This window comes from Gymnoscopelus microlampas, assembly GCF_963454915.1.
Source record: "Gymnoscopelus microlampas genome assembly, chromosome: 6".
Classification (NCBI taxonomy): Eukaryota; Metazoa; Chordata; class Actinopteri; order Myctophiformes; family Myctophidae; genus Gymnoscopelus; species Gymnoscopelus microlampas.
In genome coordinates, this window is record NC_139943.1 from 32,826,742 (window position 1) to 32,898,830 (window position 72,089).

The 72,089-nt window shown below is 40.4% G+C and overlaps 4 protein-coding genes and 2 long non-coding RNA genes across 8 annotated transcripts in view; 4 read left to right on the forward strand and 2 right to left on the reverse strand.

The window, feature by feature from the left end:
* The window catches only part of LOC311046960 (uncharacterized protein), a gene marked incomplete at its 5' end in the record, with an annotated part of 11,865 nt that extends 9,717 nt beyond the window's left edge, over positions 1-2,148 (forward strand). Inside the window, 2 exons of the mRNA XM_084059539.1 lie at positions 1-567; positions 646-2,148. The exon at positions 1-567 is cut by the window's left edge and continues 457 nt beyond it. Of these exons, the coding sequence (XP_083915665.1) occupies positions 1-567; positions 646-691 (613 nt within the window). The 3' untranslated portion in view covers positions 692-2,148. The remainder of the gene's footprint in view (positions 568-645) is intronic.
* Positions 2,149-10,466: 8,318 nt separating this feature from the next.
* On the forward strand, positions 10,467-34,188 carry amn1 (antagonist of mitotic exit network 1 homolog). The gene is made up of 7 exons (XM_084059400.1): positions 10,467-10,515; positions 12,683-12,815; positions 16,672-16,801; positions 20,859-21,073; positions 30,806-30,859; positions 31,273-31,384; positions 33,211-34,188. The coding sequence occupies exons 1-7, from the start codon at positions 10,490-10,492 to the stop codon at positions 33,285-33,287; spliced, it is 747 nt and encodes a 248-aa protein (XP_083915526.1). The 5' UTR covers positions 10,467-10,489; the 3' UTR covers positions 33,288-34,188.
* Positions 34,189-35,647: 1,459 nt separating this feature from the next.
* Positions 35,648-38,161, reverse strand: LOC311047159. The gene is made up of 3 exons (XR_014600939.1): positions 37,968-38,161; positions 37,804-37,872; positions 35,648-37,141 (listed from the first exon to the last, which is right to left on the reverse strand). It is a non-coding gene; the product is annotated as an uncharacterized lncRNA (long non-coding RNA).
* A 28-nt stretch (positions 38,162-38,189) lies between these two features.
* On the forward strand, positions 38,190-40,058 carry LOC311047157 (uncharacterized protein). 3 transcript variants are annotated; one of them, XM_084059783.1, is made up of 2 exons: positions 38,190-39,801; positions 40,009-40,058. In XM_084059783.1, the coding sequence occupies exon 1, from the start codon at positions 39,107-39,109 to the stop codon at positions 39,791-39,793; it is 687 nt and encodes a 228-aa protein (XP_083915909.1). In that variant the 5' UTR covers positions 38,190-39,106; the 3' UTR covers positions 39,794-39,801; positions 40,009-40,058. The 3 variants fall into 3 exon arrangements, with proteins under 3 accessions (XP_083915909.1, XP_083915911.1, XP_083915910.1); XM_084059785.1 differs by lacking the exon at positions 40,009-40,058 and having other exon boundaries at positions 38,190-39,538; positions 39,590-39,850; XM_084059784.1 differs by lacking the exon at positions 40,009-40,058 and having other exon boundaries at positions 38,190-39,256; positions 39,308-39,850.
* LOC311047160 lies at positions 39,714-40,553 on the reverse strand. Its single transcript, XR_014600940.1, has 3 exons — positions 40,521-40,553; positions 39,994-40,147; positions 39,714-39,851 (listed from the first exon to the last, which is right to left on the reverse strand). It is a non-coding gene; the product is annotated as an uncharacterized lncRNA (long non-coding RNA).
* An 839-nt stretch (positions 40,554-41,392) lies between these two features.
* On the forward strand, positions 41,393-44,003 carry etfbkmt (electron transfer flavoprotein subunit beta lysine methyltransferase). Its single transcript, XM_084060208.1, has 3 exons — positions 41,393-41,863; positions 42,448-42,578; positions 43,165-44,003. Exons 1-3 carry the CDS (start codon positions 41,574-41,576, stop codon positions 43,512-43,514), a joined length of 771 nt encoding a protein of 256 aa, XP_083916334.1. The 5' UTR covers positions 41,393-41,573; the 3' UTR covers positions 43,515-44,003.
* The last annotated feature ends 28,086 nt before the right edge of the window (positions 44,004-72,089 follow it).

Consider the following 72,089-nt stretch of genomic DNA (forward strand, 5'->3'; position numbering starts at 1 on the left):
CTTTCACAAGCAACGGCTATACCCAGATTACAAACTCATTAGGTGCCTCATCAAATTGGATGTCTTCATCTACATTTTTCCCAAGCAACACCTGTGTCCAGATGGCAAACTCAGCAGGTGCCTCATCAAGTCAGATGCCTTCACCTCAATCTTTCTCAAGCAACACCTGTGTCCAGATGACAAACTCATCAGGTGCCTCATCAAATCGGATGTCATCATCTCAATCTTTCCCAAGCACCACCTGTGTCCAGATGGCAAACTCAGCAGGTGCCTCATCAAGTCAGATGCCTTCACCTCAATCTTTCTCAAGCAACACCTGTGTCCAGATGACAAACTCATCAGGTGCCTCATCAAATCGGATGTCATCATCTCAATCTTTCCCAAGCACCACCTGTGTCCAGATGGCAAACTCAGCAGGTGCCTCATCAAGTCAAATGCCTTCACCTCAATCTTTCTCAAGCAACACCTGTGTTCAGATGGCAAACTCAGCAGGTACCTCATCAAGTCCGATGCCTTCACCTCAATCTTTCACAAGCAACGGCTATACCCAGATGGCAAACTCAGCAGGTGCCTCATCAAGTCAGATGCCTTCACCTCAATCTTTCACAAGCAACAGCAGCTATGCCCAGATGACAAACTCACTAGGTGCCCCAAGTCAGCCGTCTTCTCCTCAATCATTCACAAGCAATAGTTATGTCCAGATGGCAAACTCATCAACAAGTAGTGGGGCGTTTTTGCCAAAGACAAGCATGACTCCGCAAACTCAACACAGTGGAAGAGACAACAGTGTCTCCAGTCAAGCTTTCATATATCCAAATGGATCCCAATATCACAATCATCTTAGCTATTCAAAAAAAAACTCCACAAATGTTCTCATGTCCAACTCTGGAAAAGCAGACAGTATATGTCAGAATCCGACTGGAGCCACTCAACATCACTTTCCGGTGAAAAATACATTTCACCCTGGAAATACTGTTAAGTCCATTGTTAAAGACAATAATGCCAAGTGTGCTCCGACTGTGCAGTCTGAGGGGTACTCTATTTCGAAACGTTTAAGCTTCAACAAGAACGGTTCACAGTCATCAAAGCAGCCTACCTCAGAGGCTTCACATGCCTCTGCCCCTGTACAAAAGGGATTCTATGTCACAGTAACTGAAGACAAAACTGGTTTCAAGGCAGACAATGTAATTTTTCTTGGAAATAAGGTAGATACCAGTAGGTTCACAAAAGAAAGTGTGCAAGGATCCTCATCAAATTATGCACAATTAGAGCAATTGCCTGGGAAGATATCACAGCAGAGAAATGACAAGCAACCACCTCTACAAAGCAATGCCAAACTACCTGAAACAGTAGGCTCTACAGTAAAGCTGGTAGAACAGAGAGCTGTTGCGGTTGTACAACCACTATCACAGACAATTAACCAGGTTTTCAGCATGCAAGAACATTCTCAAATGAGCCATGGTCAATGTAAAAATGGCACCATAAAGCAAATGGGTGGTAACCTTGAGAAATCATGCATTTCGCCACAACATGATGATGATTCTAGAGTTTGCCTTGCTGTCTCCAGTGATGGCACTAAAGTGTCATTGATTGAGGATACAGGACCAAACATGGTTGGCACAGACATGACATCTACAAAGTTATCTGTTGCTGAGGACACACAACATGAAGATGTAGTCAATGATAGTCATTGGGAAGTCACACCCACGCCACAACTTTCAGTGACCACTGAAGTGTCTGTCAGCCAAACTGGGGAGAATAACAGTGAGATGCAAGAAGATTCAGATGCCATGGACTTGGAATTGTCCTTAGTTCCAACTATACCATGGACATTTGACAAACTAATGACGTTTATTGAGACTACAAAACTCAAATGCAAACAAATGCAATCGGAAGACTTACCAGTGATTGACCTTTCAAGAAAAATAATGTGCCTCTTTTGGGAAGGGCGCATTGACAAGTTGAAGAGTGAGTTAAAAACAGACAATTACCTATCGCTAATGGCTGATGTTACGACATTTATTAATCGTATAACGTCTGACTCTGTCATTGTCTCACAAGTTGATTGTTCTTGGGATAAAATTAAAGACGGCTACCAAGTTCTCAATGATGATTATGTTCCTCCCAAGGTGACGTACACTTCATCATGGCTGAATACCAATGAACAGTTGGATGACATTGACAAAGACTTTGGCTTCCCTCAGTCTTTGAAATACTGTCCGGACGAACTTGAGAGTGACAACCAGTCCAAACTGGGATCTGATGATGAAATGGATGAAACGGAAGACTCCGGTGTCAAAGACATTATTACAGAAAACGGCATCTCTGTTGATGTAGAAACGACGACAGACTCCAATGACCTATGTTCCTTGTTAGAGATCCATGTTATGCCTCCAGATGAGGCCAAGATTGTCTTCGAACAAGTGCGCAATTATCAGGCAAAAAGTGAAAAGCCTGCTGATCAGTCAGAAAAGTTCAGTGACTCTGTGGTGAATGATGGCAAGGCTGATACTAAGAAACCTGAGGAGAAGGTAGAGCCTGACATGCAAGAGTTTTGCTGTGTGATAAGGTGTATTGCAGCCATTTCTGGAAAGCCCATCACCAAGTGCCAGTGCAAGCAAAAGCAGGATTCTAAAAGTCTCATCATGAACACAGAAAATACAGAACGAAGGGAAAAATTGGCTGAGCAATGCACTGAGGTCGGAGAAATAATTTGCCTGTCAGATGATGATGATGAGATGCACCTCTCTCTTTTCAGTGCAGAACCAAAGAGCATTTCCCTGCCAAGTACATCATCAATGGCTGACTTGTGCAATTCAAGCATGATTGAAATAGAAACTGAAATTGAAACATCTGTCTTGACATCAGAGGCTGAAGGTCATTGTGGACAAGCTGAGAAGAATGCTAAAGACCAAAGACGCATGTCATTGGGAATGGAAGAGAGACCAACACCTACAGGCATCCATCTGAGGGAGTCTTCTGATGCAAAACTGTCACTAGGTGTTAAAAATGAGAAAGTTGGTTACCATGAATATCTTTTCTTGAGCCAAAGTCCTGATCCTAACAATATAAGCTTAGTGGCTAAACCCAACACATGCAAGAGAACTGTAGGCCTTGAAGAAGACGACACAGACCTATGGGAGATATTGGGAGAGCAATGCACTGATATAATGGAAACCATTGACCTTACAAATTATGATGATGAGATGTCTTTTTCAAATTCAGAACCAGGGAGCATTTCCCTACCAAGTACGTCATCAATAGGTCACTCATGCAGTTCAAGCATTATTGAAAAAGGAACCAAAATACTCTCCTCTACTAATGAAGTTGAAACAACTGTCTTGACTACTAATGAAGTTGAAACAACTGTCTTGACATCAGAGGTTGAAGACAATTGTGGACAAGCTGAGCAGAATCCTACAGACATGACATCAGAGGTTGAAGACAATTGTGGACAAGCTGAGCAGAATCCTACAGACATGACATCAGACGTTGAAGACAATTGTGGACAAGCTGAGCAGAATCCTACAGACATGACATCAGAGGTTGAAGACAATTGCGGACAAGCTGAGCAGAATCCTACAGACATCACATCAGAGGTTGAAGACAATTGTGGACAAGCTGAGCAGAATACTACAGACATGACATCAGAGGTTGAAAATAATTGTGGACAAGCTGAGCAGAATCCTACAGACAGGGGACACATATCAAGTATCTGTCAGAGTAATAAGTCTTCTGATGCAAAAGTTTGTTTCCTTAATTCTCTTTCCTTGGGACAAAGCCACGTTCGTGATCCTAAAAAGAATCTAAGCTTAGATGGTAGACCCAACAAACGCAAGAGAACCATGGGCCTGGATGCCATGTCAACTTTTCAGAAAAAGATGAAGAGATGTAAACAATCATCATTGTCTACCAAATTGCCGACTATTCCCCTGGGTAAACCAAAACATGTGGACAAGTTGTCTATCCAGGAAAACATCATGGACTTTGAGTATGTAACAAATGTTATACCTGTGAAACTGGCCTTATTTGGCTCCAATAATGGAAAACGGGTGATAAATGGTCGAGGTATAAATCGAGACAATTGCTTCTCAGATCACGGAATTCCGCCCCCACAAATCATCACTGTGTACATCAAGACTAGGAGTAGAATTACCCCTGTTGTCGAAGTTCCGGTGAAACCACAGATCTTTGAAGATCCCCATGAATCTCAGGCAATTATGCGTCTACAAAACCTCTCTGTGATCACCGACACCGGGAAGAAATGTACCCTTGTGGTCAAAAGTCCAGTCAAACAGATCTTTGAAGATCCCTCTGAAGCAATTTTGCCTCTACAAAACCTCTCTGTGATCACCGACACTGGGAAGAAATGTACCCTTGTGGTCAAAAGTCCAGTCAAACAGATCTTTGAAGATCCCTCTGAATCTCAGGCAATTATGCCTCTACAAAACCTCTCTGTGGACACCAACACTGGGAAGAAACATACCCTTGTGGTCAAAAGGCCAGTCAAACAGATTTTTGAAGATCCCTCTGAATCTCGGGCCTCTACACTTCCACAAATCCTCACTGCGGACAGCAACACTTGGAAGAAAAGTACCGCTGTGCTGAAGAGTCCGGTTAAACGACATATCTTTGAAGGTCCCTTAGAATCTAGCCCTACCTCTGTCAAACAGCGGATTCATAATGAGTGGAAGAAAACTGTTGTACCAACCAGCGGGAAATACAAAAAGAGACGACTCACACCAGGGAACTATATGGTTACCTGCTCTTTATCAGAAAGATCCCCCAAAAAGCCTGAATCTGTACAACCCACTAATGCAGTGAATCATCCAGTGTGTTCTGAAAGAAGACTTTCAAGACTATTATCTCGTGGAACTGAGAAGAAAAAACAGAGCTTGCGTCTAGACATTAGAAAATCTATTTTACATGGTTACAAACATAAAAAGAACAAGTCAAAAGAGAGTCCAGTTAAATGCAATAAGCCTTCAGATGGCATGGGAAGTAAATCTGAGGGACGGAACCATGCCTTCATGCCTAAGGAGAAGAAGATCATCTTAAAGTTCAGCGTTCTACCGAGTACCTTCAACTTCAAAGATGGATCCACTGGCACTGATTCTTTAGGTATGTGATATTAATGCTTGATTTGTTACTGTGCAAGATGTATTGAAATAATCCAATCTCTATATCGAGATTTCAATTATTTAATAAGATTAATCATTGACTTTGGAAACATCATGCATTTATTGAACTTTAAAAACAACTTTAACAGTATGTATGTTAAAGCGTGCTGCTATATATTGTCGCCTGTCATAATGAGATAATTCCTCAGAGGGAGGAATAACTACTGCAAAACACAGACACACAACTCAGTCTCCTAGATACTGCATCCATACTTAAAAATAACCAGTAAATGACTGTCTGTTTGATGTTGATATGTGGGGACACAGCTTGAAACGCTTGATGTGTTGTCTGCCCAATATACCATACCACAAAATCATACAAGAATGTTATTGCATAACGCAATGCGGAACAATGAGGCTTTTATCTCGATTATCTTGTTTTCATAACCGTTGGGAGCCCAAATCGTAATTGAATCAAGAATTTTATAAACTCTTTAACTGCCAGAGTTAAAACATTGTCTGCCCTTGCCAGCGATTTTGAGCGTTTTTACTTACCTTTGAAAAATCATAGATTATATTATCCTTCACAATGATCCACAGCGATCCACTTGGCAATCGGGGTGGGGGGGGGGCAAACCGTCTGAATAATCCGTTCAATAGTTATGGGCAGTTGAATGTGGCTTGTTTTTGCCAAAAAACGACAAAGCAGAGAATGTTTTACTTTCATAAATTCTATAATACTAAACGAAACCAGCTTCATTTTGTTGTGATCACGTGATTTCTGGGTGCGCTCTTCTTGGGTGATCCTGGGATCATTCAACTTAAATAACTGAATGGATGGTTATGATGCATAGCATATCCAATAAAGCATTCTTCATCCACAAATCCTCTTTCTCTATGGCGGTGATTTTCAAACCTTTTGTACCCAAGGCACACCAATGGGCAAGTTAAAATCTCAAGGAATGCCTCCTAGCTAAAAACCTACAAGCTAGCATGTAGATCAGCTATTTTCGCTATTTTATTAATGAATAAATAAATAAAATAATATTTTTGCCTACAATGTCATGCCCCAAATAGGGAAGCCAGGTTGAAAGTGTAGAATGAAGTGCTGATTTAGTCAATTTAAAAATAATTAATGACTTTTTTTAAATCACGTTGAGTGGTACAAGGATGTGCGTGTGTGCCATATGTATTGGCTGAATTTGCCCATGCAACCTCTAAGATAGACATTTGTCTTGGAGGTTGCAGGTGCATGAGCAAGACAATTATATCTTAACTGCTCCCCCACTGAGCTTAACAAGTCCTTGCTCATCGGAGTGTGCTTGAAGTTCCGCCCGTTGATGGGACCCTTTTCAGCTATTTTAAGATGTAGAGCCTTGAGCCTATAGCCATTGATGTCCCTTGTTCGGGCCTATAATGCAAAGGTTATATACTAAATAGCCAACAGCTGACCATGCAGTATGAAACCAATGACTAATGTTAACTAACTATACGTTTTGCAGTAGGAAGGTCCTTTCCCCTAAGACCAAATTTGTTGTGCATGACAACACATTTGATGTCATTTACAGCTATCCTTCCTAATTTATAATTTTTAGATCTATTCGGAGGAGATCATGGTAGAGATTGAGTTGTATGTCAGCCTAAATTCTAACTCATTGCGTTTTATTGTTCATTAATCACAAAACAAACATATTCATGGAACATTGCTGTTTTTTCTTTTCTTTTTCAGATACTCCTGACCTTGTTAAAGCACAGGACAGAATTTCAAAGACAGATGTGAAAGGACCAAGAGGTATTAAATATGAATGTAAAATGGTTTCTTGTTAGCATTATTGTGTGGTGTTTTTTTGTTTTTGTTTTAACTTCTATTGAGTGCTAATGAATTGATAGTTTATTGATTGATGACAGCATAGAAAATATTTTGGGGTGGCAATTTCAATGCATTTCCATCAGACATTGACACATTATGCTATAATGGGACCACAATGGTGTGTTGTTTTCCTTTTAGTCTTAATGTCTGACGTGCTCTGACATTTCTGACTAATAAAGTATTCAATCAATCAATCAATGCTGTAACCTGACTATGAAATCAGTGTTGTTGGGAAAATAACCGTCCTATCTATTCCCTTCACCTAATTAATCCTTGCAACTAGTACTGGGCAATACTAATATGATTTTAGATGTCGTCGGACAACCTGAGTCTTACGCAAGTTGAAAATATGAAATTAGTTTCATAAAGTTATTAAACTTGGAGATGATTTTTTACTTATGATTATTGAACATTATAGGTGACTGGGCCCTGGTTCCGTCGAAGAAGTATTGTCCCTTACCCTCGACAAGCTCTACAGTCCCCAAGGAAACCACCACCTTCCACCAGTTCCAAAAGAAATACCTTGAGGCGAAGCAGCCATCTGGAGATGAATAATGTGATGGACATTTTAATTTTATGGATAAACAGGGGAACACGTACACTTTGTTTCCCCTGGTTCCCTTGGTCATCTTGGTTACTGCCAGTGTTTAAATGTTTTCATACACATTTATCGTAATCTATGTTTTTGTAATACCATGTCAAAGAAGATGTTTGTTTATACATTTGAATTTGACTTTTTATCTTGTTTTTTTACAACATTGTATATTTGTTGTTTTTGCACAATCTTTTTTGGTATATATTTTTTTAAACTGATATGTGCCAAATGTTGGAAGCATTGCTTGTGAATGTAACCAGAAAGGGACTGTTCTAACTGTATGTTCCAAATCTATATTTTTTACATGCATACATATGTTGAGATAAAAGTTTTATATGAAAAAAAGTGTGGCTCATCTTTGTGTTCTACAAAGTATGCTAGCATACACCTGGCTGAATGTAGGCATACAAGCAGTAGTGGAATGTAACTGCAATTATTTAAGTGCTGTACTTAAAGGTAGGGTAAGTGATATTTTTTGGTTAAAACAAAAAGTATTTTGTTAAAAGGTTAAAATACTATATTCTGATAGTAATCATTGCTATAGAGTGTTTGTTCAGTAACAGGAGTCTCCATGTCTCTCCAGCTCTTTAATAAACAGAAAATACATTTTTCGGTAGGTGTCAAAATCTCAGCCAATCAGGAGAAAGTACCCATTTTTAAGCTTAATTTGTATAGTGTTCCAGTTCCAATCTTGCATGCTCATTTCTTTGTGTCATCACTTCCAATTTCACTTGTTTAATCTATATCATGATTGAGTTCTCTGTCCTGGTTGGATAAAATTGGAAATGAAACTGAAACTGAAACGAAAATGCATTTTCTGTTTAATAAAGAGCTGGAGAGACAAGGAGACTCCTAATACTGAACAAACACACTATAGCAATGAGTATATCACAATATAGAGCTATTTAACACTTATTTTAACCAACGCAAATCACTTACCCTACCTTTAAATACAGTTTTGATGTATTTTTACTTTATTGTATTTACCATTTTGTTTTCAATAATTATACTTCTACAAAACTGCATTCATGGGTCAGACTGGTGTAGCTGCTATAGTTGTAGCTGACGGTGTATCTAAATGTCAAATCAACAGGTAGAAAGATTAGGTCAAAATACATTGAAACAAATACTTAAAACACTTTCAACGTCTCTAATGTAGGGTTCTTCACCAGGGGGGACCCTTAGGGGGTCCTCAGAGTTTGTGCGATATAATTATTATTTTTTACACACTTGAACCCTAGCATCCCTATTCTGAAGAAAACTTTAGCCAAAAATAGCAGATCTACAAGCTCACAAGGTTTCGTTGTGAGCTTGTAGATCGGCTATATTCGGCAAAGAGATTTGGTGCAGAGGGGTAAAAAAAGAGAAGACCAAGTACAGAGTGAAAGTTCAGGTTCACTAAGTGTTGACGGTTTGGTTTGTATAGTGGGGGTCCCTGCTTCTCTCTCAGGGTTGGGTTGAAAAACGTTGAAGACCACTGCTCTAATATTGCAGATATGAGGCAATGGGGTAATGATATTGCATTGTGTTTCACTGTGTGGCTCTTCTCCCAAACAACCTTCACTAGCATGACACATATTACTATATAATATACTGATGCCAACACTTTTGTACTTTTGTACCTTTACTCAAGGCCTTTCACTTGTAAGAGAGTATTTTCCCATTGTGGTATTGCTACTTTTACTTACATTAAAGAAAGAAAGAAGGAAAGAAAAATGATCTGAGTACTTCTACCACGGCATACAAGTAATCCACATCCAGTGGCTGGCAGTAGAGTGACAATTTATAATGCAAGGGTCATACAATATGGCAGAGGAAGAAGAAGAAACCAAAACAAGGGTATTAAAGAACATTATTTAAAGAAGGATGAAGGAGAGATGGCAGAAGAGGTGGGAGGAGGAGAGGAAGAGAAGATGTTTTTGTAGAATTCAGACTCAGAGGAAAGTATATAGGAGAGGTGAGGGGAGCAGGAAGGAGCAGAAGACAATACAATACTATCGCGGCTAAGATTTGGCCACACAGGCTTTAATAACTACTTCAGTGACAGTGTACATTATTGGGAAACAACCAATGAGATGCAATCATTGTGGGGAGGAAGAAACAGTGGAACATATGAGGAACTGCAGAGAATATGAGAAGATTGAGAATTTAACAGAAATTAAAGAGCGGTATTAAGTAAATATACTAAGAAGAAATTCAGGGGAAAGGTGCTATAGATACATATTTGAGTATCTTAGAATGACACATTTGATAAAAAAAAAAAAAAGATGTTAAGTTATGTATTTAGTTATTATAGGTATTTATTGGTGACTCAGGCTTTCAATCATGTTGAATAAAGAGACTATTGGTTATTTTCAACAGCTTGTAGAAAAAAATGAACTTGGAATCAGAGGATTAAAGTTGATGAGTAGTTGCTTAGTTTTATTTAGCTTCCATCATTGTTACATTCAAGAAGGAGACAGTCCGTGGTCAAAACTTGGAAGATCTTCAGGTTGTGTCTGTCTCTCGAAGACAGCTCGTAGTCTGCTTATATACTGTTTAGATCTAATCTAATAACCTGCATAATGCAATTGTATGTATGTTATATACCTTGCACATGTTTAGGTAATCTAATAACCTGCATAATGCAATTGTATGTATGTTATACAAGGGATGATCTCATGGCTACTGCCTTGCACATGTTTAGGTCACATGTTGAAAGTGGGAGACATACATTGTATTCTATATATCCTGACTAGCTTTATTTCCACACAATTGGCTTTCTTCCAAGTGCCTTTCTCATAACATGCACTGTTGTAAAATATCCTATAAGACGAGTAGGTGGCGGTAATGCGCAATTATGTTTGCCAACCGCCAATAAAACTCAAATAGAAGAAGAAACCAAAACAAAACAAAGGGAGCAGAATGACGGTCGAATGTCTCTTGGATATGTGAGTGTTGTTGACGTCTAACATTAGGTTGATGTGATATTATAAATCAGTGGTTTTCAACCCTTTTCATGTCAAGGTCCATTATTTATTCGGCATTTGAGTCACGAACCCCCATTTGATGAGATTTACCCTCTCGGACCCAAAAACTTTGTTGTCGTTGGATACGATTTTGTGCACAATTCCATGCTGTATTGATGTTGGTACCATAGGAGAGATGACAGGCAACCGTTGATCAAAATAACAATTCTTCTATATGCTGTAATTGTAGCTGTAGTATACAACCCTCGTAGACGTATTTATGATTCTGACGTTTTCAATCTACGAGAGTTGTAGGGTTCACCCCCCATGGAGACATGGACTTTCTGCACTATGCCCCGCAAAGTACTCCAAACGTGTACAAATTGAAACAAAGGTGCTTACCCCAAAGCCCCAAATGTTAACTACTTCCACGGGGTAGTAGTTTAATGTAATAATCCATATCTTTCAATAAAGAAGTGTTTTAATGCGGTCTGTGGCCGATTCTGTCGGAAGTTCCCAATGGGCGGTATTGACGGTAGTGAGGGGGCGCATCCGGTGAAACCCGGAATTACACTAAATGTAAAGAGGAAGTAAACGAGGGTGAACAAATGGCGTTCGGCCACAGACGGCATTAAAACACTTCTTTATTGAAAGATATGGATTATTACATTAAACTACTACCCCGTAGAGACAGTTGACATTTGGTAGACTTCTTGTAAATTAAGTAATGCAGATGTTTAACAATAATTGAACTCTTGAGAGCCTGAAATGAAACCAAATGAACCCGCAAGGGTCCATTTGGTTTCATTCTACTTTAAGAGTTAAAGATCTATAATAAGGGTCCATTTGATTACCAACTCTGTATCATTTAGCTGGGGACCACCTGGAATCCCCTGAAGGATCACTGGTGGTCCCCGGACCACTGGTTGAGAACCTGTTATAAACAATATTCAGCATGAAGAATTACTGCATGGATGGTTACTGAAAGCTCGTTTTTTACTTGGAGACGTAATGATCATTTTATGAATACCTCATTTTTGTTGCCTGTTGATTATACTTTCACTGCATTAGAATTCTTTCAGGTATTTGTCTGACTTATAGATGAGTGGTTAGATTGATATCGTTGATGATGTTCTGCATAGTGTATATCTGTCATTTAATGTCACTATGAATTGAGTACAATGGACCCCAATTGAAATAAGCCATAGGCGTTTTTTTGTTTTTTGTTAATCTAGTTGACCTTGCATTTGAACTGTACTTTCATGTGCAAACTTCTAAATAAAGTATTCCATCAATCAATCAGTTGCCTGTCAGGCAGAAACCTTGTATCTCCATTACATTTTTTGTAAATTAACCACTTAAACCAGTGGTTTTCAACCTTTTTCGTGTCAAGGACCCCCAAATTGACACATATTGGCCAACGGACCCCCATTTGAAAAGATATGCCAGGGACTCAACCATTTTGATTTAATCTACACTTTATCATCATCATTAGTGTTCATTTAACTCTGAGAGTGTACAAATGGAACCAAATGGACCCGAAGCGTCCATTTGGTTCCATTTGTACACTCTCAGAGTTACAGACACATACGGGTCCAGTTGGTTCCTAACTATTAATTAGGCAGGGGACCCCCTGGAACCCCCTCAAGGACCACTGGTGGTCCCCGGACCACTGGTTGAGAACCACTGACTTAAACCCCAGCATCCGTATTGTGGGGAAAGCTTTCGCTGAAAATAGCAGATCGACAAGCTCACAACGCATCGCATTGTGAGCTTGTCGATCTGCTATTTTCAGCGAAAGCCTTCCCCACAATAACAGAAAAGACACTAGTATAGAGCCCTGAGGGACTCCGCTCAACAAGATCCGCTCGTTGTGAGCTTGTAGATCAGCCATTTTCAAAAGATTTTATACATTTGAAAATGGGAAATTCTTTTACTTTTAATACGTTAGGTATATTTTGATGGCAATACTTTTGTAGTTTTAGTCAAGTACATTTTGAATTCTGGACTTTTACTTGTAACAGAGTATTTCTACATTGCAGTATTGACACTTCTGTTTAAGTAAAGAATGTGAGTACTTTGTCCATCACTGGTCATTTCACTGGTTGAGAGATGTGAATAGGACAGCAGCTTCCATTGTGTGTTGCAGCTGTGCAGAGAGTTTGGCTACCTATGCAGACAACTACCTCAGTGACATCAGGACCTTACCTGCGGGCTTAAAGGACAAACTGCTGCAAATAATGACTTCAAGAGGGACAGTCACTGACATGAACATCGGTCAGGTACGCCTACGTTTAAGAAAAACAATACACTATGACAGGCAAGGGATCTTTAAATAAAACACGGTTAACTTTACTAAGTACTTGTCAACACATGAGGGAGAAAAGAAGGAGATGTCAGTCAGGGAGCCTGTCATATTTATGAGCTGTCTTTCAATACAGTTTTAGTTGGAAATTTAAATAAAGAAATCACCACATAAACTGTTTACCAGTAAGTGTTTTACTTGCTCACAGTTTCATCAATTTCACTTCACTCAACGTATTACTACCACCAGTCACAGCATTAAGTTTTGTTTTTGTGTCAATCCGAAGTGATGATTAGTTTCAGACACAATAGACCACCCACCGAAGTCCTGACGTCACTCGTTCATCCCCTGGTTCGTTAAGTAATTTCTCTATGGAGAATAACATTGGGTCATCATAGAATCGTCTCATATAAGAATTGTGGTCCAAAAATAAACAAACTGTCTCGGCGATATTGTCAGGGAGGAGGTTCTGTATCGTTTATGATAGTCAGTCACTTATATTTGATACAGTCTGTTTCTGGCGAAAATGTAACTAATTCGGCGGAAGTAACATTATCGTTTTCTCACCGTCAGTTGATGCTTCATAACCATAAGAGTCAAACCGTTTATTTTTGGAACACAGTTCTTATTTGACGCGATATTAAAGACGTCTATGGGATTCAGAATGGGGGTGGAAAACCGCGAACCAGGTAGACAAGCCAAGGATGTGTAAATTACGTCAGACTTCGGTGGTCTATTTGTATCGTTTCTAATTTCTTTCTCATTGGTGAAAAGAAATCAGGTTAGTCTCTTTTCTACGCAATATAATCCTTACTGTTAATATGGACCCTTACGGTGATGTGATCTACTTAAGGACAAGTAAGACGCGCGAACGCTGGAAGCGAACGCAGCTCGAAAATATTGTGTATTTACGGACTGTGTGTGTGTGTGTGTGTGTGTGTGTGTTTTGACTGTAGCTGCACTCTGGCGCACTCTGTCGGTTGCACACAGGCAGTGCAGGCAGTGCACACATACTGCACACACACAGACGCACAAGCCGAGCAGAGTTTCATAGTAGGCTCCACTTGGGCGGAGCCGCGCCTCCTTCCGCGTTCGCAATAAGCTTCAATATCTGCCACTCAGTCTGAATATATATATATATATATAGCCGCGGACTCCCCATCTGTAAATGTTTTTGTGCCAGGGACCTCCAGAGGACCCCCCTCAAAGCTTGCTTGGCCGATATTCACTCCTGGATGCCTCAACAAATCTGACATTATTCTTTTTGGTCCCCTCAGTTCAAAAAACACCATTCTAGACAGTCTTGGCCCCATGGCAACTAATGTGACTCCCGTTGCGAGGAACCTGGATGTCAAATTTGACTCCGAACTCTGTATTGAAAGCCAGGTAAAAAAGGTGTTCCAGACCTGCTTCATGCACATAAGAAACATCTATAAGATAAAATTGTTTCTTTCTACAGGAAATCTTAAGACTTTTGTGAATGCTCTGGTGTATTCTCGCTTAGATTACTGTAATGCCTTGTACTCTGGTCTGCATCGCCTGCAATTGGTTCAAAATGCGGCAGCTAGGCTCATCACCGGTACCAGGAGATTTGAGCACATGACACCTGTTTTAGCTGCACTTCACTGGCTGCAGGTCTCCTTCAGGATTGATTGAAAGATTTTTGCTGCTTTTTAAACTTTTAAAGCTCTTAATGGTCTAGCTCCTAGCTATTTATGCAATATGGTAGAACCCTATGTGCCAGTGCGTACCCTTAGATCATCTGGACTGGAGATTCATAAGGCTAGTTTGGTGACCAAAGGAGATCGGGCCTTTGCCATAAAGGCCCCCAGACTCTGGAACAGCCTATCAGAGAAACTCAGGTTAACCAGATCGATTAACGATTAACAAGCTTTAAATCCCTCTTAAAAACCCATTTCTACAGAATGGCCTTTTTAACTCCTTGAGATAAATCTTGTTCGTTATCGCTCTGTTCTATTGTAAACTTAATTTATTACTGTTATTGCATAGTTGTTTGATTGCTGTTTTGATTGTTCAAGCACTTTGTAACATTGTTTTAAAAAGTGCTATACAAATAAAGTTGTTTTATTATTATTGTTATTATTATTATTATTAAGAGAAGACCTGTGCAAAAAAAAACGACCCTAACATTTAAAAAAAAAATAGCAGCTGTTCAAGCTCGCAGCGCGGCACAAATTTTCTTTTTTTACAGGTAAATGTCATCGTATAAGATGGATATGTGTTCTGGGCAATGACGCGTGTAGTTTTGGTCCTCGCTTCTCACTCTGTCGCTTGGGGCATAACAGGAAGAGCGCAGGAAAGAACCAGAGGCCTGTGGTTGGGGGTAGATGAAGGTTTCACACCACGGCTCGTTGGTAGCTCATCCATCACGTACGTACGTACATTGAGTGACATTAAAGGCCAGACCGCAGTCACCGCACCAATGTAACTATTCGCAACTGCCATTGGGGATTATGGTTGCAAGTATTTGCAAGGTTTTGCAAGGAGTTGCATTGGTGTGGACTAGCCATTAGGGTAAAAAGGTACAGTACATACTCTATGTGCTAGTTGTGCAATTTAGGTGCAAAGAAGCACCTCAGCTACTGTGAAATCTCTCAACCAAGGAAACATGTAGAATAAACTTTAGGTTTCATTGGAAAGGAGACATCACAGCAGGCAAATGATTATTGCATTGTAATCTGATTACAACCAACACCAATTTGGTTACATCTGTACACTCAAAGAGCTACAAATGTATAAATGAACACAGATTTGACTGTGTGCTGTACCTACCCTAGCAAGTGTTTCACAAGATAGGGTCTGGGGACCCCCAGGGGTCCTTGAGGGGTTTCAAGGGTGTCCCCAGCAAAATTATTCATAGTTAGGAACCAAATGGATCGTTGCAGGTCTGTAACTCTGAGCGTGTACATAATATAAAACCTGATGGACACTTAGGATCCATTTGGTTCCATTTATATACTCTTATGGGGGTCTGTGGCCTAATGCATACCAAATGAGGGTCCTTAAAAAGTGTGAAAACCACTGCCCTAAGCAGCCACCAATAGGGACATGGCATCATATCACAGAACAGGCGTTAATTGTTTAATGAAAATGGAAAAGTGTGGTGGAAAATTCACTACGACAAAAATAATTCTGATGGACAATAACAATACTCAGGCGGTCTCAAAGTACAAAATAAGTTTATTAAAAAGGCAAAAAGGCGAGTGTGCGCTCATACAGGATACTCTTGTACCCCTCGTTGCTTGGGATAGAGAGGAAGTAAGTACCAACTGTCAACATCCTCTGCCTGCCATCCATCAATAAGGATATTGATGATTTAAAGGTTGCAGACAGGGGAACCAATACATTTCCTGGAGATTTGAAGAAGTGGCCCCTCTAAAATATACAGAAGCGATGCAGTTTTGGGTACAGAGTGTAAAGTGCATAGGGTCACTTGTAGGATAGAGAGTTTCAAATCAATGCAATGACAGCTTCAAGTGCAACGATTTAGCAGCCTTGAACGCTCAGAGTTTTTCAGCCAGTGTTATCGTAAATCATTATGTGTACAACATTCCCATCCCTATGAGCATGTGAAACAGGATATGTAGATGCCAAGTCTGTAATATGTTCTCATACAGCTTTATAGCTCTCCTATACATTTCCCATCCCCATACATGCGAACAGATGATCATGTAATTTTGGCCTCATACAGACATTTTTACCTGTAACATGGAAGTTTGGAGGAGAAGACCCCAATGATCTGTAAACTTTTGCTTTGCCATTTTTGCATATAAATGAGTGGTATGAGGCAATCATTCTTATCTTGTTCTCAGCTGTTGCATCCGGGGATACAGAAGCTGGATCTACGTTGCTGTCCAGTGTCAGATCTTGCCCTACGACAGATCAGCTGCCCACAACTCAAGATGATAATGCTGGTTGGCTCTCAGAGAATCACTTCAGAAGGTAGCCAACACACATGAAAAGGGAAAACCTCAAACGAATTATTCATATGTTCTGTTTGCAGTTGGCCTACAGGACTGTTTGATCCTTATGACTGATTTTCCGTATACTTGGTTGTGCATCATGTCGTACACCAAAAATAGATCTTCGATGGTCTACAGTGGTCACCGCCGGTGATATGTGAATCGATTGATGAAGTAATTTGAAAGTCCTAGCAGACTAAAGCAAGTGGCACGCCGGGGAACAAAGTTATTTGTGACACAGTAGTCACTTCTCAGATTGCTCTGCTTTATTGTAAGACAGACATATTTATTTCCATTTAGCATGGGTGGAACAAGGATATTCAGGGACATAACATGTTTTACAGGCAATTAAAGACAAAGCATTTAATTTATGTGCACAACAAACAGTTCCACAGCTATCAAAGCCACAACTAAACAAGGTTAAACCTAGGTTAAACCTCTTTGGTTACTCCATCCATCTGGGGGAGCAGTTTCTTTTAACATTTATATGGTTTACAAAGTGTGTGTGTGTGTGTGTGTGTGTGTGTGCCCTATAATAGATATCTGCTGCAATTATTTTAGAGAAGCATTTCTGCCTAAATGTATTATTATTATATATTTTTTATTTAACATTTAACTTGTGATGCGACACTGCACTTCATCATCATCTGTTTAAAGTCCGCTTTCCAGGCTCCGCTGGGTTGGACTGGATTCTCGCTATGGCTTTCTTCCACCGGGAACGGTCCATGGCCATCTTGTGATTGATGCCGAGTGCTTTCATGTCAGCTAACACGGTCATCTGCCAGGTCTTCAGGCACTTGAAGTTAAAGACATGTATTTACACAAGAGAGTGACAAATATAAGTCATATCTCATCCAAAAGCAGAGGTCAAGTTGTCACAACCTGTGCTGCTGTATGTGACGTGAGCTGCATCAACCAAATGATTGCGCAAGTCCTCTGACTATATACGTCACACTTTTAGTAATCTGCTCTTACTGCTGAGCTGTCCACCAGAAACAGACATCGGCGATACTGTGTGTGTGTGTGTGTGTGTGTGTGTGTGTGTGTGTGTGTGTGTGTGTGTGTGTGTGTGTGTGTGTGTGTGTGTGTGTGTGTGTGTGTGTGTGTGTGTGTGTGTGTGTGTGTGTGTGTGTGTGTGTGTGTGTGTGTGTGTGTGTCTTCCACTTTCATCTTCTTAACAGTTTCATCGCACGTGTACACATATTTATTCTCATACAAAATGTAGCATTGGTGGAACAAGGATATTCAGGGACAAAGCATAAATGCACTAAACATGTTTTACAGGCAACTGAAGACAAAGCGATGTAGTCTGGCTATATCAATCTGATACATCTTCAACAAGTTCAACCATCAATCTACTGCTGTGTGGTTGTAACCACACACCTCTGTGCTATGTGCACAACAATCAGTTCCACAGATATCAAAGCCACAACTAAACAAGGTTACACCTAGGTTAAACATCTTTGGTTACTCCATCCTTCTTGGGGAGCAGTTTTGTTTACAAAAGCATTTATATGGTTTACAAAGGCATATTATTTTCACAAAATATTCACGTGCAGACTGTGTGTATCTCGCTTCGCATTGAGACAGATAGTGTCACACCTCCACTGCTGGTGTGTGTGTGTGTGTGTGTGTGTGTGTGTGTGTGTGTGTGTGTGTGTGTGTGTGTGTGTGTGTGTGTGTGTGTGTGTGTGTGTGTGTGTGTGTGTGTGTGTGTGTGTGTGTGTGTGTGTGTGTGTGTGTGTGTGTGTGTGTGTGTGTGTGTGTGTGTGTGTGTGTGTGTGTGTGTGTGCGTGCGTGCGTGCGTGTGCGCGCATATAGCTCCAACTACATCCGTTTCATCTAATTGATCAACCAAATAAAGACGGTTCCCACAAATGACACCATGATCAGACAGATGATAATGAACGCTCTCCCTCCCCATATTCCCTGGCAAGGGCTGTTTCAGAACTCAGAGAACGGCGAGGCTGCAGAACATCATCCCTAACATGAAAAATAGGCATTTCCCCAAATTAACATTATACCATATCTTCTTAGAACCCACCAGCATAGTGAAAACCCAATGATGCCCAACCAGGCCAACGCACAGCAAGCCACTCTGTACCTGAGAGGTTTGTATTTGAGGAATGATAGTATATAGCCTATATTGTATGTGTGGGCCTAGGCTACTAGATCAACCTCTTGTTTCACTACAAATGCCATAATAATATGACCTGATTGTAAGTGTTGTAGCAGAGTGTTTTCAAGAAACAAGACAGACCAGAATCGTCACTGAAGCATGAATGTATTCAAGAAGCTGCAGCGAGTTGATGCAAGAAAGTTGTTCCATCAAGTGATTAGACAATGCTGAGTACATGTGTGCTTATAGACTTTTTTGGTTAATCCCCTTTGAACCTTCTAAAAACATCATGTCTGACACACAAGAAATGGGTTTTGATTATCACTTGAATGTCAGGATATACAGTAATTTACAGAAACAGGGGTTGCCTGGTTAGGCCTTGGCATATTGAAATATGACCTATTCAATTCCACATCCTCCTAATATGGAGAGCTGAAGAATGGATAAGTTACGTTTGGATGTTCACCATGGCAATGTCTGATACCACTTCACAGAGGAGATTGTGTGCACCTCTTGTACCTGTTTTTAGGCCAGCACCTTATCTCTTTACCGGTCGTCAAGTCGTCGCCTTGAGGTGTTATTGCTTTGTCAGAGATGGTCAAGTTAAACCCAATGAGCTGTTATTGGGTTCCTCAAGAGATAATCAGTGACCTTCAGAGCACATGCAGGACTGACTTCTGGGTGAAAGGCGACAGCTTGACACAAGATTTGAGTTTACACAATACCTCAAACATAAACTGGCATGATTCAGGCTTATTGAAAATGTTACACATACCAGCAATAATTGATTGATAAAGTAGATAAAGGTAGACCTATCAGGAAAATTATAACTTTGAGTGTGACATTATAACCTTGACTTCTATAGGACATGCTTTAAGGAGTAGTTCACCCAAAAAAAGGATTCATGGATTTTTTAGTTTTTGTCGCATTCCCAAGCCAATAATTTGATTACTGGCTAATGTATCACCCGGTCATCAAATTATTGGCTCAGGAATGCGTTAAAAACAATGGAACATTGAACATTTTCCATGAATAAAATGCCTTGTGGGATGTGTAATTCATAGAGAATAAGTAAACATTTTTGGGCGAGCTATTCCTTTAAAGTGTTGCTCTGTGCAGACAAAAATCTGTCTTGTGACTACATTCCATTCTGTCAAGGTTGTGCAACAAAGACTCCTGACCCGATTCTGTCTTATATACTGTCTTCCTCACTTAGCTTGGAGCAGGATATACTGTCGTATCTTATGCCTTCTCACCTCACATAAGGGGAGGAGGGGAGCTGTTCAGACACAGACTGTTAAACATGTTTGCTGAAAACATTATTAGTCTTTGTGATCAACTTGTATTACTTCAACTCAAACTTGGTTACGGATAACAATTTAAATGTGTGTGTGTATAGCGGAATTTCAGCTACAACCCTTTATATTTGTGCAGTATTGAAGTAGGGGTTCTTCTGCCGCAACTGGAAAACAAATTCTAATAATAATACTCAAGAGCGTTGGGGTCATTTAAAAAACAACAAAACTTAAACTCTCATTTGCATTCTGTGGATTGAAGGAAAGAATAGACTTAGTGCCAAATGTTCTACTTGCAACCACAAAAAGTAAGCAAGGCTGAACTAAAGGGATGTGTAGCCTACCTATCTTTCTCTACTCCATTCGGCACCGGAGACAGAAACCACGGACACACACAGAAAAGTTCAAGGAGTGCGCCACATAAATAAAAACAAATTCACCTGTGAAGCAGCTCCCTTTGCCACCCCTACGGACGTGCCACCCGGGTCAATTGCCCATGTTGCCCAGTGGATGAGCTGCCACTGATACCTACCTACAGTAGATAATTGGATTTTGTTGTGTGTGGCTAATCTTTGCTACAATGTAATAATACCCACTCATATTTCTCTACTCCCTGTGTGTAGGAGTGATGTCCTTGGCCTCATCTTGCCCCAGTCTACAAACAGTGGATCTAGGAGAATGTGATGGCGTAACAAATGAGGGAGTAACAGCTCTGGCCCACAGCTGCAGACATCTGGAGGTAGTTTCTCTAAGGAGCTGCTCCACCATAGGAGACACAGCTCTGCTGGCACTTGCAGACAACTGCAGGCTCCATACAGTTCTCCTCTCTGGAACACAGGTACCCCTAATACCTCCCAAAGATACACACCTTACATACTCACATTTAATACTTCCCAAAGATACACACATTACATTACTCACATTTAACAGTCTTCTGTTTAGTTTAGTTTTTATCTCTAGAAGTCATACAGCGTCACAATAACACAATTCTACCAGGATTTGACTATTCCTATTGTTAGTATGTTTTTGTTGCAAACCCTTTTAAGACCTGTCTCTCTGAACATGCATTATATGTCCGGTTCAGGATGCCCAGTTAATTGCATGTAATGTTTATGTGACATAGGTCCGGTAAAGGTCGGCCCAGTTAATTGTCATGGAATGTGAGGGTTGTTCTGTTCTGCAATTGATACCACATGTTTAGTCATGGGCAGACGGAATTAGGGTTGTCAGAGTGAAAAAAAACTATTTGTCCAGGCATCTTTTGATTGATTGAATACTTTATTAACAGTTTGCAGCTTGTACAGAGGTACGGTTTACAAAGATTGTTAAAAGGATAACACAAAAGCTCCTATGGGCTTCTTTCCATGTGGTCATATGTATTCAATTCATAAAGACATTTAAAGACATACAATAATAAACAAGACAAAATCAATACTAGTAGCAATGAACGTATATGTACGGTGAACAATTGGAGGGGTGGGGGGGTCCTATTGGTGTTTAAGCTTAGAGGGCTTTTCCAGGACTCACAAAATGCAGACAGGTGCTCTTTTATGGCAGTTTTGAAGGAGGGTACACTTTTTAGTGAGAGTCACACTTTTTGATGTTTGTGTGGTTCTCAACCTTTTCAGGTCGCAACTTGTGACCCCCCCAAAATAGTCATATTTGAACTGGGGACCTCCCACCCTGACAAGCACTTGGAATTTTAGGAGTTGAGGCATTCAATTTAGTTTGACTTGGTTCCACAGATAAATATTGTGAAAATAGCCGATCTACAAGCTTGTCGATCAGCTATTTTAACACATTTTGCCTCTTTCTTATATTATTTGACAATTTGGCAAATATTTGACCAGTTTTTATAGTATAGTTTGCTGATTACTTTAGATGTAGTAAGGGTCTTTTTTATATTTCATTTCACTTCTAGTCTCTTTTTGGGGTATTAGGTATTACAAATCCTTAAATTGTCACTTTACTGTCATCTGGGGACCCCCCCCCCCCCCACCCCCCCAAAAAACAAAAAATCATGTGGGGGTCCCGACCCACAGGTTGAGAACCACTGCTCTACCCTGACCCATCCCACAATAGCATAATGAGCAAGGGTTAGGCACCTGGATCAGTAACCTGATTCTTGACTCCAGTCTATTTGTTCTCAGAACCTGACCATCGAAGTTTCATATTATCATGTCTGGCTGTAACTCAGGGGGTAAAGTGGTTCCCGGTTCGATCCTGGCTTTGTGTCAAACTGTTCTTGAGCAAGACTGAACCCCCAACTGCCCCCGATGAGGGTGGTTCCTTGCATGGTTGTGTCCGCCGTCGGTGTGAGAATGTGTGTTTCATTGGGTGTGTGAATGGGTGAACTTAAAGCACTTTGGAAGACGTTATTCATGCGTACATGTAACGCGCTTGAAATGGATCATGAGTTCTTTACAACTACAACAGTGTGAAGTGATTTGAATTTCTATCAAGGTGCCAAGTGGTGAACACACCAGAAGCCCTTGTCTTTTTCACCATAGAGGTGTAATATAGCTTTGACACCCATTTCAGTTGATCCTCTCTTCCTGGCTCCTCAGCAGTTTTTGCATATTTGGCACTCTAACCTTTACTAAATCTGTGGTGCTGACACCTGTAAAGAGTCAGTTAACTTACTGTTGACAATGTGAACTAAAAATCACGTAGCTGAGCATCCCACACACACACACACACACACACACACACACACACACACACACACACACACACACACACACACACACACACACACACACACACACACACACACACACACACACACACACACACACACATACACACATACACACACACACAGCTGTCAAAGACTGTAACCATCTCACATTAACCTCACATTAAGTCCTGGTGACAGGGACTTGCGTTGACCATCAAACTCTTCTGATATCACTAAAACATTTCAATAAATAAATATAAATGCAACAGCTAAGTAGCTTCATACTGTATATCATTGTGTTGTACATTGTCAGCTTGATACCAAGAAGACCTCTATGTCATTAAACTAGCATAACCATATATAACAGACATAGTAACATGCTTTTTTCATCAAACATTGTCATGATATGCTACAGCTATTCCCAGTTTTCAATTATATATACTGGGCCCTATCTTGCAAGGCATAAGGCCTTATGCATAAACTTATCAGGCATTTTCAACTATTTTGAAAAACATAGTGAAAATAGCTGATCTAGAAGTCGATGTAGGACGGCTATTTTCACTATTTTCAAAATGCAAGATAGGGCCCATAGAATTATAATAATTGCTACTGATATAAAATAAGATAGACAATACATGTACACATTCAGTATATGCAACAATAGTCTTGGAAAGTCATAACAAAATTACATGGACTAAATAATCATATAAGATGTCAACTATGGACGCTGTCCCCGAAACTTGTGTAAATAAAATGTGTGAACCATCTGTAGTAATTTATCTAATAATGCGTGCTCTGCTCTGGTCGTATTGTTTTGTCTCCCAGGTTGTTGAAGGCCATGTTTCCACATTGTATTAATAACGAGGAATTCCTGTAAAAAGTAGATACTCTTACTGATTAACAGAAAAATTGTGGATAATTGCAGTTTGAAGAACAAGAACTATGCAAAATGTCCTAAAATAGTGAATGAATGGACTTTTTGTAATTGTTTGAATTGAGATAGAAGCAACAAATAAGATCAACGTCAAGTTTGGAAGCATTCTATTTTATGAATAGAGAGATAGAGAAACAAAGCAAACACCAGTAGCAGACATGTAAGCTGGCCTTGAGAAATGAACACACTGTTCAGACATCAAGGTTTATTTGGGGAACGGAACTGTCCAAGCGGAAAACTGCTACAGCCCCATATCAATTGAAGATTACAGCTGTCAGCGTCCTCTCAATTTATCTAGCAGTCCATGTAGAGTCTACATGGACATTGTAGACAATGGTCAGATAGCTATGCATATCCTAGGTGGTCCTTTGTTACAATTTGTTTGACCTCCTGATACATGCCTTGCCTGAATCTTCTAAGCTTACTGTTTGAGTTAGATTGGAAAGCAATTCATAGCGACTTATTGGAAAGCAATTCATAGCGACTTACAAGTGCGAGGTCAAAGTAAGCAGAGTAATGTAAGTAAGCATGAACCCTGGTCAATAAATAACCTAATAAAAGATAAATAGTCATATGAGTAGAATGCTATGAAAATAACGTAGTGCCTCAAATGTGCCTTTGTGCCTGACACGGTATAACTGCATAGAAAACTAGCATCTATCTAGAAAAAAGAAGGGATACATGGAGAGACGAGTGCTATGGGGGCGAGGTGGAGTCTGAAGACTTGACAGTATCGTGGATTCCAGAAAATGCACTCGGAGAACAGAACATAACACAAATGAACCACTGATCTGAATTAAAGGGATATTTCACATTCAAAAATAATTTGGGTCATTTTATCTACTCAGGCTTTTGTGAACACTCATTCATTCTCCATTTTAACCATGATAGATTCACCAAGAACACCTGTCCTTGGTTCTGGTGACTCATATCTTCCTCCTAATACGTGAGGGAGCCATGTTTTTCGATTACTTTTTTCATTGTATTAAAATGTTTCATTTTCCAAGCTTTTTTTTTAATAAATGAAAAAAGTAATTGAAAAAACACGGCCCCCTCACATATTAGGTGGGCAGTATGAGTCACCAGAACCAAGAACGGGTGTTCTTGATGAATCCAGGGCTGCCAACACTCCTGGATCCCGCATGAGTCTCCTGGTTTTTGACCATGTCTCCTGACACTCTTCTGGATTGTCATTTCTTCTGGTTTTCTTCTGGATTTGGTATCCAACTCCCAAAATTCACCAGAACACAGGAAATTACATCTACTATGTTAAAAAGTTTCTGAGGGGGAGGACCCCCAGACCCCCCGGTTCGGGGGTGTGGTCAGTGCATGCCATCATACAGAGATATTAACTTTTAAGTAATGAATGGTTATTATTAAAGATGGGTCTTACATTGCTTCAGTCATCAAATCAATTTCTGTAGGCCTACTTTTTTAATGGATGAAATTGTACCCATTATTTTCCAATGCTAGTAAAGCAATGTTGGCAGCCCTGTGAATCTATCATGGTTAAAATGGAATTTGAAGTTACAATGGGTTTGTATAGGAAGGAGGCGTGTCTGATCAAATAAATATCAGATATCTAAATACTGAATCAAGAAGCTTAAAAACTGTCTGGGGTGTTCACAAAAGCCTGAGTAGATGTTTAAATGACCCAACATTTTTTTTAAAGTGAAATATCCCTTTAAGAATAAAGGTTTATATTGAACAGTGTTGCAACAAGAAGACAGCACTCACAATGTTACACCCTCTGTCCCAAAGTCACTATTGGCGAACACTCACTTTTATACAGACCAGTAAACGTCATAACCTTTGCTCATGTTCTGCTGTGACAGCAGGTCAAAAGATTGTTGTGACGAGATTAGGCCTGTCACAATTATTACATAATCGTCTAATCGCAATTATTTGAGATAATCACAATTATTTTTGCATAATCGTCTCCATGTTGAAAAATGCTATTTTACATGTATAACATTATTAAATATGTCAATACTTTCTTCGTATATTTAAGTTATTTGTCATATCTGCCCTGTACAATTTTTGATTACGAAGCCTAAAGGACAGAACAGAAATTAAATTTGTATTCATATGTCCCAATTTTCAATGCCAAACACACAATTAAATCGTTAATCGCAATTATTTGAGTGACAATTAATCGTCAACTTAAATGTGTAAGACGTGACAGGCAGCCCTAGACAAGATAAGCGTCTATTATTCGAACACACTTGATTATACTTGCAAGCAGTCTAAGTTAAACCCAAACAGTGTCTCAGCCTGAATGAGCAAAGCCGTTAATGCTGGGCTTCCTTTTAGCAGAGCTTTAGATACACTATACAATACATACATTTTTTGTAAAACCATACAATGGACAATACAGCCATAATACAGGGCTTAACGTGTTAATGCATTCCGTCATACCAAGTTTGCCCAGTGGTCAACCAAAGTTCAAGCAACAGACAGGGCTATATTTAGAATAAGCTCTTCGATCCTGATCGTTCAAATAAGACAAAATCATTCAAAATAAGACAAAGGGAGGGGCCCCGGCCAGTGGTGTAATGGCAATTTTTAGCGGTGCCAACCGCTCTACGTTTGACTCTGTCTGCGTGTGGGTCCGTGGGTCCGTTTGTGTGAGCACGGGATGAGCACGGCAAAGAAGCAAACAGCTATAACTTCAGTTTGCAGCATGCCACCAAGTCCAAATTTGGTATGTGGACTTAGACCACCAATAGGGATGAGCATGAATTGATGACGTTATCAAAGAGGGGTCCAGGGACCCCCAGCGCCCGTATGAGCACGGGATGAGCACGGGATTTTAAACAGCTATAACTCCAGTTTGCAGCATGCCACCAAGTCCACATTTGGTATGTGAACTTAGACCACCAATAGGCACGAGCATGAATTGAAGTTATCAAAGAGGGGTCCAGGGACCCCCAGCGCCCGTATGAGCATGGGATGAGCACGGGATTTTAAACAGCTATAACTCCAGTTTGCAGCATGCCACCAAGTCCACATTTGGTATGTGGACTTAGACCACCAATAGGGACCAGCATGAATTGCTGAAGCCCCACCCCCTCTGTCTTCCCATTGGCTGGCCTTCAAACAGCCATAACTCAAGTTCGCAGCATGCTATCTATATATATACAATTTGAATCCTGCGCCATGTCGGTTGTCAGTATGTATGCGACGCCAGTGTGACGGTGTGACGTAATCTGACATCACGATGACAACGCCAGTGTGACGTAATCTCACGACAGCATGACATCACGCATGACATCACATCCTACCTATAAATTCTAGGATGCCGTCAGATCGCACCAGTTCGACGGCTTCCATAGTGGGTTTTGGTCATTGGAGAGGTGATGCACGTCACCTCTTTCTGAAGTGGGTACTTTCAAAGCCTGCCGTGGATTTAGGAGAGCACAAAACTCTCTCTCACACTGTGAGGTGCCTGTAAGGTGGCACTGCAAAGTGAACGACGCGTCACGCTAGACGTTCGGGCCGCGTAGCGGCCCGAACTTCTAGTGGAGTACAAATTTTGTACATGGACTAAAGCCAGCAATAGGGACTAACTGTCATTACTTAAGCCCCGCCCCCTCTGTCTGCCCATTGGCTGGCCTTTAAACAGCCATCATTCCAGTTTGCAGCATGCTACCAAGTACAAATTTGGTAAGTGTACTCAGACCACCAATAGGGACGAACTGAAATGAGTTAAGGCCCGCCCCAAAGGCACCGCTTCCTTCACACAGGGTGTGATTTTTTTCCCAGGGGACCGGTATTTTAATGACGTCACATGCACGTGCGAGCACGCCATTTGGGGCTCGTGAATCTAGGGGGTGAAAAATTACCAGTGGAACCACGTGGTGTCCCGTGTAGTAATCACGTAGGCTGCTTTATAATGTTGACTGGGCAGATCAGAATCTGTAATGGGTTCCCCCCCGCGCACACATCCCCGGTGGGTGCACGATGCGGTGCTGGCCACATGCGCGCACAAAGCGCCATAAAACGACCATAAAACAACAGTAACAACACACTCTACCAGCCTTCAGTGGTGGAAAAAGTACTCAAATACTGCAATGTAGAAATACTTTGTTACAAGTAAAAGTCCGGAATTCTAAATGTACTTGAGTAAAAGTATAAAAGTATTGTTGACTACGTCTTAAAAATGGACAATCCATGTCAAAATCTACCTTGCTGCCGATTAACATTAAGATGGCGCTAAGCCAAATAAATTCATGTGAAATTCAGGGGTGGGGACTCGAGGAGGTTTGATAGTGGGGTGGTAGGAAGAGCTGTACACTGTACAGAGATAGGAAAAGCAAGAGGCCCTGGTAGGAGAGAAATTTTTACTGACCTCTGGGAAACCCTTCTAGAGGTTGGTTAGAAGGCCTCCGAAACAAAAAGTAACAAATGAGATAAAATGCTAAAAATCGATAAAAGAAAAAATAGGAGAAATCCTTAAAGCAAGCGCCGACAATGTAATTGTCTGAGTTAAGTATACTGTTCTTGGAAAAATGGTTTAATCTTTTATTGATAAGTGAATCATTGACAATCAGTAGGTTCATCCTGCCTAAAAGTGAGTCAGGGGAATGGATCTTATAGTGATCTTTCACTCATTAAGATGAGCGAGGTAAATATTTTGTGTTTTTGAGCTTGTAGATCGGCTGTTTTTCGCCGGAGTGAATCTTTTGTATTTTTGACCTTGTAGATCGGCTGTTTTCGCCGTAATAACTATTTTGGGTTTATAAGCTTGTAGATCGGGTGTTTTTGGCGATTGTGGGGACTGTGGAGTTTAGGCTGGTGGATCTATTGTTTCTACCGGGTTGAAGTCCATAGTCTTTATAATCGTAGAACTATTAAGTTTAACTTTGTCGATCTGCAATGTTTGAGTAAAATAGCACCTGAGCTCCCAAGGGGGTATTAAAAGTCCAGGGTATGGGGAACCGTATATAATGGGGATTTGTGCTATTGCCCCTGAGTAGGCAGAATTATATGACTTCTGCATATATGTTGACAGATTTATACATTGTTTGCATGCAACCATACAGTATATGCTTTTGCCGACTTTCTCTTTTCTGTATGCACAAGCTACTGACCACATGTAAGGTGATAGATGTACCGGAACATTTGTCTGCGAGCCAAGAGGCCCCTATTCATGTTGTCATGTTGGTAGTGTCTCAGCTACCTATAGTTTTCAATGCATGCATGCCTTATAGTGTTGCATGCAATGCAACTCTCTAAGGAGATAAGGTTGACCAGACATGGCTGACTAGGAGTCACGTGATGTCTAGAGTGTTTGCATGGTCCCTTTGTCAGTCATGCGAAGTTAACCTGTGGGTCTCCAAGGCAGGACGAGGAAGTTGATTTATAATCACATTTTTGCTGTGTTTGCTAAAAAAGCCCTGAGAGGAGGGGTGGGCATATAATAACATTTTTTGATGCGTTTGCTAAAAAGTTTCTCGAGTTACCTTATATGGGTAATAAACAATAGTGTATGACAGGTGAAGAGGAGGATCACAGGGGTCAACATGGAGTAATGTCTGGCACATGTCTGGGTTTTTGGGTATAAAGGTGCAGCCCGTTCAGAGCATAGACTGTATAAATGAGATGGACAAAGCCACTCCGCTCTCCAGACAGATGGGTTCCCAGATTGCCCCTCATGTGACCTCCCTATGTATGTGCCTCAGGCATACAGAGGGGTTGATGAGGGAAAGGGACCTACACTTGCTCATAGTTGAACAAGTGGTCCATAGAGAACTATATTTGACACACAGGCAGACACCATAGCAAATTCTAAGTTATGAGTCACCATTCGAATTCAATAGTTTAATTTAATCAATGCTTGCAGGAATGCATACACCATATGGCAGTGGTAAAGTATGTTAATAGAGAACCATCATGGAGAGATAAGTATTTTCCCACTACAAATATGACGTGCAGAACCCTCAATGGCTCCTTGTCACAGTTCCCAAGTCCTGACATAACAAATATATACCTGTTATATAGATGTATTGATAACTTCTTTGTTTGTGTATTTTGTTTGTGTTTGTTCGTTTTGTATTGTATTGTAATCTATGAAAATATAAATAAAGATTTGTAAAAAAATATATATATATATATATATATATACCCCAAGGGGTCAAAGGGCACATGCAGGCCCCACTCTCTGTCAGCTAAACCTTTTTTCTGTCATCTGACACAAGCTGAGACTCCCAGACGCGCGCGCGCGCGCACACACACACACACACACACACACACACACACACACACACACACACACACACACACACACACACACACACACACACACACACACACACACACACACACACACACACACACACACACACACACACTGTTTTTTCAAAGAAGTTAACCACTTAGGCGCTGTATTCTTCTCATATGACGAATAGCAGACCTACAAGCAATTGTTCTTCTTTTATGAAGAAAAATAGGGGGGCTTGGACACCAGGATGGGAAACGCTGTGCTATACAGCACACAAGTACAGTATGTTAACGTACTGTACTTGTAAATATAAATGAAATGATAAATGATATTTCATTACATAAAATTATGTAATTAACAACAATGTTTCAAATGAAGCCCTAACTCATAGAAACTGGTTTCAGAGATCTATATACAATGTTTAAGAACTTTAATTTGTGTTACATTTGACAACAAATGCATGTTAAAAGGCAAAGCTTTTACATTGCTATGTAAGAGCATTGTTTGTTCTTAATTGCCCAGGGTTACACTGTGGCTTGAACTCTGATCCCTGAGAGGAAATCAATGTGACCTTGTACAAGGACTACACTGCTCATCAGTGACACCTGCTGGTTGAAAAATAAAGTGGATAAGTTACTAGTGATCATATTCTTGGTTATGACTTTTATGGTTATAGATAAAATCACACCACCAGCACATAATAATTACTGGACTGTCTTCTTCTTGTTTGTAGATTACAGACAAGGGCATCGCTGGACTTGTTGGGCTTTGCTCCAATACTTTGCATGTAAGTAAATGACTACTAGAGACTTACATATCCCATTAACTGTGTTTAACTGTTCAGACCTTCTAACCACTCAAACGCTATATACAGTACTTAATTGACTGGAGTCTCTCTGGGCTCTATACTTGGTCCGCTCTTTTTTCCCATCTACAGCTAATATATTCACAGAAAATAACCGATCTACACATTCACAATGCGTCGCAATACGACACGTTGTGAGCTTGTAGACATGATATTTTTGCTGATTGTTCGCCCCAGAATAGGGACACTAGGGTTGTGGTTAAGTCCTGATGTATATGTCCTACAACAGTGTTCTCGTGAAAATAGCCGATCTACAAGCCCCCAACGCCGCGCATCGCAATGTGTTGTGTGCTTGTAGATATTGTAGCTATTTTACATTTCTTGTTTTTTTGTAGGAACTACAGGTGGCTAGATGTCCTAACTTGACTGATGAGACTGTGAAAAGTGTTTTCACAAACTGTCCCCACCTCAGAAGATTTGCCTTTAATGACTGTCCTCAAATCACAGGTAAGCCTGGCAACATCTTTAACGGTTTACAGAGTTTCATTTAGAAACCATGCTGTTACAGAACGGTATTACAAGCTATACAGTTATGCAGAATGACAGTCGAGCTGGAACTATCGATAATTTTTTCGATTACCGGTAATCAAATAATCTATAAGTGTGTTTCGGCATGGCGAGAGTATGTTTTGCACCCTGTCCGTCCGTCCGTGTGTCATTCTGTCTGTGGACAGCTAATCTCCGGCACCGCTGACTTGATGGCAGCGAAACTGAGCACACACACTCCGTGGATGCCAATTCAGAGCCTCTGCCCTTATGGGCCTTTACAGCGCCACCAGGAGGCCGCTTTTTGCCAAACCCATTTTTTGACAGTACCCCTACAGATTTTGTCCAAACATCGTGCAAATCGGTACACAGTATCTCAGTATCACATTTTTCAATGCTCCGTTTTGAATAAAATCCCTCAAATCATGAACACGGCATGCAGTTTCCGTCAAAATCAGCCTCATGGTGGCGCTATAACAGGCCAATTCGTGTTTTTCCCTATAACTGCATCGATCTGTGTAAAACTTTGTATGCGCACTCCCTAAAGGTCAAGGAAAAACCTTTGGCCTGCATTTTTCACATCTGCAAGTTCATAGTGCCACCAGGAGGCCGACTCATGTAAAACAATTTTTTACTCCTTCCGATTTAAATCAAATTTCACGCAAATCGGTACACATGATCTCTATAGTCATGTGATCAAGACGGATCTGTTTTTTCTTTTTCATATTCCATCCTGATTGGCTAAGTTTCACATCTAACGTTTGCTGTAGTGGCTTGTTTTGAACAAAGTGCCGCAAATCATGAATGCAGCATCCGATTGCGGTCAAACGCACATTCACACCATGTTCAGGAACAAATGCCACCCTTTTAACATTGGCCTGTTATAGCGCCACCAGCAGGTCTAATTTAACACATTTTTGGAACAAAATGCCTCTAATCATGAACAGTGTCCGATTGCCGTGCAAGGCCTAAGAAGAAATGGCACCCTTTTCACATTGGCCTATTATAGCGCCACCAGGATGCCACAATAACCTACCTGAACTGGCGGAGACCTGTGCTCCGAGGAGCACCTTTTCTAGTTTGAATATATTTTTGTATTTTATTTTATATAGCAACGAATCGATGTAAAACCCTTCAAATTTATTTTTATAATGAACTAAATTGATATGTCTGATTAACCTCTTACGCCCTATAATATACTTTGTCGCACAACAGTATCGCACAAAAATAGATAAAATAACCGATCTACAATGCCATGCGTTGTGAGCTTGTAGATCGGTTTACATCTTTGAATTTGTTTGCTATTTTTGAATTTTTATAAAAAAATTGTTTTAATAATGGATTAAATGTATTAGTTAAATTAGGATGACTCTGGATGAGTTCTGAACCCTCTCTGAACACTTCCTCTCACAACACATCCTGGCTATAAATTCTGCTTCGCATTTTTAAACATTTGGAAATCAACTTGGTTTAACTTGTAACATCATTTATATCCTTCAAACAAAAACTCAAGCTGCACGAGATAAGTTGACACAAAACAGTCCTGAAGTCTCCTCTTAGAAATACTAAACAGCTTTGACGGCTGTATATTGAACATATTCATGACATATATACATTTTACCAATTTGATTTAGGTCAATGAGGAAAGATGTGAAAGGTTTCTAATATATTTTTGGAAGTCATGCGATGGTATCATCTATTCATGCGTGTAGAGCTTGGAACATAGACCTGTATTAGTCACACTGTCAGTATGAACCTAAAACTGTTTTTTTTTTGGCACCTCACAGAGCAGTGTTGGGTATCCTCCCTGCAAAACTGTCTTGGCCAAGGCAAGGTTCAAGATGTAACATGGACAGTATACTGAAGGTGCTTGGGAGAAGAATGGCAGTTGACCAACTTGGGCCATTGTTCCAAGGTCAAATAAAACATGTTGATAATAACAAAACATTTAAAAACATTTAACAGATTAACAGCAGTAGCTAGTCTCTTGAGTTGTTGGCTAACACAATTTTCAAATGCTTCAGCCAAACAGACTGTATATCGGAACTTTATTAGATGTCCTGCCTCCCCCACTCTGCAAATAAGGCCTACTGTAAATCAAATGGAAAGTTTCGAACGGAAATTACAAACAGATGGTGATTTTTGCAAGGTGTAGATTTTGTAAGAGTTGTCTGGCTTGAGAGACTAAGCAGATGCTTTCATTTGTTGTTTGTGAAGACTATAGCTGTTATCTACAGTATTGATACTTGGTCTTCATGTTACTGTGATAAGGCAATGGACAGCTGCACTTCAATGTTGCTTGTTGAAAGAATCATTACAAAGAGAGAAATTGACAGACATTCCCGAGACCATACATTGAAAGGGTAACGGCAGCATAATAAAGGGAGAGGCGTGGAAAAGTGCTATATGCTTTGATGTTTAGCAAGGACCATGTAGTGTAAATATTGTCCATGATCTGTTTTGTGCTTTATGGCAATCATTGATGTTTGTTTTCCATCACTCCACCTCCCCCTTTCAAGAGGCTGTTCATAAGTGTCCTGCCGGGTTATAATTGGCACTTTCTTTGCACTATAAATGAAACACTCTTGTAACATGGAGTTCATGTTTTGTAATATAATAAATGTTGTAGTGTTATTTGTAAAATCTTTTGCTTATTTAAAAAAAGAAGCAGATTTTGGTGCATGACATTAGACAGTTTCAAGTGAAAATCTCACTCTAATGGAGCATGGCTGCCCCCTGCTGTCTTGTTAATAAACTACAATGTGATATAACTTTACTGTTTATGGCTCATTTGTAACCAGTCACAAGGACTATATGTGTTTACTGTTGTTTAAAATTAACTCTTGGTTCAGGCTCAGAAAACAAATGTGAATGTTTGTGTCTGAGCCATCTGGAAAAAGATCTCTACGTATGTATCATTGACAAAAATGCCTGATGTACTGTAGAATATGTCTGGATGGTGGATGGGGTTGAATCTTGTGCATCTGAAGCATGATTGTAACATTAAGAACTATCATGAATTTTAGCTATTGAGTCATTTACAGGGTCACCCACACCTTGCACTATAACTATATTATTCACTGCTGTCATGACATTATAGTTGTGGCGTAGACTTCGAGTTAGAACAATTTTTAAAACAATTATAGTTATAGCTTGGTGTGGTTGGCCTCTGCCCTTTAAACTACTACAGTTTGTTCAGTTTGTTTGTTGGTTCAAGTATTAATTGGCCAATGTAATGTGTATGTCTACTAACCATCTGTATATCCCAGGCCTGATGATAAACCACTGTTTGGGGTTGATTAACAAATGCATAAGAAAAATGAATGCACCATTATCATTATTCGGTTTTATTATCAGCTTAATTAATGATATTTGGATTGATGATGTATAGTATGTACTAAATTACCTTGTGGGACTCAAAATAACTGGTAGATGATGTTTACTTGTTTGTGATGTTTGTTATATGACGAAAACCACAAGGCCAGTTATTCAGAAATACAGAAGTTCCACAGAAAGTAGAAGTGAGAACCTCAAAAAGCGGTAATGTGCCGGAAACGCAATACGTATGGGTCGCGCCTTTCGTAGAATAGGGAAGTTTCTCAAAACTGACTAGAAGTGGGAGGGAGCTTTCCAGAAAGTAGCTAATGTAGTATATTGTTGACAAGCATTTTGCATGGAGAGAGAATAATGTCCAAGCCAGACAGTTCTTTTGTCAACATCCGAACGGATGGAGCTCCTTCCCTGGCCGAAACACACACAAGAGATGAATGGAATGGAACTGACTTGAACAAAGAATCGGCTCTATTTACCGTACATGTTTTTTACATGTGCCGCTGCTGTCTTTGGTGTACTCACAATTCCATGAGTTCAAGACCAGTGTGTTGTGTCTCCATACATACTTACAGAGATAACTCAAAAGGCTATTGATTCCCGCAGCTGTGTCCAGAAACCTAATTTCAACAATGGTCTAAAGAGGTCAACAGAGGTCAAAAGAGGCCATAGAGAGGCCCTCTCCAGCATTACTTGCCGCAGGCTGATGAGAGCATTGAAAGAAGCAATGATATAGTAGGAAGAAACAATAAATGCATAAGCCACACCTTGTGTGACCTCAAATAACTGATAGATGTTGTTTACTTAACTTACATAAAACCACAAGGCCAGTTACTGGAAAATCAAAGATAGAGAAGTGAGAATCACAAAAACCAAAGTGTTTGTGTGGCAGGATGTTACATCATTTCCATAGAACCCATATGGGTGTGGAGAGGGAGGTACAATGTAGGCAATAATGGGCAGCTCTAAAAGTGAGCCTTGAAAAGGGCTGCACAGCATGTCAAATCGGGCTTTCCACCCCAAAGGACCATGTACTGTACCTAACTTCTGCCTAGTGCCTTGCACACTCTACCCAATTCTTTGGTAGTTAGCTGGTACTTAAGGGAAAGTGCCTTCAGCAGTTGGTACTAGGTAGCCTAGTCCCTGTAAAGGTTTTAGAATGCTCATGTGAGCACGGTGACCGCCCATGGGTCCAACAGCCCTTTATTTCAAAAACCCCAATAGTCCGAAAAAGGTTAGTGTGAGGTTAGGGTTAGGGTTTTGCTTAGTAATAATGTGCGCTGTCGGACCAACGGTGCTTCGGAATAAAGAGCCATCATTGAGAAGCGCCGGCGCAACGTTCTCTCACCTATCTCCCAAACGAAGGAATAAGGATCAGACATGTAAGGGAAAGAATTGAAGGGTAATGTTTGTGATTATTATTTTTATTTGGGTTGTTAATGAAATCATGAATTATTACTTTATTGGCCGTCTTATCAATTGCTAAAAGCTGTATTGCAAATTTCATTTTTACATAAAATAATATCTTGCATTTGTAACCAAAGCATAGTTATCAAATGGATCATCACAAAGATGTCAAAACTTTCCAAATAAATATGAACCAAAACTGATTTAATCATTAGGTTATTATCATCAATAACTCGGGTACCATCACCGGTCAACTTCAAATTTGGCGTTATGCTGCCGATGACCTGGGATGTGTTGAGCCTAGTGGGAATTAGATCGGACCAGTGGTTGTCCAGAACCGAAAATCCACAAATGTCACCCCATTCGGATGCTATCAATGCATTGAGTGGGACATTATCACATTTTATCAAACCATTGAATGGGCGAAGTAGGCGACATACTGACCTACCCGCGATTTATGAGACCATTCATTGGGTGTGATCAGGACATACTGACCTACCGACGGAGACGACTTATATAAAGTTACGTTTCGGACCATGTCGGAAGCGCGCAGTCTCAAGTGAACTGGAGCCACGTGAAGCACCACCGAGCGAGCTAAAGCGAGTGAGTTGCCGGGCTGAACGTTGCGACGTTCGCTTGAGCCTACTCAGCGCGGTCCAAGTTATGTACCGATAGGCACAGAATTGTGAATTATGTTGTGGGGACTGCTCTGCCTCCGGGTAGGTCAGTATCTCCTGATTACGCCCAATTAATGGTCTGATAAATCGCGGGTAGGTCAGTATGTCGCCTACTCACCCATTCAATGGTCTGATAAAACGTGATAATGTCCCATTCAATGCATTGATAGCATTCGAAGCCGGTGATATCTGTCTGTGGGTCTGTGGAGGAGGCACTGAATCATTGTGCGTGTGTGGAGGGGGTGTAGGCGATGGTAGGTGTTGCGCTCCACCTCTGTCTGCAATTGGAGATATGGTACAGGAGCTGTGAACATAAAACATGAGTCATAACAAAAACCTGTTGGCTTGATAATAGCTCTCTATCATCAACTTGGAACAAAGACAGTGTCACAGTCAAAGGATCTTTCATTCTATAACCTTCACATTTGTCCTGCAAATAACATGCAAATAACATACACAGTATTGTATGTAGGTATTGTTGCGTCGGATTAAGATAACAGTATTTACTGTTTAACTGTCAAGCTGGCATGTCAACATGGAGCACACCTCCAACTGATTTTGTGAGTGAAGTGAGAGATACCGTTGCATAGCTGTGCTTCACATCTAGCGGTGGCCTAAAGGTTAGAGGAGCGCATTTGTTGCTGGAAGGTTCCCGGTTTGATTCCCTGGACCGGCAGGATAAATCTGGGTGGGGAAGTGAATGGCACCACTTAGCCCTCGCCCAAAACCACTGAAGTGCCCTTGAGCAAGGCACGGAACCCCCAACTGGTCCAGTGAAGCTACTCAGAGGCCAACCAACAGTATAAGACTGTGGTTGTACTCAGCTCCCTGGTTTTAATGTGTGTGTGTCTGTCTGTGTGTGTCTATGTGCAAGGCGTTGCTGAAAATGAGCACTTGTGCTCAGCTACTACCCTGGGTAAATAAAGCAAAACTGAAGGAGGGAATTCGAATATAGCTTATACTTGCCTCCAAAATTGCCACCAATGCCATTCCCTCTGGCTGCTCCATCTCACAAGTCTTCGCAAGGTCAGGTTCCTTTACATCAAGGGAGTGAGATATATTTTACCTAATGGCTTAGTACATGTCAACACAAGTTTCTTGGCTCTGTAAAAATGTTGTCTATTTCTTACCATGGTGAGCTCATCATGTTTTCTCTTCCTGGGGATCCTCAAAAACAGTGGCACACTTCTGCTGTTAATCTGTCTGGCTACCTGTTGTCTCTCCACTGTGAAGGGGGGCAAACCTTCATCCATGGCTGTAGTAAATCAAATCAATAAAAAATTACATTGCTGACACAGATTATTGCTAATATCTTGAAACTATCTTGATTTCTTTTTTACAAGAATCGTACCCTTCAACGTGAAGATACCAACAGTGTGCACCACCACAATTGACAATTGAGGTCAAATCGGTTCCATCAGGTGGATATTATTCACTGTCCTCAGTACTGTGACCTTCAGGATCCGATGTCTCAAACACATCACTGTCTGTACTTCTGACCTTCAGGAACAGCTCAGGTTGGGTCTGGTTCAAGTGCCACTTTGCAATTGACTTGTGAGGACAGGAATTATTTGGTTTTGAGCATGGGCAATGCCAAGCATTTCTTTTTTTGTCATAACATACAGCCACTCTCCCTAACCGAGAATAATATGAGGTGCATGGTTCCAGTACTGAGACATATATTCTCGATGCTCCACTGCAAAATTTGACCTCTTTACTCAGTGGGCTGTTCTCCGACTCTGCTTTCTTCTTTCTGGCGAGACACATGTTCTTTGCGTTATCAGAAATCCACTTTCTTATGACCATATCTGACAGAACTTCTTCCTTCAGTGTGATGTCTGGTTCGGATGAAACAGGGCAGTACAATAACGACCTCAGATGGATGCACTGAAACCCCATTAGGCCACTACTTCTGGCAAATTCTGAAACCTGCTTGCATTTCTCTAGCTCACAGATAACTTGGTGGTTGTTTCCCCAGGTGCACTTCTGTACATGTATGGGGTTTCTCAGACCAGAAAAGGTTCTTCCAACAGCAAAAATGCCCTTATTTTGGTCTAAGCATTGGGATGGAAGATGGCGATTAGCAGTGATGTCTGGAGTTGATAATGTGTGACGTCTATCAATGTGCATCTTGAGGTTTTTCTGGTTTAAAATCAAATTACAGAAAGGGCATGTCGTTCTTTTGGGGCTTGACTTGAGTACTTTGTTGCTACTGACGCCGTTGAGTGGAGTGGAGGCTACAGAGGCTGTGGCTGAGTGACGTCTTTCAATGTGGATCTTGAGGTTTTTCTTGTTTAAAATCAAATTACAGAAAGGGCATGTCGTTCTTTTGAGGCTTGACGTGAGTAAATTGCTGCTACTGGTGCATTGGGGTGTAGTGGAGGCTACAGAGGCTGTGGCAACATTGGAGGCTGCAGAGGTGACCATGGAGGCTGTGGAGGCGACCATGGAGGCTGCAGGGGCTGAGGAGGAGACCATGGAGGCTGTAGAGGCTGAGGAGGAGACCATGGAGGCTGTAGAGGCTGAGGAGGAGACCATGGACGCTGTAGAGGCAACCATGGAGGCTGGAGAGGCTGTGGAGGAGACCATGGAGGCTGGAGAGGCTGTGGAGGAGACCATGGAGGCTGCAGAGGCTGTGGAGGAGACCATGGAGGCTGCAGAGGCTGTGGAGGAGACCATGGAGGCTGCAGGGGCTGTGGAGGTGACCATGGAGGCTGTAGAGGCAACCATGGAGGCTACAGGGGCTGTGGAGGTGACCATGGAGGCTGTAGAGGCAACCATGGAGGCTGCAGGGGCTGTGGAGGTGACCATGGAGGCTGTAGTAGAGGCAACCATGGAGGCTGCAGGGGCTGTGGAGGTGACCATGGAAGCTGCAGACGTGGGCGTGGAGCCTGCGCCTGTGCACTGCTGCACATGTTTCAAAATACATGGCTGGGTTCTAGTCTCCCCACAATAGCAGCAGTGGTAATGGGAGGTTTTTATACACCCTCTGTAGCATCTGTACATTTTATAACCTACAAAGAGAAATACAGTTTACAAACACAATCAGTCAAAATAATATGAGTTAGAAATAGTGAATTAGTTAGACTAAGTAACATCAGTCAACAATTTGTACATTTTGGAAGATCTGCAATTTTTTTTTAGAATAACAAATACCTCCATGTTTAACAGTCATCCTTTCGTGGGTCTGCTGATGTGCCGCTATATAGGCGTACTCCCCCACTTTGCAGCAGAACCTGCATCTGCAGTTCTTTGGGCCTTCAAAAATGGGTTTTGGTAAGGCATCACCCATACAAATATTTGGGTGAATCTGGAAGCAAATGAGGACATTTATTTTTTTATTCCAGTATTCAAACTGTTACTATTTGCATTTTCAACAGCATGGATATAAATGACAGAAACCGTTAATATCATTACTTTTTTTGTGATTTATATTATTGGATTTGGAATTGTTCTTTATGTTTGTGAATTATACAACTAAAAGGGAACACATTTACATTATTTTTCGTATTTTTAGCATCATGCAAATCACTGGTTAGCATTTAATACCACAAACAACGTGAAACTATTGTTAACTTTAATAACACTAAACGGTCAGTAGAGTAGACTGTCTTCGGTAACGAGACAATCACGTGTTGTGAAAAATGGCATATTTCAATATAAACATCTGGAAAATACTATACCGTTCTCTCCACGCGTTCCACCATCTTGTGAGTGTCATCTGACGCAGTTGTTCTATGAGTTCCGCCCCCTATGGGTTCCGCCCCCTAGAATACTGCGGTCAAGTTCTTCTTCTTCATGTAGTTTCCGGCAGACTGGATGCCTTACGGCACATTGCTGCCTCCCACAGGTCACCTATTTGCACATTAACAGAAGTTGACTCAAAGACGAAGGTTCTTTCCAAACAAAATATCATTTATAGACCACAATTTAGGAACCACAAACAAATGCTATAAAATAAAACCTACATAAAAAATATAAATAATAATACAATTCTAAAAAATAAAAACACTTAAAAAATGTATTACATTCAGTGCCAGTGGTCATTGTAAAAACATAGACAATCAGTGGTCCTCAGACTGACCTAAATAAGAGCAATGGTGACAAGACAAGAGCACTGCTCTAACTACTAGCCCTAGATTGGCTGTGATATTACATAATGTAATATCACTGCCATTCTAGGGCTATGCTTTCTAACCTGCCCTGCTGGGTGACATATCAAAGGGTGGCATCGTGAAGATTGCACTGCAGTCCTCCACACCCACACAATAAATACATGCTCTCTCTACAAACCACTACAGTAAGCATAAAAAAAATTGAATAATTAATTGCTCTCAAATAAATTATTATTATTATTATTATTATTATTATTATTATTATTATTATTATTATTATTTATCGAGTCTAGTGAAAGTGAAACAGATAGCACGGTTGAGGGCGTCAACAAACGGAACCAATGTTTGCATTACTTTTAGAGCAGCACGACCGCTGGACCACATGTCCCCTGGTATTATACATCCGTGTGGAAACAAACAACACAACCTTAATGATTAACTAACGGGAAGGAAAATAAAAGCCTGGAGGTCGAGGCTACTAACTAACTAACTGTACATTTACACTTATATCCTGATTAGTCAGCTTTGTTACATACCACGGTATAATGCAAATGTGTTTTCTCCTCACTTTTAGTTTTAAACATAATTTCGAAGTGGCTGCTCTGCTCTGCTTTTGTAAAGATGTTGGGACTTATAAAACCGCAAAGTGTCAGTCGTTGCGTTTCAACGCTCGTCAGAGCATTCAGCACAAACCGGAATAAGTGCTTCCTTCAGTGCTATAATACTGATCATGATATTAGGACATTTATTCTCGACAATACAGAGATAGTGGAAGGACGAAACCTAACACCAGAGATCAAGTTGAGATTGTTCACTCCAAACTGTCGATTTTGGCATGCAAGACCAGAGCTTTGGCCTTTCTCAGACCCATTCTGGGCAATATACTGGCCAGGGGGACAGGCATTGACCAGGTACTATGTGAGTGAACTCACAAGCAGTGTGCTAAGTTACTCTATTAACCAGTTATCACTTTTAGGTATCAGACAAGCAGTGGTGGACAGTAGCTAAGTACACTTGACTTGTGAGTACTGTAATTGGTACATTTTTGGAGTATTCATTTATTTTTAGCAAGCACATGACTTTCACTCCACTACATTTCAAATATAAATATTACACTTCTGTTCTGATTCTCACACTACATTTCTAGGAACGGACTCTTGGGATCTGAACTTAAACAAAAATATCTTATGAATTAACAACTTATAGTGAAAATAGCCAATCTACGAGCTCACAATGCTTCGCACCTCGAAGCGTTGTGAGCTATGAGCTATTCTCACATTTTTTTTTGACAATTTCAGATTTATTTCAATTTTTTGAGAGGTATAAATGTTAAAAATGTCAACACAACAATGCATTACGTTTAAAAAGAAAATGTACTTTGTCATTTTTAATACTTGAGTATTTACATGAGGATATACTTACTATCCACCACTGCAGACAAGACAATTGCCCTGATATCTTCTAACACAAGTATTTTCATATGCCACCTCTCCAGATACCTCTTGAATAATCCCGGAGTGTCTCGGGGCAAGAGAGTGTTGGATCTGGGGAGTGGCTGTGGAGCTTCAGCCATTGCTGCCAAACTGTGTGGTGCAGCACATGTTGTTGCAAATGACATCGACACTGGTGAGGCATCAACACATTACCTAAATTCTTTGTCCATCGACTCGTTTATTTGCAGTCCCCATTTAGGGGTGCAACAGTTAATCGAACTAATCGGTTAGTCCGATTTGGAAATAGAAGATCTTCAAGTCCACAACTTGGCACAATGCAACACGTTGTGAGCTTGTAGATCGCTATATTTGTTGTACGACAAAGTATAAAATATAAGTGGTTAATCAGACTAATCGATTTAGAAGATTATAAAAATCAGAATTTTTCACTTATGTTTTTATAATTATATTAAAAAAATCCCTTCTCGATTAGTCGACAAATTAAAACACATATATATATATATATCAATAGAATAATCACTAGTCCCCAAAACATAAATAAAATCTCACTAGGATTTGTATTTGATTAATTATTATCAAAACAGAAATGGATCTACATCACCTACTATAGGAGCACAATGGAGACAAGTCCCTAGGACTTGTTTGTGTTTATCCTTTTAGCCTAAATGTCTGACTGTACCTCTTACTGTTTACATTTCGGACAAATAAAGTATTCAATCAATCAATCAATCAATCAAAAACCTGTCATTTCATTCCAGTTGCCATCGTTGCTATCCAAATGAACTGTGCGCTAAATGCTGTGGAACCACTCACTTGTGTGACTGACAATATGATTGGTTCAGAGCTGGCAGACTATGACCTCATTCTTCTGGGAGACATGTTCTATGAGGAGGCCCTAGCAGATAGCCTTCATAGCTGGTTGGATCACTGCATCAAAACACATGGCACCCAGGTTTTGATTGGAGACCCAGGGAGAGCTCCACTGGAGGGACACAGGATTAAAAAGCTGCTCCGTCAACTGGCCCAGTTTGAGCTGCCTGAGTCTGTCAGAGAAGAGAACTATGGCCTCACCTGTAGTACTGTTTGGTACTACAGCCCGGAACTCTAAACGTTACTCTCGTTCCTGTCCTTACTGAAGGTAATCAGACCTTTATTGCGACAAACAGAGACATCACTATTAGTCCATGAGCCAGACAAGATTTCATTATCGAAAGAGTGGGCAAAACCATACCTATATTAAATTGTTTATAGGGTCAATATAAGTAAATAAATATATGATAACCTTTCCACAGGAGCAGCTTTTTCATATTTATCACACATTTTGTTATTTTCCCCATACGCACATGACAGGTGAAAAAACATTTTAAAAATAGTTATCATAATGGAACGTCCCCAGTTGATTACTTAAATGAAGACAATGATTTATCGTATTACAAGTTTTCTGAAATTGTATATTTAAATATGCAAATTAGGCATTAGGAAAATATGCCCGAATTTGCATAACTTTCCAGAATCAACATTGGAACATTGGACAAAGCCAGTCAACATTCTTATTTCATTTTGTTAAGATGTTGGAGTCAAAGGTTTTTAACGAGGGAATATTCAATATCTGGCTCAATTTTGGGTCTCTGGCTCATGAACTAAATACCTAATTTGCATATTTAAATATACAATTTCAGAAAACTTGTAATACGATAAATCATTGTCTTCATGTAAGTAATCAACTGGGGAAGTTTCATTATGATAACTATTTTTAAAATGTTTTTTTCACCTGTCATGTACGTATGGGGAAAATAACAAAATGTGTGATAAATATGAAAAAGCTGCTCCTGTGGAAAGGTTATCATGTATTTATTTACTTATATTGACCCTATAAACAATTTAATATTGGTATGGTTTTGCCCACTCTTTCGATAATCATTGCTCAATTTTGGGGCTCTGGCTCATGGACTATATGGCCATGTGAGGTGTCATCCTAATTTATTTTTCTGGTGATGCATTTACAGCCTGTGGCCTATTACTGAATCACTGTCTCTGAATCACCTCTTTTAGTATGCACTTTCAACCGGCATCCTGTTTCCTGATTTTCATTGAAAAGGTATTTTTATGTCAATGATGCCTAGAGGTCCTTTCCCAGATTGGGAGCCTGGACATATTTGAATATTAAACATCAGGATAAACATATATTGAATATGTATATTCCAAGTGTCCTGGGTACAAATGAGACGTAAAAACAGGAGATGTATAATATCACATTGTAGTTCATTGGCAAGACAGCAGAGGGCAGCCATGCTCCATTAGAGTGACATTTCATGTTCTACATTCTAATGACTTACACCTAAATCAACTACATAGTTGACATACTAATGTTGAATAGATCCAACATTGTCATACTATCTACCTGTATTAAGAAGAAATGGGTTGCTTGTAGACGAATATCATACACTAGTCACCTAAAATACTAGTATATGCTCACAACAACGCATCGCAACATAGATGTAGATCGGCTATTAGACCCTCCAGAAAAACGCGGGCAAAAATCCTTGATTATGCGGGCTAAAACTCTTGATTATGCGGGCTAAAATCCTTGATTTTACGATTAAATATGCAGGTTCTTTTGCAATTTTATGCGGTGAAATTGCGGGAAGTTGTGAAATATGCGGCAATATGCGAAATATGCGATATGAGAAAAATGCAAAATATGTGAAAAGTTGTGAAATATACAATGCGAAGCGCATACTATGCGATGCGATGCAGCCTTTTTGAAAAAACGTAACCCCTGCATAATTCTGCGCCAAATTCTGCGATCGCATAATCGCATTTTTCTGGGGGGTCTAGGCTATCTTCGGCAAAGAATGGAAAAAAAGGAATGGACCTAGTAGATGGACCTTAGTTGACTGGGGGACCGCAGTCGAATAATAATTTAGGGTTTAAGTGGTTAACTCCCCTAAATGCAGAGTCTGTATGTAGAAAATGGATTTGATTAACAACCCCTCTACCTTAGAGATTTGTTGGATAACACAAAACAAAAGTGTTGAGACAGGATGACTGGCTTCAGGAAAATGACTTGCAACAGGTGATTTTACATAATTTCTCTAGCATTTCTTTATGTTCCATGTGATCTTAAAAGGCATGTTTGTTTTTCCTGTGTATGCAACCTGCATGATGAGAGAAGGTATATAACTCCAGCAGATGTACATTTAAGGCCTTCTTTAACTAGTACAGTGCTGGTACACTTGCTATGCACCCCATGTCTATAATGAGTTATAGCCTACTTAGAAGCTGGAACATAGGGGTTCTGAAAGAAGTACCTGGTACCAGGGGTAACCGGAACGGTCGGCACCAATATCTACTCGCCCCCAGTCAAATTCTGGCAACCGAAACGGTCGTACTAGGTATTTCTGGCCACTGATTTTTTTTTTAGTGGGTTATTTGCTTCAGTGAAGGGAGTTCATTGAGCCTATGCTACAGTATGTATGATCACTACAGTATGTATTTGTTGTCATGTAGTAGACACTCTATTTTAAGGATGCTTAATAACATAAGCTTTATACCTGTCGTCGACTGCTCTGAGGTTGCCGGAATTTGACTGGGGGCGAGTAGGTATTGGTGCGACCGTTCTTGTTTTCGTACTAGGTACTTTGGCCCTAGCATCACTGTAGTGTTTGGTTCATCTCATAATAGGTGAGCATTCTGCAAAAATGGGCAAACATTAGGTGAAAATAACCGACCTACAAACTCACAATGCGTTTTAACACGACGGGTTGTGACATTAACAAGTCTCTTGAAAGGGGGAGGTGTACGGAGGGAAAAGAATGACATAAGTGCTAAATACTTATATAGATATCCTTATATCCTTATATAGATATACTTATATAAATATCATCATGATTTGTGTGCATGGGGAACTCATTTGAAACAAGCTCAGTGCTTTTATGAGTCTTCCAGTTTAGTAGACCTTGTATTGTGAATTTGTACTTCCATGTACTGTTGTTCTCATGTCTTACTAAATAAAGTACATCAATCAATCAAGCACTTTTCCATCCCACACTCTTTATTGTGGTACCCTTACACTGTATGGACTTAGCAAATTTGTATACATGGCTGTGTCATTTTCTCTCTCTGTAAGGATTCTTTCAACTAGCAACATTTAAGTACAGCTGTACATTGCAATATCACAGTAACATGAAGACTAAGTATCAACAGAACTACAACCTTTGCAAAGAACAAATGTAAATCAGTCACATGTGAGCGGATCGACTATCCATCTAGTTTTTACAATTGCAAAATAGAATGAATTGCCCATGGGGATAAATAAAGGAATCTGAAATCTGAATCAATAGTGATCTTGAGTATAGCCCTTCAACTTGGGTCATGTAATTTATGGCACATATGCATTCAGACACAAACATGTGCACACAATAATAGCAACAGATGATTGCATTTCCCTTTTGAATGGCAAGGACTAGTGGAGGCTGTTCTACCCATTGTTGAAAGCATTCAAGGGTCTTCAACCAGCATCAAGTAAAATATTACATTGCTTTATTCCACTTCCGCCAGTCTGAAGAGAAAAGGGAGAAAACATGACAGAGTTGGGTACAGAATAATCTGTCATGTCTTAATCTTGAACTCTACCACTCATGGAGCCACAGATACTGTGCGGTGTTAATTTTGTCTACTAAATGACTATAACCTCACCTAAAGGCTACAACCGAACGGGATTGTAGCCCTAGGGTTAATCCGGCCCTGGGTAAGATGGTGTGTTTATTTTTACTTAATACAAAGCATGCAAGCTAAAGAAATCATCTCTGATCTGTAGGACTATTGATTAGAGAAGTGAATGATCTAGTAGTTGCTCATCTTAGTTCATCATTTTAAATATTGTTTTACATGCTGAATAAGTGTACTGTCACACACCAGGCTGGGTGAGGGTAGTAAGTAACCCAGTACTTTCAAGTACTATCAGACATATTCAAAAAGGATGGCAAAGCACGCAGAAGGGCAAGTTATAACAAGTTTATTTCCCCCAAAGTATCAAGTGTACATGTGGCAAAAACAAAGGAGACCAATCGTCTCCTTAGAGACTCGAAGCTGCACACCTCTCCCAGCAGACAACAGAATGACAGAGAGTGAGCAGCTCACCCCTATATAGCCCCATGGCCCCTCCCACCAGAACGAACCAAATAATTAGGGGGATTTCTGATACTGTCACCAGTGTTCCTCTTCAACACCTGTTACAAAACCTTGTCCTCAGACAAGATGGTTTGGCCCAAATTAGCATGATCAGTGATTACAGGTGCGTCTCCTGACAACCCTATAAATTGGCCTGAACCCCAACCTGACTCTTTTAGGATCCAGTGAAGAGCCATGGTGAGAGAGAGAATGGTGGTCTGTTTGTCCATACAACCTACCAATTGTGCACCGTTGGCAGGCCATGTGTCAAAACAGTGACAGTGTGTGGTCACACTGTCACAGTACTTAAATTGAAACAAATATTTACTGAAAAGAAGAATGCATGTTTGAGAATCATTTAAAACCATGCATTACACTTACAGTAACTATACTTGTATCAGGCCTACTACACTAAGGGGGCAATGTGGGATTCTAATACTCTATTCTATTCATGAAAATGAAATAAATAAGTTGAGTGAGAAGATGGCAGCCAGGTGAATGGGGCTGGCCGGTCACTGCTATTGACACCGGGAGCTCCCAGCAGGGGAGGAAAGTACTTTGCGAGCTAGCCAGATGTATGGAGGATCGACCTGACTGGAGACGCCGCTGTATAGGGCTCATCCGGGGATGAACTAGATGGAGAGCGGCTCTATCTCTATCCATGGGTTCCAAAGTTTGACCTTGCTATCACTTACACAACTGATGAAGTCAAGTAGAAGACGGCTCAAGGTAGGAAACTTTCTTTTTTCTTTCTTTTTTTGCTGCTGCTGCTTGTGTTGTATGCTGTGTGTATACTAATGTGATTCAAGCTGTTGTACTATTGCTGTCATTTTGGGACCCAATGGCCCAGCATGTTCAGTGGCTGTTTCTGGCTCTTGAATGCTGATCTGCTGTCTGAATCTGTAGTCTGTGTGTTGTGTCTGCTGTTGAAGGCAGTGAGTTGTAACGGGTAACAGTATACCACCGTGTATGTGGCTCTTGGTCACTTCAATTATCCTATGTGTGACTTTGCTATTTCCTTTTAAGTTCAAGCTAGAGGTTTTGGGCTTTGACATAACAGCCATCAATTCAAAATGTTCATTTATCTGTGTTGTGGCTACTGTTGAAAGTTGTGATCTGTGACAGGGTGGCTGACTATTTGTTCATGACTGGCTTGGTGGCAACTGGAAACACCTCCTCTGTCTATGTAGGCTAGGCTTATTCCTGATGGCCATTATTCATTCTTTCTTTCTCTCTCTCTCTCTCTCTCTCTTTCTTTTTAGAATGTATTTTCTGTGTCTTATATTGACCGATGTTTGAGTGAAACAAATGCAGTAAATTTAGCTTGAGTTTTTATCGACTAAAACTAGACTAAAACAACGTATAAAAATGCCTAAAATGTGATTAAAACTAATAAGCATTTGTATCCAAAAGAGTAAGACTAAATCTAAATTAGCTGCCAAAATTAACACTGATATTGTGTCTGTTACCAAAATAAACACTCCTAAATCAAAATAACAAATTATATGCTGTTTAAATTACAAACCGTTATCTTTTTAACCACATGTACCCTAGCTAGCGTCCCCATTTCGGGTATGTTATTGTATCATGTGAACGTTCAGCAAAAACAGGCAAACATTTGGCGAAAATAGGTGTCTATTTTCACTAGTTATGTAAATGGTAAGGCATCCACACAGGGAAAGTAAATTCTGTTCTCTCAGATGACAATATCTAATATGTTAGGTCTGTTGCAGAGAAGAGTGAGTTGATTGATTGATTGATTGATGGATGCAGACTTGAAGTTACGTTAAAGGAGGTAAAGGTATTTACTTGGGCTGTTAAGATTATAAACAGCAGACAGCAGCACCCTGTCAGCTGTCGACCACTTAAACTGGGTCTTTGAAATATGCAATCTCAGTCTCCTGGACATGGCTCCAGTGAACCTCATTACTGTTGCTCCAAAAGGCTGCCTGAATCAGGCCTTGGTATTGCATCAACTTCATCTGCGGAGTGACTGGAGTCAGTTCCCGCCAAACCCTGATGGACTGTAGCCATGTATAAACAGCCCTCAAGCAGATCTGTGTGAACGCTGTTCCAGTGACATGTTGGGACTGCTGAGCCAAGTGGCAATAGACAGATGGAGGCAGAAACCAATTTGTTGCACCTTCTCCAGCATCTCGGTGCCCGCATCAAAAGGCAACACCTTATTAGAGGCTGAGAACATAAGGGGTCAAGTCATTACAGCTGTACGGTCTGATGCTGGAATGATAAACATCATGAACACACCAAGTATCAGCTGTTTACTAGTAGTTTATACTCATTTTGATGTGCCAGGAAGCCTGTTTATTTCAAGTCTATGCAATACAAGTATTTCACAGTCAGCATAAAACCTCAATCACATCAAGTTGAACTGTTTAATTAGTGTCAAAGATTCAATTCAATTATAGGGCCAATTCACAAGATGTACGACACTTTAAATACTATGGAGCAGAGGACCGACATTGCCACCCCACCCACCCTGAGCAAGCAATTTTTGAACAGTAGCAAGGAAAACTCCCTTTTAATGAGAAGAACCCTTGGGCAGAACCAGGCTCTACGGTGGGTTGGGTAGCCATGTGCCTTGACCATGTCGGGGAGAAAGACAGGGGGAGACACTTTTTGAATTTAATTGAATTGAGACAAAGAGAGACACGGAGAGAGACAGAAAAGCGAAAGCAGCAACAACAGTAACAACAATAAAGACAATTGTGACAGCACAGGCTCAAAGGAAGGACGGATGACAGCCAAGGTTTTTAGATCACAGAGTTATTTCCGTGGAGCCGCCTGCCATGAATTCATTGTAAAAGTTACCCGTGGAAATAAAAGCAAGAAATGAGTGCAGATAAAAACATCTCATAACAGAGACTCTGTCTCTCCTTATGAATGTGAGAGAGGGGAAGGCAGATTGATCCTTTACAGAGGCGTGTAGTCACACCTATAGCTCTGAGTTTGACTCAGACCATGTGGTTGCTTCAGAATCAGCTTTATTGTCACATCACAGGTTTACAGAAGTAAAAAAGTGGGTGAAATTCGTTTTCGTGCATAGTTCCCATCGTATTATTTCCATAGAAAAAAGAAAGGGGAAAGAAAGGAAGGTTAACCCATTAAACCCGGGAAACCCATAATGCCGGGAAAGCATCTGTGTCATTTTAAATTTTATATATATTATATTTTTCTGAAAACTCTTAGGATTTAGAACATTGGTTTAGAACAGTGGTTCTCAAAAATAGCAGATATACAAGCTCACAGCGCGTCACTTCGTGCCACTCTGCAAGCTTGTATATTTTCTCTTCTGGGGGTCCCTGGCATAAAACCATTTCATATGGGGTTCCGTGGCTATATCAATTTGGGGGTCCTTGACACAAACAATTTTGAGAACTATTGATTTAGAAGGCATTTTAGGCAGGCCCAGTTTCCCGATGGTGGCATACCTATTTCCTGTTCTGATTAATTTCCCCATAGCTAGTTTTTTTTTTTAATTATTATTATTCTTTTTTTTTACTTGGCAGCAGATTTGAAATACATAATGTAGTAGCCAATCAAACAAACCTATGGGAAAATGAACCGATGGAGATGGAATGGAGGAGGGGGATGGAGAGGGAGGAGAGAGGGTGGAGGTAGGGAGTGTTGCGGAAGCCACTTTGAAAGTGTAGCTTGTAAAGCTAAAGTAGTTCACCATGGCAGTAGTTCAAACAAACTACATTTCTACCCCTGGACAAATGTAGTTTGTAAAACTACAACTGCATAGTAAAAGTAGTTCCAACTACTTTTTTTCCCAGCATTAAATTGAGAATGTACATGTGGTGTATATGAAACAAAATATAATAGCCTACAAAAAAACTCACATGCCAGCAGAATAATGCCTCTCAATTGAGTTTTAAGTAAAGAAAGAAAAGAGGATCAGTTGAGGATACTGTTACATGACATCTGTCAATCTTAACACACCAACAGTCTACTTAAAACTGTAATGACACACTTCTCTTAATTATATATGCACTAATTATTCAGGTGTAAAGAAAGAAATGACCGGTTTCTTCTATACTTGTATACATACTTGCATAATGATAGCTACATCTACACCTCAACTGAACAATGTCACATTCTCTCTGAAAGATTCCAGCTACTTTTATACTTGTATAACAATCAACGTTGTCTGAGCAATTGTTGGGCCTATATCTTTTTAGATGCCACTGCAGAATCTCTTGTTAACACAACACATGAGCAGTCTCTCAAAGTTCTTATTGAAGGCGGTTCCGTTTGGCACTGAAAACATCCCTGCCAATGCTGAAAACCACTCATGTGCAGCACTGGCTGGTCATAAATGTACTAAAATATGGCCAGGGTTGGGCCGGCGCATCGCCATCAGGAGTGGCAGGAGGGTTGTCGATGGTGACAGTGTTTGTGTTTATATGGATCACACTGCTTCTTTGCAGCAAGACCCACCCATGGCTGCAAAGCATTGAAGTGCTACCAGGGCAAGCCAATCAGAGGTAGCGTTGGCTTGTCATGTCATGACATGCATTCAAAGCAATCAGGATGTTAGAAAAAGGGACAGTCCTGTCTTTCAGAATCATCTTTATCGTTATCTCCATCGTTTTGATTGTTTCCAAAAAGAGAAAGAAGAGGGGAATCAAAACAGAGACAACAAGGTACATATTTACACATAGCATATCATCCAAACATATGAGGTTTAGAAATAAGGTGCATGAGCATAGCAGCTGGTATACACTGTTCATGACATAGACATTAGTGCAAGAAGAGTATCGTTGTAATGTACATGAGATTAAGGTGCAGAGTATCGGCATGTGTTAAGTTCAACCACATAGTCCACAAAAGGTTGCTTTACTGCCTGGTATTATCCACAGGTAGGTCCATGAGGAAAGCAAAAGTCCAAGGCCTGCCTGATGCCAGGCAGTGGTCATGGCTTGTTTGACAGTCTGTTGTTACTGCTCATTTGTACCCAGGTCACTTGGAATGTACACATGAAACATATGTTTATACTGTTGTTTAACAATCACATTAGTTTCAGACACACCATCTGGGAAAAGATCTCTAGGCATCACATTAAAACACCTGATATAAAGGATGTCTGTTGTAATCATAAAACAGGGTGCCAGTTGAAAGGGCATGCTCTGCATAAGAGGTAATTAACAGTGATTCAGTAATAGACCACAGGCTATAAATGCATCACCAGAGAGGATGGGGCAAAGCGGCAGCGGACATTGAAAAACGGCAGATCGGCAATGCCGGTGTGTGATTCAGCACTAGTGCCGGTGCACCGGCGGCATAAAAGCCAGTTGTTTCAGTGGTAGGCTGATCCCCCAGCAACATAGTCCGATCTTCCACTAGTGCCACTTGTATTATGTTTGGCATGTTACATTTATTATTTGAACGCGATCACACATTACATCATATAAGACTCCCTGTCGTGGAACATTAGACAATCAGCTATAGCCTATGTATGGTCTATTATTTATTATTTGCCAATTTCAATCATCATCATCATCAATACTGTACCATCCCTTGCTGTTTAGATGCCTTGCACTAATAGGTTACAGTAACATTTAAAGGCAGTTGTTTTAGTGATATGCCGATTCTGTCTGACATCAGTGTTGATGGGGCCCACAAAGGAGTTCTTATTCTTCCAAAATAAATACGTGACTTTCATTATAGATGGAATCTTTAACAAAACCAGCCCTATTTGAAATGATGGTTTTCAAAGATGAATTAATTAATTCCCTCTGCTTATAGTGTCACACTGCAGCAGTTTCACAACACTGGATCAACTGTTCAATTTGATGTGGACACACACAGCTTAGTGTTGACTGTGTAATTATTGCATGGACTTGAAATAAATAGGCTTCCTTACACATCAGAATGAGAAACAAATGACACTTGGCATGTGAATGGCTGTTCTTGATGTTTATCATCTCGATGTCATTCCCTACAGCTGTAATGACTTGACCCCTTATGTTCCTCTAATAAGATGTTGCCTTTTGATGTGGGCACCGAGATGCTGGAGAAGGTGTACCAAATTGTTTTCTGCCTCCATCTGTCTATGGCGACTTGGCTCAGCAGTCCCAAAATGTCACTGGAACAGCGATCACACAGATCTGTTCGGGGGCTGTTTATAGATGGCTACAGTCCATCAGGGTCTGACTCAGGAGGGAACTGACATGAGTTCACACTGGGATGTCCCAACAGCGTTTTCTCACTCAGCAGATGGAGATGTAATACCACAGGCCTGGACCACCACCACTTACATGGTAGCGATTCAGGCAGCCTTTTGGCGAATCAGTAATGAGGTTTGCAGGAGCTACATCCAGGAGCCTGACATTATGCATTTAAAAGACCCAATTTACTGTAAGTGGTGGGCAGCTGAAAGCCCAAGGAAATAACTTTACCTCCTTGATCTTTTACATCCCTCGCAACGTCCCTAGCAACAGACCCAACAGAATTTACTTTCCCTGTATAGATGCTTGATCTATACAGGATGTAGGTTGGTAATTTAAACAGAAGACATGTGATTCGATATTCTGATAAAAGAGTGTTTAGCCTGGCAGCAGACATCAATATCTGTGACTCCGCGAGTGGCAGAGTTCAAGATTAAACAATGACAGATTATATTGAACCTAACACTCTGTCATGTTTTCCACAAGTCTCCTTTTTCTCTTCAGACTGGAGTAGAATAAAGTAATGAAATATTTGACTTGATGCTGCTTGAAGACCCTTCTGCAGTTATTTGTTTACAGTATGTACACAAACAACTCAAAACACGTCGCTATTTTTGAGAGTTTTTGGCGTAGAGGGGGAAAAGGAGCAGACCTAGTATAGAGCCCAAGGGGACTAGAGGATTTAAGTAGCTAAATAATTAAACTCAATTTACAAAACTATGCTTTAAAGAAGCAATAAAGGACGTTTCCTTTTTGTTTCAGGACCATTTGTCTTTCAACATTTTTGGCCTCATGTGATTTTTACTTTTAAGCTCGCTATGCATCGTGTCTGTGACATGTTGTGAGCTATTTTTTGTTTGTGACACTGACGTATGATTGAGCATACATTGAACCTTCACAAGACAAATTTTCACAGCAGGATGCAAGGATGAATACATGCTAGATTGCTATGCCATTGAAAGAGCATAATTTATTTAGAGATCACATAAATTGCTGCATAAATTTGGGCTGCATTAATCATGCTGTGATTAATGCAGCCCAACACAATGAGCTGCACTGCATTGATTCTCCTTCCTCTTCAATTATTTCTATCGGGAGTGAAATAATAAAACAATATCATGAACTTTGCCATCAGATGTATCCTAAGAGAATGATTCATTATCAAAGGAAATTGATCAGAGAAAAGAATCGGTCAGAAATGTAGTGAAGTGTTTGCTGGTAAATTCAATTGGAATTTGTTATTTTGTCCGTTGCTAGATTCTATTTCTGTCTTTATTATTCTGTGTTGTATACTGTACGTATGTTTTGCTATATAATATAAATAGTGCCGTTAAGGTTTGTTAAATAAAGGTCTGATAAATAATGTCCTCAATGTTGGGACAGACATACGATCACAGTGACCTTGACCTTTGACCACCGACTTCTAATCGGTTCATCCTTAAGTCCAAGTGGACCTGTGTGCCAAATTTCATGACATTTCCTCAAGGCGTTCCTGAAATGTTGCATTCACAATGTTGGGCTAGACACTAGATGGACGGACAGATGACCCAAAAAACAATGCCCCTGGCCACGGCTGGCCACGGGCGGAGGCATAAGAAAGCGCAAAACCACTTGCTAAGCATATTCGTATTTGCACATTTGAGAAACCTACTGTAGCTCCAACCAGCCCAGATTTTGTTCAATCGTATGATTGTGCTACACTATCTACTGTACACAGGCCTTTCTCTCCTAGCTATTGAAGATGAAATGACGTCTTGATGTATTTCCTAGTGAAGTAGGAGCTGTGCACAGTAGGGATGCCACAATCTGACCTTCAGCCAATTCGAAATTCGGACAGCCCTGGCGAATATTTTTCGATTATTCGACGGCACCGTTTTTTGAAAAATATTTTTCAAAAAAAATTTTTTTTTTTTTTTTCAAATTTTTTTTTTTCTTTTTTTTTTTTTTTCGCTCCTGTTTTAGCATTATCACGGTCATTTCCGGGTTGCGCGGCCCAATTATTAGTTACGTTAATGTTTGGGCTGGGATGCTTTCCAGCAGGGGCCTCAGTGCGGCTGCAGAGTTCATGTTTGGGCTGGGCTGAAACAGTGAAACGCTCTGAAACTGTGGCCATTTACAATTATTAAGACTATAATATTACTATTATTAGTATTAGCATATATTTTGATTGAAACTAAGGCATACAAAAGTAAAAAGTAAAAAAAAAAAAAAGTAAAAAGTAAAAAAAAAAAAAAAAAAAATTAAATAATTAAAAAAATATATATATTATTAAAATCGAATTTTAAAAATCATTTTCGATTATGGAGACTGTAACGAATATTCGAAAATTCGAATAATCGGTGGCATCCCTAGTGCACAGCTCAGCCGATCACAGCAACGCGGTAGCCCTGAAACATGACTGCCATACTGAGCGTCATGTGAACCATGGCTAAGCAACGGGGGTGAGATTGTAACGCACTGGAGCTTTCAAACCTATACCTTTACACACCGGCTGTCCGCACATCTTCAGTGCTATAAGCACAAATGTTTTCTGAAACATATTTTAGTGTAGCCTACTGTTTAACTTTAAAAATACATTCTTAAATTGTAACACTTGGCAGCCATGAATCATAGCTCTGTATAACATTGATCGACAGGTCAATGTCATTAAATGATTGGTTAAAATGGTTAGTACCTGACATGATCACACATGATGTTTTTAATATTTTAATATATAGTCAGTAGTAGACCCTTATGTCATCTGTATGTGTGTTTGTCTGTACATGCATGCATGTGTGTGTTGTTGTGTGTATGTGCATGTACTGTATGACTGCATTGTCACGGTGTGCATGCATCTGGGTGCAGAAATAGCGAGACCGTGTACAGATTCTCTCTGGCTCGGTGCCAACAGACAGCAGACAGGCAGCATACACTATGCAAACACACAAGTCTCATTAATCAAGTCTTGCAAGTGTTGACTGACACCACCAGAGCTCCCTGGGAAACTATCATGCCGGAATCTGTCTTCAGGCAGAACAGAACAGCCTATAGCTTCAAGCAAGCAAGCATGAAACCCTGTGCTTTTGATTGGGTTACTTAGTATTGCTTACCCAAAGCAGCAAAGCGATAAGCTTGACTGTTCGTGTCCTAGTTTTTGGAGTTCTTCGTCAGCAGTTAAGGTATAGGCTACAACTTTTTCCATTGGTTGTCTTCAGAACTGTCAGCTAACGAGAACATTTACAGATTAGAGGCTTTGTGGTTTCAACCATCAGATGATGACAGAATCTCGGTGGGCCCTTAGTGTGGTGTGTACACTATGTAATGCCAGCCATGGTGACACGTGTGGGAAATAAAGAGGAAAAAGGACAAAAGTGTTGATCCCAAATAATTGGCACAACACTATAACACAATATAACATTAATATAAAAACGTGTATGCAAAAAAAAGAAAAGACAGGGTAGGTTATCTTTAAAATCTAGAAACATTTATTTTCATGATAATACCGATCTGACCACTTAACACGACAAGGGGTCAGATAGGTGGGCCGCAAACAACAGCAGATGACTGCTCTACCCTTTTGCCCCACAAAGGGTCTTCAAGCAGCATCAAGTCAAATAATATAGTCAATATACATTACTTTACTCTACTCCAGTCTGAAGAAAAAAGGGAGACTTGTGGAAAACATGAGCGTTAGGTTCAATATAATGAAAGATTTTCAAGTGGGCCCTGATCCAGAAAAGGTTGGAACCCCTGGACTAAAGTAATGCAGACAGTTATGTGGAGATTGGAGAGAAGTAGAAAGAGTGTGGGCTGAGAGATATAGATAGACAGTGAGGTGGGGGTGGATCATGGCAATATTTTCTGTTTAGTTCTTATCTGTTATATGAAACATCCCGCCTTTCTATTAGAAAGTTTTGACACAGTAGCCTACAGTTAGCTTAAGCGGCTACTCCCCCAGGAGTTGCAAACTCATAAAAGTGTCACTGGAAAATAGAACGAAATAGGCCGTCTCCCCTGAAATGACTTGGGTTTCAAAGGCAGCTTTGAGACTTGGGGCAGGAGGAGGCGGCAGGGCTCCCCGGTGGATCGCATTCACAGAGGGGATGAGGGTGGAAGACGGCGTGCACACACACACACAGACAGCAGACACCCCACCCTAAATATTCCCCATTCCATGCACCCCTCTCTTAACATTATGCTTCAAATCACCAGCAGGCGACCATATTTAACTTCCCCAGGGAACTGTAGGAGAGTAGGTCACTGGTGTACTGCTTCACCTGGAAGGATTGTCTATGTTGAAAGAGAAAAGAGAATATGGTGGAGAACATTCCCAAGTTCAAGGTAGTGCAACACTTCTAAGTCTACACACGCATGATTTAAATATATACCATGTTTCAAATAGAAAGAATGCTACTTCCAAAGTGCTTTGGAAGCAGCCTATAACCCTGGAGACTCTAATGGTGTTTGTAACGGTTTGACTCTTGGGCCCGAGAGCACATTTTCCAGGAAATGTAGCCTTCTAGCAGATTTCCCAGGAAGTGCCGTTCCGCTGAATTCCATACTGTTTAAAAATCTAATTCAAGAATCAAGCAATGGTTCTGAAGCAATGGTCTTATATAAATACGTAAATATATATTATGGATATTGTTTGCATTGTGTGCACTTGCCCAATTTCCATATCAAATTCCTTATAAAATCTTACTTTAAAAGTGTCGAGATCCTGGCAGAGAATATTCAATGACATTTACATAACCCCCCCCCCTTTTAATGCAAAAAAAATCAATTGTTTGATGGCCCTACTTTTGAGGCCCAGTGCATGCATTTACTGTATACTGAGTCTGAGTATAAAATTAGACCTCCGTCCAATTTTACACTTTGATTTAAATGACTGTAACACTCTGGATATTGCCGTGTAAATTTGCTTAATCGAGGCATTACATTTCTAATCTTCTATTGTACAATATTTACAGTCTACATTCTACAAGACTAATATTTCAGAGAGCTTCTTCTGCCGGGTCGATGTTTGCTTTAGCCTAGTTGTGTGAGACTTGGCGCCTTATTAGTTCTGGAACAGAATGGCTCAGGGATTCAGTCTTTACCTAGGGGCCTCAAAATCTCTGAGGCAGTACTCTCTGCCTTGTTATACTCCAGACTGTCGAAACAGCTTTGTGACAGAGGGCAAAATGTCAATTGTATAATATATTGACTATTTGAAACTGTATGTGCAATATGTGGCACCCAATCACACCACGCCTGGGAAGTATCTTATATCAAAGTCTTGAGACGAAGCAATTTATATAATGGCAGAATACACACATGGCTTTGTGGTGTATAGATAGGGTGACCATATTTTCAAATCCCCAAACCGGGACTCTTTAACGTGAATGCTCATGCATGCGCATGATTATGCACACATCTTCATGTATGCGGACATTCATGCACGCACACACACATGTATGCACAACATAGGTGTTTTCATCAGGATGGATGATGGTGGGGGGGCAATTATTTTATCTGCTTAGCACACCTAGTGACACACATATTTAAACAGAACTTGATAAACATCTGCAGTATATACAGTAAGAACTGAAGACAATGATTATTATTTTATTTGTGGTGAATGTTGAAAACAGGGATATTTTAGTGTTTTACAGCCATTGGACTTTGCACACCCAGCTTGGAATATGGACAATACCAGACAAACCAGGACACCTGGTCACTGTATAGATTGTCTATGTGCAACACTATAAGTTCGAATTGTTGATCATCCAGTGTTATCCTTAGCAACACATCAAGGTTCGAGGTTCTTTGTTACTTCTTGCGTACAGGTACATAAGAGTAAAAGATGCTTTTGGTCCAGGGACAAATAAATAAGCAGTTGCTCCTACAGGTCTCTAATCATGACACTTTGGTCCATTGCATCCCCTCATGTGTCGTGACAGGTAACATTTCTTAACGAGGGTCCTGGGGACCTCCAGGGTTCCGAATGGACCCTTACAGATCTGTAACTTTGAGAAGATTTTGCTATGTAAATTGGGGCCCCAAAGATTAAAAAGAAATCGTATCAAAAGGGGGTCCGTGGCCTAATGGGTATCAAACTGGGGGTCCTTGAAATGAAAAAGATTCACAATCACTGCTGTAAGATATTTCAGCTCCCATTAGCCTTGTTAACATGTCTTGAGAATATGAATGCAGTGAATGAGGGCATTTCTGGCTGTAAGCATAAGGGAGCGCAATGTGCTGCCATAGCAACACACCAGTACACCATTTAAAAACAAGTAGGTCTTTGTTCTGAGTTTACTCTTGCTTCTTTTCAGTCTGAAGGTTCTAGCCGTGACGTTGAGTGTTCAAGAAGGTTTATTGCGTGCATCATACAGACGCAACGCAGCGAAATATTGGCATATTGATTTGACTATGAATTGAATACCAAGGACCTAATTGGAAACAAGACCGCAAGGACTTTTTTGAACGGACCTTTTAGACAAAGTATGTTAAATGTAACTGTGCTGTTTTACAGCCTAATAAAAATCAATTCAATGCTCTGCAGACTGTACTAACAACATATAACAGGAAGATAATAATAATGATACTGGATGTAAAAATAATTACAAAATAAAGTTGGCAGTAGTACAGGTATAGACAGGGAGTGTGCAGAATATAGGGGGGGGGGGGGTAATGATTTAGTAGCTGGATATATAGAATGTGGAAAAAATGTACACACTATACACTTATATAATACAGTATATGTCATGTGTAGTATACAGAGGCAGTACATGGGGGTTCACAGTTGTGTTGTCTGGCACAAATTACAGTTGTCTTTCTTCCAAACATGTTATTTTCCCCCCTGACCGGCGGGTGGTGAGGCTTTACTCTGTGGCTCTAATTGGTGGAGAGCAGCAGGATTCCTCCTCCGGATAAGCTACGGCCGCCTGGCTCGCTGCGGTGGGGCTGGCTTGGCTGCGTTGTGCACCGGCATGTTGGTGCTGGTGGACCGTTGAATCCCTGAGCAGCATCAGAACCAGAACACTGTCTGCTTGGCTGCCACTTAACATGACATCAGAAGAAAAGACACATGGGTGTGTGTAGACAGCGGACATGAAGCGTCGACAGCTACAGAGCTTTCACATTTCAGAGGCCTTGCTTCACATAAAAATAGCTAAATACCAACTAATTACATGGAGGGAGGGAGAGAGAGAGAGAGAGAGAGAGAGAGAGAGAGAGAGAGAGAGAGAGAGAGAGAGAGAGAGAGAGAGAGAGAGAGAGAGAGAGAGAGAGAGAGAGAGAGAGAGAGAGAGAGAGAGAGAGAGAGAGAGAGAGAGAGAGAGAGAGAGAGAGAGAGAGAGAGAGAGAGAGAGAGAGAGAGAGAGAGAGAGAGAGAGAGAGAGAGAGAGAGAGAGAGAGAGAGAGAGAGAGAGAGAGAGGTCCAAACTGCCATGTGAAGTGGTCAGATGTTTGGGCCACTTGCATTTTCTGAGCATTTTAATGATCAATCAATGGATTGTGCTCTAGCTTAGATCGATGGACCTAGCACAGTAGGCCTATGCTATTTATCAGCTTCACAATGAAAACTAATTTGTCAAGGTTTTAAAGAACAAATACCATGACATATATATACTGTATATTATTGACATTATATTTGTTTTGATTAATGTTATATTAGCTATACAATCAGTGGCCCTCAGTGAAGTAACTAAGTACATTTACTTACTGTACTGAGTACTGTCATTTTGAGGTACTTTTACTTTTCCAATTCTCAATACTTTTACTTCTACTGCACTACATCTCAAATCAAATAATGTACTTTTTATTCTCTACAGTTTTTTGAAAACGTTTAGTTACTAATTAGTTATTACAAAACATACATTAGCCACTTCAGCCCTATATACACTTCGGCTATTTGAAAATAGGCCATCTACAAGCTCACAATGCGTCGTGTGCCGTGTGCTTGTAGATCTGCTATTTTCAAAAGATTTGTTGTATGTATGTATGTATGTATGTATGTATTCATGTGTTTTGAAAGCTAGAGAACATGGGACATTCTGAATAATGAATACTTTTTAATTTGGGTATTTAAATTATATTTTGATGCCAAAACTTTTGTATTTTTTCTAAAGGGAATTTTGAATAACAGACTTTTACTTGTAACAGAGTATTTTTTTTACAATGTGGTATTGATACTTTTACTTAAGTAAAACATTTGAGTACTTTTTCCACCACCGTTGGCCCCCGGCCCAGAGAATCTCTGCAGTACAGTCATGAAAAGAACATCACTGCACGACATGCTCCATCAATGCAGCCAGCACTCAGGACAGCCTGACATTCAAATGTGTATGTGTACTTGATGGCTTGTAGACACACAATAAACATCCTTAGAAATGTTTAAGTGTGTGTGTGTGTGTGTGTGTGTGTGTGTGTGTGCGCGTGTGCGTGCGTGTACGTGTGAGGGCCAAATGTCCCCATAAGGATAGTAGAATTTGCGATATAGACATTGTGAGGACAGTTTTCCTGGTTCTCACTATAGACCAATTATTTGTTTACTAACATTGAGACTGGACGCACAGGTGATTGTTTCACGCAATCAATTCTCAACCTGTTGTTTTGGGGTGCGCTGGTTTCAGCACACCCCAACCCCCTCTTGTGTGTTCGCTAGTGAGGCGCGTCCTAGCGAGACCTGATAGAATGGGTTTCATTAAGAGCATACTGGTTGCACGCATACTGGTTCTTATCAGTGTGACGTCGTCTGTTAAGGGGTCTATAGAAATGTATCTTGTTATGGTTAAAGATTTTATTTTTGAGTTTTTCAATTCTGAAAAGAGGCTGGGGTTAGGCGTTTAGAGGTCAAATTTAAGGGGTTGGGGTTTGAATTATGCCTGATTTGTACTTACTGGTAGTTGCATGCTGGTGTCGTGCAGCGAAAATAGCAGATCTACAAGCTAAAATGCCGTGTGTGTGTGTGTGTGTGTGTGTGTGTGTGTGTGTGTGTGTGTGTGTGTGTGTGTGTGTGTGTGTGTGTGTGTGTGTGTGTGTGTGTGTGTGTGTGTGTGTGTGTGTGTGTGTGTGTGTGTGTGTGTGTGTGTGTGTGTGTGTGTGTGAGAGAGGGTGAGAGTGTGTGAGTGAATGAGTGCGCGGGCACACGTGGTGTGCTTTGCGACAACTCTCTCAAGTCTCTTAACTTTCCCCTCAGAGAGCCTTTTAATTTCATGCCTGTTTCCATTTCACGAAAACCTCATAATCACATTGTCTCTGCACTGATGTATTCCTCCATAGATTCAACCATTTAAGAAGTCACATCAGTTCATGGCCAAAATAATAGCGGATCAGAGATTTCACACCATCGTTGTGTAATTTAAAGCCTCATTCACACCAGTGTATATGGGGCTATCTTTTCAGTCATTTTCTTGACTGTGGGTTTTTGGTGTTAATAATGGGAGCACTTTCATTATTGCACGGTTGACAGATCCAGTCTTCATCCTTTAGGGCTGCCGAGAGAAACATGCTTTATGGTATCTGTCGCTCCAGAAACCCTTTGACTACAAAGTTCCTCTCATGAAAAGAATTCGATTGCATTGGAAATGTTCAAAGGCTGACTAGACATCCTCATGCGTGGCTGGTGCCGATGATGTCTGTGAATTCTTTGCCTTGGTACTGAAAAAGCAAGTTCGCTCATAATAATAATTTGTATAGGACTTTTTGAAAGTGAAATAAGATAAAATATTACAGCAAGGCCAAGCATACATATATAGTATATGAAAATAAAACTAGCAAATTAAATCAGGAGAAAAACAAGGATAAAAGTAGGCAAAAGGATTTTTATTTTCTACATCAAATTAAAGGTAGGGTAAGTGATTTTCTTTGGTTAAAATAAGTGTTAAATAGCTCTATATTCTGATAGTCCTCATTGCTATAGAGTGTTTGTTCAGTGAAAGGAGTCTCCTTGTCTCTCCAGCTCTTTATAAAACAGAAAATGCATTTTTGTTTCAGTTTCATTTCCAATGTTATCCAATCAGGATAGATAACTCAATCAGGATACAGATTAAACAAGTGAAATTGGAAGTGATGACACTAAGAAATGAGCAGGCAAAATTGGAACTGGAACACTATAAAAATGAAGCTTAAAAATTGGTACTTTCTCCTGATTGGCTGAGATTTTGACACCTACCGGAAAATGTATTTTCTGTTTATTAAAGAGATGGAGAGACGGGGAGACTCCTGTTACTGAACAAACACTCTATAGCAATGATTACTATCAGAATATAGTGCTTTAACATTTTAACAAAATACTTTTTGTTTTATCCAAAAAATATTACTTACCCTACCTTTAAGTTTAAAAAAGTGTTTTCAAGATGACACTAACTTTGTTAACTTGAAGCCTGTTTGTATGACCCTTGTCCTGAACCAAAAATAGCTACAAGCTCAGAGCTATTTTCAGTGCGGGACACTGTTGTACGATGGAGTATAAATTAGGCATAAGATCCTCAGGCAGTTCCACATGCTAAATAGTTTAATCCTCTCTGTCTTCTCTTTAAAGTGGGGCTAGTTGGTAATGATGGACCAGCGTGTGCCATTTTGTTCTTTTATTAATTTCTTTTTTGGGATGCATTTGATAACAAAAAGGTTCTACTTATTCTTTTTATATTGTGCTGTTGAATATAGCACCCAGTTGTCATGATTGATGGTGCTTATTAAGTACATTGTACCTGGAATATCTAATTTGAATTTGTGTGCTGTCTGAAATGTATTTGAAACACTGGAGAGCCAGAGGGCAAGTGCGAGATCAATTTAGCACCCGCGCCAAACATCTCATTGCTATTCAAGTTCTCGTACGCTGTGATTTCAATATGCATATTGCATACTATTCAATTCACACAATTTGGTTATGATGTTTCACTGGCAATCGTGTAATACTCTACGGTTTCCTTGTGTGCATTTAAATCAATCAGAATTATAAATACTCCCTTTGTGAATCATACAAAAGCAAAATTGGAGGTTGAAGAAAATGTTATTGTCTTGAATACACTGAACACCTGGAATAAAATCAAGGTCCATCTTAAAAAACATGTTTCACCTCTGGCTCCTGTAGAAATCCGGATTTTCTTCCCTCATGTCAGTATTCAGGGTCTGGCAGGACAATTAAGAGACTGGACCAGCTTGCCATATTATATGATGGCGGAATAATGGAGTCATTTGAGAGTCTAAAGAATAAATATTCATTACAACAGTCACATTTCTTTCGATTTTTACAAATACATCATTATGTAATAAAGAACATGCAAGCCCCTAGGATATCCTTCCTAGAAAATCTTCTTGCACAACCTTTGCCAAAAAGATGTATTTCCTATACATGTATGAAACCTTTGATGTAAATTTAAGCTATTCCACTAATCATATTCGAAGACAATAGCAGATTGATTTGGAATGTCGGATAGAAGACATTTGGACAACAATCATAGGAAATACACTTCTATTCTGAGTTGCAATAATGATAGAGAAAAGACAATTCAAAATATTACACAGACTCCTTTATACACCTCTACTGAGAAGTAAGCTTGGCCTTTTCGTTCTCCTAACTGTAATAAATGTGACACAGAAGTTGGTACGTATGCATGTGTGTTTTGGAAATGCACAAAGTGTTTTGGAATGAGGTAAAGTACGAACTGAATACCTTGATTGGATATAATTTGGACTTGTCACCTCTCCAGTGCACTGGCAGCTAAGGTATCCACTAGTGCAAGGAACAGTCGCAGTGCTAAATTGATCGGAATACTCTTATATATAGCAAGAAAGACCAAACTCAAGCTTTGGATCCATAAGAACATTCCTATATATACTGGATAATTGGTATAATGAGGTATTGAGCGTGGTACCTCTGAAAAAACTGACTTATATCCTCTGTGATAACATGAAAGGATTCACAAGGGTATGGCAGCCAGTCTTGGATGCAATGGATGCCTCTAGACTGAGCTTCAATGTACCTTATTGAACAGTATATGTAAAAACGGAAAAAAGACTCTGGTAACCTGGAATAATATGCAATCATGTCAAACCGGTGGTGTACTTGTGTTTGTCTATTTTAGTTGACTTTATTTTCATTTGAACGTAATGTCTGTTATTGTGGTGCCTGCTATTTTCTTATGATTAAGGTAGCCAAGCTGCCAAAACAAATGGGTGGTTCTACACAAAGTGTATGCTACAACAAAATAATGTGAACTATCAGAACCTCAATAAAGAAACAAAAATAACTAGAAAAAGTGCTCCTCGGAGCACAGGTCTCCGCCAGGTCAGGTAGGTTGTTGTGGGCCAGCAATGTTCGGAATTCACCAATGAAAGATGGAATAGTAAAAATTGGACGGAACCATCTTGATCACTTGACTACAGAGATAATGTGTACCGATTTGCATGATGTTTGGACAACATTTGTAGGACTAATATAAAAAAGAAAACTGTTGCAAAAATCGACCTCCTGGTGGTGCTATAATAGGGCAATGTTAAAAGGGTGGCATTTGTTCCTCAACGTAGTGCGAATGAGCGTGCAAAGTTTCACCACAATCGGACACTGCGTTCATGATTTGCGGTATTTTGTTGAAAACGGGCCACTCCTCCAAACTTTAGATGTCAATCTTAGCCATCAGGACGGAATATGAAAAATCAAACAGATCGGTCTTGATCACATGACTATCGAGATCATTTGTACCGATTTTGTGAAATTTTGATAAAATCTGAAGGCTTAATATCCAAAAATGTGTTTTACATAAGTCGGCCTCCTGGTGGCGCTATAAAAGGCAGATGTGAAAAATGCAATGCAAAGGTTTTTCCTTGGCCTCTAGGGAGTGCACATACAAAGTTTTACACAGATCTTTGCAGTTATAGGTAAAAACAGGAATCGGCCTATTATAGCGCCACCATGAGGCTGATTTCAAAAATTTCAAGAGGCATTTCCTCCTCTGCCTAGTGGGAATGTGTGTGCAAAATTTCACGGAAATTGCATGCTGTGTTCATGATTTGAGGCATTTTGCTCAAAACTGAGTACTCCTGCCTCCTGGTGGCGCTATAAAAGGCAGATGTGAAAAATGCAATGCAAAGGTTTTTCCTTGGCCTCTAGGGAGTGCACATACAAAGTTTTACACAGATCTTTGCAGTTATAGGTAAAAACACGAATCGGCCTGTTATAGCGCCACCATGAGGCTGATTTGAAAGATTTCAAGTGGCATTTCTTCCTCGGCCTAGTGGGAATGTGTGTGCAAAATTTCACGGAAATTACATGCTGTGTTCATGATTTGAGGCATTTTGTTCAAAACTGAGTACTCCTGCAAACTTTGGAAGCCAATTTTAGTCAATCAGGATGGAATATGAAAAATCTGAAAGACATATTTTGTTTAATGACTATAGAGATACTGTGTACCGATTTGCAGGATTTTTGGACAAAATATGTAGGAGTACTGTCCAAAAATGTGTTTGCACAAATTGGCCTCCTGGTGGTGCTATGAAAGGCCCATGTGAAAAATGGGGCAGAGGTTCTGCTCTGGCATCCAGGGAGTGTGTGTGCACAGTTTCGCTGCGATCAAGCCAACGCTGCCAGAGATTAGCTGTTCACAGACACACACACACACACACGGACACACGGACGGACGGACAGGGGGTAAAACATACTCTCTCGCCATGCCTTTCGGCCTGGCGGAGACAATTATAAATACTTTATGTGCCAAGTACCGTAAATGCACAGAAATGTAACTCAATGGAGCAGGTACACATTTGGAAGACAGACATACTGTAAGTGCAATTTCAGATAGAGACTAAGTAGTATATTTTGATGCAAGGAAATCATAGTAGATGAACCAGATAACTGCAAATTGGCCTACAATACTGTCTTCATTCAAATAATTATACTTTTACCATTTCAAGATTACAGTTTGTCACACAATGTAGCGTGGGCTGGTGGGCAGTTTATTACCTCTGGCTGGGAAGAAAAGGGTTAACAATCAGTAAGAGGTTTAACTTGCCAGCAGGAAAATGGCTCAATAATTTTAATCAAATTCTAAGAAAAGCTTGTGCAAGAGCCCATGCTTGTTGGTATCTCTGTTGGAACATATCTCTATTGGTGAGGGAGGACACACTCTAAGGCAAGAGCATCTTGTTTATCCTATTACAGGAGCTCTGGTTCTAAAAGCTTGCTTACAAAACCTGCTTTGCTGCGATAAGCCAATAAATTCTATTTCATCAGTTTAGTGTTCAAAGCCATTAAAGGAGCACTCTCTTTGGGAGAATAGTTGAATGGTGTAAGAGGTACAAAATAGCACCTTGAAAGACATTGATTGAAGTCAGGGTATCTAAGAGATAACTTTCTGCTTCCCGATTGGAACCTCAGTGATTGAATCTCAAGAAGACAAATCAAATTTAGAATTATGTTTCTGTGATTCAGGGAATATATATATGCTCTACACAGGCAACCTTTACAGCTTTTGCTGTTTTCCCCTCAACGTTAGAGAATGGGCGGCTGTAGCTAGTTGGTATAGGCTGTCTGGTATGGTAAAGGTTACCGCCGAGTATACATGCCGAAGTGTCCCTGAGCAAGACACTTAACCCCTAACAGCTCCCCCCTGAGCGCTCATCATGGCCATCATCCATGCTTATAACTATACACTCACTTATGAAGCCAATTGTAATGCATAAAGTATAATGCATTATAGACATGGGCTTAATAATACAGTAGAAAGCCAACCCCTGCGATCGGAATTGATCTGGAAAGGCAAGGGAATCTACAACCTTCACAGTATAATCCTCATTATTAAAATAAATTCTGAAAGTGTACAGATGCACCATTGCAGGTCAATTTGGTTGCATTTATTTTGTACACTCTCAGAGTTAAAAATGGGTAAATTAACACCAACACTTTTACTGTGTGGACTCGTGGAGGACTGTGACTGTGAGTGTTGATGATGGTCTGAGGACCGAAACGTCCACTCTCTGTATCACTTTATTTTCACCATGTCACTTTTTGCACTTTTATTAGTAAAAGACTATTTTCCTCCGTTTTCATCCTTCAGTGTGCGAGCCGAGCCCCTTCTTTTTGTTTGAGGACTGTAACTAGGCATGGGGGTGACCAGGTCCGACACGTTGAGGCAGAAGAGATGGTTCACACTAATTAAACCTGCCATATGCTGGCAGTCTCTCCGTATTCCTGTCTGGCTTTCTGAGAGCACAACAGATGCTGTGTGAAACTATAATAAAATATCAGGATTTGGGCATTGGATATCTCTGCTGTCGGGCAGAAACCAGCTAACTCCAAAATGATAATTTTTCAGAAAATGGAAAAAACTAAACAAAAAGTGGAGTTAGGAGGTTTTGTTCATCATTGATAAGAACAGCTGAATGACCTCCAAGCTCACAATGAGGTAAAGGATGTTCAATAGCACTGTTTATGAAAACAAAAAAAGAAAACGCTGAAAAATTGAGTTAGCTGCTTTCTGCCCGACAGCAACGATATGTATCTAGTTAGTATCTTGTTGCTGCCCTTAATTATGTCCTTTCTTTCTATATCTGCCCTGTGTTTCTTACTGCTGTACTGCCATTGACTATTGAATTTCCCCCATGGGATCACTAAAGGTCTATCTAAAACCTTTGCACCAGCCTGGAATCACTTTCTTTTGCTCCCATAAGGTGATATAAACATGCTGTATTATCGTTACTGTCGGTCAGCGACCTTGTATCTCCATCTTTTTATGTTTTTTGCTCTACAAGCTCAAATTGCATCGTGCCTTGACGCATTGTGAGCCTATAGATCTACTATTTTCGCTACTTTTGCCTATAATGACATGCCCATAGGGTGGCCAGGGTGGCCAGGTTTAAAGTTGAGTTTGTCTGTGGGTTGTATACATATTTAACCGATGAACAAGGGGGTGCTGATAGTGGTTGAGTCTGTCTGTGGGTTGTATAAATATTTAACCGATGAACAAGGGGGTGCTGATAGCCGAGTGGTTAGGCTGACTGCTGCATGTCTCTCCAAGACTCTCTCCCTGTTTTCTGTCAATCTTCACTGTGTATCAACAAAGGCAGAAAAACACTTTTGAAAAAGAACGGATTGGATCCATTGGTTCTTTTTTCCATTTCCTGAAAAGTAATCGTATCCACCCGACAGCGACAATATAATGCATGCACTTTCCAAAGAACGTCAATGCGAATTCGTTATGTGGCTAGACTTATTAGTTGAGCTGTGAAGCAAATGCAAAACTTTTGGGATGAGGCTGTCTCTGTTTGTTCTCTGTAACATTTTGAATGTTAAGGTCCTTACACAATAGGTGCATTTTATTTAGCCAAAAAATATGTTTCCATCAAACATATTCAAAGATTCACAGAAAATGTATGTTTAATTTTTTTTCTCGAAAATAGCATCAGCAGTTTGACATGCTGATGCTGGCATTGCCCAAAGGAACAGCAGCTCTTTCTGCTTACAGTTGCATTTGACCTCCCTCTCCTTCTCTGCTCTCATGTGTGGGAGAGAAAATGTATCCTCCGGAGGGAGTGCCTCGAGGATTTATCAAGATTTACATTGCTGCTAATTAGCGGTCTTGAGAATCCTTGAACCAACCCAGCGACTTGAATCTTGTCTCTGATCTTCTACACCCACTTAAAGGTGGAAAGGGTTGTTTAATTACCACTTTAACCTATTTCAGGCATGTCATTATAGGCGAAAAATGTATAATTTGTTAAAAGATTAACCCCTCCCCCTTATAAAAAAAGAAAAAGCTGATCTACAGGCTCACAACACGTCAGGCTTAAGTGGTTAATAACACATTGTGAGCTTGTGGATCGGCTATTCCCGAACAAAGTATAAATCAGGCTTAAGTGGTTAAAAGATCCTCCTGAACAAAGTTTGGAAGATTGACTAAATTGATGCCTCGGTCGATAGCATTCTCATGGACCATGGGCCTGTGGATCGATGACTGCTCAAACTGCATCTATAAGGACCACCACCCCCATGGGGGGGATCTGTCAGAGCAACGCATGGCTCATTTAGCAGCTAATTGGAGCAGTGATTCTCAATCTGTGGGCCGGGGACCACTGGTGGGGCGTGATGGTATTGCAAATGGGCCCCCAAATAATTGCCAATACGCTAAAAACTAAGTTTATGATAACATAACATTAATATAAAAGAATAATATAAAAGAAAAAGTCATGTTATTTTTTCTTTAAAACCTTGAAGAAATGTGCTTTGTGATGCCAATAATTAGGAACTATGTACTGTATAAGTATGTTAGTTCCATTGATCCAAGCCGGAACACAATCAATTGATTGAGCATTAAAATAAACTCAGAAAATGAGAGCGGCCCACCCATCTGGTCAGATGGGACGGCTGGGAACGCTTTCGAGATCTGGTTGGCCCTGAAGGTTTAAAACCACTGAATTAGAAGGCTTCAATTGAGCATACACTGCAAAAATGAAATAATCCAGGGTGTTAATTTACAGAGGCAAAAGTTTGACCAATGAGGATATTTATGTGTTACTTGGATTCAGCTGCACATCACATTGAGAGTGTTTGGACGTGCACAAGCTGAGCAGTGAGAACTTTGCCAAATATTAAATGTGAAGCGAGGCCTGGAGTTCCGTCATTTCCCATTCCCATTCCCAGTAACTCGACTATGTCAATGTGTCTGCAGTGTGTAGTTTTTTTTAAAAACAACTATTCCTGCTTAAACTGCTGCAGCTCATCATGATCCCAGAGTGGGGCATCATTTGCTCTTCGACTAACCAATCCGTCATCTCGACACGTCACTTGTAACTTCCATCTCCCATTAGACATGTTTGACAAATAGCATAGCTGAATCACTTCACTGTTAGTCATCACATGCTAAACAAATGTCCATCTGATTGATGGACAACAATTGCGTGCGTTTAGCAATACCCCCGTCTGTGTGTGTGTGTGTGTGTGTGTGTGTTTGTCTTTTATCAACTGTAGAATCACAGCGCACGCGTGCACGTACACACACACACACACACACACACACACACACACACACACACCCTTACACACACACCCTTACACACACACACACACACGCACACACACACACGCACACACACACACACACACACACACGCACACGTTAATCTAGTTTCAGATAACATCCATTGTCTATAATATGAGGCCACGGTGACGCAGTGGAGAGCAGGGTAGCCTACAGTCCCCTTCATAACAGACCCCTCTGATTATATTTATGAAATTCAATTACTTTGACACAGACAGATGGACTTGCTGTCGAGGAGGAGGGGGGGGGGGGGGGGAGGGAGGGTGGCGTGTCATTTGTTAGCATCAGCGAACATGTCAGCCCTGAGGTACCGATGGGACT

Excerpts from the sequence above, each read along its gene's own strand:
- LOC311047157 (XM_084059783.1), top strand. The coding sequence starts at position 39,107 with ATGTGGATCTTGAGGTTTTTCTTGTTTAAAATCAAATTACAGAAAGGG.
- etfbkmt (XM_084060208.1), top strand. The coding sequence starts at position 41,574 with ATGTTGGGACTTATAAAACCGCAAAGTGTCAGTCGTTGCGTTTCAACG. Across the intron at positions 41,864-42,447 it reads GGGGGACAGGCATTGACCAG|ATACCTCTTGAATAATCCCG; the intron begins GTACTATGTGAG and ends CCACCTCTCCAG. Across the intron at positions 42,579-43,164 it reads TGCAAATGACATCGACACTG|TTGCCATCGTTGCTATCCAA; the intron begins GTGAGGCATCAA and ends ATTTCATTCCAG.
- amn1 (XM_084059400.1), top strand. The coding sequence starts at position 10,490 with ATGACGGTCGAATGTCTCTTGGATAT. Across the intron at positions 12,816-16,671 it reads CTGACATGAACATCGGTCAG|CTGTTGCATCCGGGGATACA; the intron begins GTACGCCTACGT and ends TCTTGTTCTCAG. Across the intron at positions 21,074-30,805 it reads TTCTCCTCTCTGGAACACAG|ATTACAGACAAGGGCATCGC; the intron begins GTACCCCTAATA and ends TCTTGTTTGTAG.